We start from the raw sequence: 60948 nt of genomic DNA, 5'->3' as shown, positions 1-60948 counted from the left end.
AGAGCAAGTACAGGCTACAAGTAGAATGACATGGCAGAATAGGCAGGCTTTAAACTGGCTGTTGGCAGAAAAAGGTGGAGTTTGTGTTATGTTTGGGGATGAATGTTGTACCTTCATTCCCAATAATACTGCTCCGGATGGTTCATTCACTGAAGCAATGACTAAGCTCGAAGGACTACGAAAATAAGTTAAGGACAATGCTGGGCATGACGCTCACACTTGGGATTGGATGGACTTAACTTTGGGAAAGTGGGGAGCAATGTTTACAAAAATGGCAATCATGATAGGTATAGCACTTGTAGTAATGGGAATGGTATTTTGTTGTGTACTGCCTTTGTTGAAATCACTTTTGATCCAAACCATAGTAAAGCAAATGACTGTACAGACAATTGTTAATAAGTCAACCAAAGAAATACACCCTGTTCAGGGAGCTCCAGGACAGTATGTTAATGAATATGGAAAGCCCTGTAATATTAAAGGAGGACCAATGGACTGCCCATTTGGGAATCCTGAATGTCTGTATGGTGTTGTCCCTGGGGTGGATGGGCCTGTCATGGTTACAAAGCTCAACAGCAACAATTGGAGGTTAGCTTAGAGGGAAACCTTCCGGATTTGTACCCAGTACCCGACTGGGCTCCTTGTCCTCATCGGGATGGGTCAGACAATGAGGAAGATACATTGGTCTGAATATATATTCTTATAAAAATTTAACCACAGATGTCAAGGCTAAGAATAAGTATATGCACATGCTTACACTCATTTTATATGAACCTTTGTTTTATTGGTTGGGACTTAGAAAGTCCCAAAGGGGGGAATATATGGATGATTTTCTATATATGGATGATTTTCTAGTACATATGTTGTAGAATTAAACACCTACATGCCTTAAATGCTTATGGATTGAGAACCAGTTGAAGGGTTAAAACAGAGCAGAGACATTTATGTTCTTTTCATAACTCCCTGCAGCTGGTCTGGGTATGTCAATGACATGATGGAGATACAACTCCTCGTGGTGGCTGTGTGGAGATTGGAGTAACAATGGAACTAGTGTTATCATTTGTTTGTGCTTATGACCTGACACATAGCCACATTCACATAATCTCAAGGGCCAGGGAGGATGGTAAATGATAAATGCTTAAATGTATGTGGTTGAGAATGGGTTACGGATGACATGTTTAAACCATGTTTAAGTATTAATTGATATGTTTTATAATGTGTTATGAAATGATAAAGGTAAAACAGAATGAACATGATTGATACTTTTGTACTCCAGATGTATGTCTGGATAGTGAATATAGTCAATACAGAGTGTGATTGTTCTTTAACGTACATATGTATATAATTCTTTGAGTCACGCCACTAATAAGAGACAGAAGCCCCACTTAGAGAAATGCACGTAGCCTCGTGAGTAGCCAACATGTGATACTGAAAGATGTTATTCATTCACATAGAGAGGAGTGACTGTATGTTGTATAAGCATGACTATGCATTTGTGTCTGTATAAAAGGAGAGCTCTGGGTCAGGGCAAGCAGTTGTTCCATGGAGCAAGCTTGGCTTTGTTATGCAATAAAGTTACGCAAATAACCGCAGAGCTAGCGTGATGTGAAGGTTGAGAAAAATCAGCTTACCTTGTTAGCCAGCTAGATAGATGCACTTCTCTCATGGCTGCCAACAATATAACTAATCTAAATGTAGCTAGCATACGAGTCCAATGTTTGATGGCCACATTGTTTACATCAAAAGTTAGCTAGCAGCAGTAATACCCACTATCAACCTCTCTCTCCCCCCTCACCAATCTCTCTTAGCTTTTTGTCTGCTTCCTCCAAAATGCAACTATATTTTACCCAGGTGTATTGCCCACTTCGTTTCAATTAAGAAACATACTGTAGTTTTAATGAACCACTAGCTTGTGCTAGGCATGTATTATCGACCTCACGACACGTTACGAGACCTAGATAGAGAGTGTCCAAGATGGCATTGCTGTGAGAGGGAGTGTTTTCTCACTTGTCCAAGCAACTTTGATGGTTAGGTGGTTAACAGTCTTATATTGTCTATCAATGTAGCAAGAAACTAACTATAACTGGTTTTAGCTACATATGGCAAGTTTAGAGTAATTTTTTGTCAAGTTGAATGGGAAGAACAAGATAGAAAGACAACAGTAGATGCAATATCCAAGCCTCACAGAAGATGGCAGGCATGCTAGCTAGCTACGACGAGAGCCAGAGCAGCATGGATACACAAGATGCTGCGAGCTCAAGCAAGAGAAAGAACAAGACAGACCAGGACGAGATCCTTGCAACCTCTTTACCTCAGACCACAATTAAAAATCCACCGGAGAAAAAAGTGAAATAGGACATTTCCATATCTGAACTTCTCACTGCAAGCCAGACCTTGACTACTAAACAAGACGCCACGTTCTCCAAAGTTTCCATCATAGAGCGAGCTACCGAAGAACCATCAAAGAAGACTGATAATTTGTCAGAGTCTGTCCGTCAGCTTCACACAGTTGTGAGCGAGAACAAGGAAAAGAGAATGTTTCTAGAGAACGAGCTGAAGAAACTTCAATCCCAAAATAATGAGTTGTGGGGGAGAGGACATTAGGGAAGCGGTCATCAATATCCTGGGAAAGGTGGTTCCGTGCATCAAAGAAAAGCTAAGAGACGTGATCGATGTGGTACATCGACTTGGGAAACAAACATCTGTTGGACCCCCTCGCAATGTCATCCTGCGCTTCACCATGCGCCACTACAGGGACATCATCTGGAAAATGGCCAAGGGGAACAAGTTTCTGGACGAGAAGAAGCTCCGCATCAAAGAGGCTCTATATGCCGCAGGATCAGACTGCCAGGGAGAAACTGTGGCCGCTTATAAAGAATGCTCGACAAGAGGGAAAGAAGGCAGGGTTCAAGGGCCCACACGCGTTCATCAAAGGAAGAAAGATTACTGGTTAACCACATGACATGAACCACACTCGAACTGTGAATACTGCCAAGAGTACATTTACTGTACAGCCAAGAGTAAATTTACCGTTCGAACTTATAACTTATGAACCAAAAAAAGATTGAAAAAAAGGTTTGTTATACTGTTAACCATATATAGTGGGGAGAGAAACTATTTGATAAACTGCCGATTTTGCAGGTTTTACTACTTACAAAGCATATAGAGGGCTGTAATTTTTATCATAGGTACACTTTAACTGTGAGAGACGGAATCTAAAACAAAAATACAGAAAATCACATTGTATGATTTTTAAGTAATTAATTTGCATTTTATTGCATGACATGAGTATTTGATACATCAGAAAAGCAGAACTTAATATTTGGTACAGAAACCTTTGTTTGCAATTACAGAGATCATACGTTTCCTGTAGGTCTTGACCAGGTTTGCACACACTGCAGCAGGGATTTTGGCCCACTCCTCCATATAGACCTTCTCCAGAACCTTCAGGTTTCGGGGCTGTCGCTGGGCAATACAGACTTTCAGCTCCCTCCAAAGATTTTCTATTGGGTTCAGGTCTGGAGACTGGCTAGGCCACTCCAGGACCTTGAGATGCTTCTTACGGAGTCACTCCTTAGTTGCCCTGGCTGTGTGTTTTGGGTCGTTGTCATACTGGAAGACCCAGCCACAACCCATCTTCAATGCTCTTACTGAGGGAAGGAGGTTGTTGGCCAAGATCTCGTGATACATGGCCCCATCCATCCTCCCCTCAATACGGTGCAGTCGTCCTGTCCCCTTTGCAGAAAAGCATCCCCAAAGAATGATGTTTCCACCTCCATGCTTCATGGTTGGGATGGTGTTCTTGGGGTTGTACTCATCCTTCTTCTTCCTCCAAACAAGGCAAGTGGAGTTTAGACCAAAAAGCTATATTTGTGTCTCATCAGACCACATGACCTTCTCCCATTCCTCCTCTGGATCATCCAGATGGTCATTGGCAAACTTCAGACGGGCCTGGACATGCGCTGGCTTGAGCAGGGGGACCTTGCGTGCGCTGCAGGATTTGAATCCATGACGGCGTAGTGTGTTACTAATGGTTTTCTTTGAGACTGTGGTCCCAGCTCTCTTCAGGTCATTGACCAGGTCCTGCCGTGTAGTTCTGGGCTGATCCCTCACCTTCCTCATGATCATTGATGGCCCACGAGGTGAGATCTTGCTTGGAGCCCCAGACCGAGGGTGATTGACCGTCATCTTGAACTTCTTCCATTTTCTAATAATTGCACCAACAGTTGTTGCCTTCTCACCAAGCTGCTTGCTTATTGTCCTGTAGCCCATCCCAGCCTTGTGCAGGTCTATAATTTTATCCCTGATGTCCTTACACAGCTCTCTGGTCTTGGCCATTGTGGAGAGGTTGGAGTTTGTTTGATTGAGTGTGTGGACAGGTGTCTTTTATACAGGTAACGAGTTCAAACAGGTGCAGTTAATACAGGTAATGAGTGGAGAACAGGAGGGCTTCTTAAAGAAAAACTAACAGGTCTGTGAGAGCCGGAATTCTTACTGGTTGGTAGGTGATCAAATACTTATGTCATGCAATAAAATGCAAATTAATTACTTAAAAATCATACAATGTGATTTTCTGGATTTTTGTTTTAGATTCTGTCTCTCACAGTTGAAGTGTACCTATGATAAAAATTACAGACCTCTACATGCTTTGTAAGTAGGAAAACCTGCAAAATCGGCAGTGTATCAAATACTTGTTCTCCCCACTGTATTTGTCTGGATATCACCTAACAAAAACCTAGAATGGATCAATTATATTTACTATAATCAACAAAGGTTTATTAATTACACAGACTCTGCGTTAACAGCTCTGGGAGAGCAAGTACAGGCTACAAGTAGAATGACATGGCAGAATAGGCAGGCTTTAAACTGGCTGTTGGCAGAAAAAGGTGGAGTTTGTGTTATGTTTGGGGATGAATGTTGTACCTTCATTCCCAATAATACTGCTCCGGATGGTTCATTCACTGAAGCAATGACTAAGCTCGAAGGACTACGAAAATAAGTTAAGGACAATGCTGGGCATGACGCTCACACTTGGGATTGGATGGACTTTACTTTGGGTACTGCCAAGAGTACATTTACTGTACAGCCAAGAGTAAATTTGCCGTTCGAACTTATAACTTATGAACCAAAAAAAGATTGAAAAAAAGGTTTGTTATACTGTTAACCACCGCTACCTCAGTTAAGCGTAGTTTTCCGTCTGAGTAACCCTCTCAAGGTTTACTCTTTGATTTATTGTTCACATTACTACATCTGTTGTCTAGGTCATTGACAATGCTATTTTCATCATCTGTAATGTATATGGACATAATTCACATGTTGCAAATAAAACAGTTTTTGCCCAACTTACCAGAAAATTACAGGATTTACGCAACAAATACTCAGAGGCTTTTCTAATTCTCTCAGGGGATTTTAACGAAACACCTGATGACACCTGATTGTTTTCCTCCTAGAATGAGCCAAAGCTCTCAAAAAAGCAATATCATCACAACATTATGCAAGGATCTCTCTGTTGATGATGCCTAGCGTTATTTCAATCCGGATGCAAAGGGTTATACCTGGACCAACAAAACTATGTCACAAAAATCTAGAATAAATGTATTCCTAATTTCCCCCTTTTTGTTACAATTTGTTATAGATCATCATTTGGCTCCCTTTTCTGATCTTAATTGGATTTCCCTGAATGTACAAGCTGCTAAAAAAGGTTATTCGAGGATGGGTCAATTAGAGACCAATTACTTTATTAAATATTGATTACAAATTGATTGCTCTGGTTTATGCCAAAAGATGAAAGCAAGGAATATATACCATTATAAAAGTTTCTAAATGTGAAATCTTATGTTTATGACTCTGATGATAACGAAATAGAAATTATTCCTGTAAAGGACTGTGTTAAATATTTAGGAATACAACTATCAGAAAACACTTAGTCAGACAACATATAAATGTATCTCCTAAAATTAAGAAAACCAAGAATAGATTTAATAATTGGCTACAAAGGGACCTATCTACACTTGGGAGAGTGCTTCTGTCCAAGGCAGAGGGACTGTCTCACTGTGTGTACCCCTCATTATTTGTAAATCCCTCTACCTGTAAAGAGATCAACAAGACCTTTCTTGACTTCATCTGGAAAAATAAGTCTCCCAAACTAAAAAAGTCAGTCCTCTCAAATAAAAGGAAGTGGTCTGGAAGTGTTGAATTTTGTTGACATAAATAACACTTTCAAGATCAATTGGTTCAAAATATGTTTGGTCAATACAGAATGAATTTGGTGTTTCATTGCAATCAATGTGTTTAATAAGTTGGGAGGTCTTCAATTTGTACTGAAATGTAATTATATATTCCTGAAAGATTATCCGCTAAATTGGCTAGGTTTCACCAACAAGCTTTAATATCCTGGAAAATATGTTTCCTGCACATCTTTTCCCCACATAAAGCTCTTTTGTGGAATAATTCAGACATAACTGTAAGGAATAAGTCGACAACAGGGATAATATTATTTCATATGAACAATTTATAATATTGAATGAGTTTCCAATACCTTTCAGAGAGTTTATTTCTGTGATCAAAGCCATTCCCAGTGGTCTAAGTACACTAATGAAAACTCATCTTAGCTTTGGTGATGATCACAGAGCTTATCCAGAACTCAGCTTGGAAGGCGTGGGCTTACTTGAGAAATCTTGTTGTAACAAATATATAAGACACATTTTCCATTCACGGAACCAACTTACGCCTAGAGGAAACATTTTCTGGAACATGCTTATTCCTGACATTGTCTGGAAAAAAGCATGGTTGATGCCAAACAAATTTAAAGAAGTGCAATTTAAGATTCTACATAAGATACAGTGAGGGAAAAAAGTATTTGAACCCCTGGTGATTTTGTACGTTTGCCCACTGACAAAGCAATGATCAGTCTATAATTTTAATGGTAGGTTAATTTGAACAGTGAGAGACAGAATAACAACAAAAAAATCCAGAAAAACGCATGTAAAAAATGTTATAAATTGAGGGAAATAAGTATTTGACCCCCTCTCGATCAGAAAGATTTCTGGCTCCCAGGTATCTTTTATACAGGTAATGAGCTGAGATTAGAGCACACTCTTAAAGGGAGTGCTCCTAATCTCAGCTTGTTACCTGTATAAAAGACACCTGTCCACAGAAGCATTCAATCAATCAGATTCCAAACTCTCCACCATGGCCAAGACCAAAGAGCTCTCCAAGGATGTCAGGGACAAGATTGTAGACCTACACAAGGCTGGAATGGGCTACAAGACCATCGCCAAGCAGCTTGGTGAGAAGGTGACAACAGTTGGTGCGATTATTCGCAAATGGAAGAAACACAAAAGAACTGTCAATCTCCCTCAGCCTGGGGCTCCATGCAAGATCTCACCTCGTGGAGTTGCAATGATCATGAGAACGGTGAGGAATCAGCCCAGAACTACACGGGAGGATCTTGTCAATAATCTCAAGGCAGCTGGGACCATAGTCACCAAGAAAACAATTGGTAACACACTACGCCATGAAGGACTGAAATTCTGCATGGCCCGCAAGGTCCCCCTGCTCAAGAAAGCACATATACAGGGCCGTCTGAAGTTTGGCAATGAACATCTGAATGATTCAGAGGAGAACTGGGTGAAAGTGTTGTGGTCAGATGAGACCAAAATGGAGCTCTTTAGCATCAACTCAACTCACCAAGTTTGGAGGAGGAGGAATGCTGCCAATGACCCCAAGAACACCATCCCCACCGTCAAACATGGAGGTGGAAACATTATGCTTTGGGGGTGTTTTTCTGCTAAGGGGACAGGACAACTTCACCGCATCAAAGGGACGATGGACGGGGCCATGTACCGTCAAATCTTGGGTGAGAATCTCCTTCCCTCAGCCAGGGCATTGAAAATGGGTAGTGGATGGGTATTCCAGCATGACAATGACCCAAAACACACGGCCAAGGCACCAAAGGAGTGGCTCAAGAAGAAGCACATTAAGGTCCTGGAGTGGCCTAGCCAGTCTCCAGACCTTAATCCCATAGAAAATCTGTGGAGGGAGCTGAAGGTTCGAGTTGCCAAACATCAGCCTCGAAACCTTAATGACTTGGAGAAGATCTGCAAAGAGGAGTGGAACAAAATCCCTCCTGAGATGTGTGCAAACCTGGTGGCCAACTACAAGGAACGTCTGACCTCTGTGATTGTCAACAAGGGTTTTGCCACCAAGTACTAAGTCATGTTTTGCAGAGGGGTCAAATACTTATTTCCCTCATTAAAATGCAAATAAATTTATAACATTTTTGACATGCGTTTTTCTGTATTTTGTTGTTGTTATTCTGTCTCTCACTGTTCAAATAAACCTACCATTAAAATTATAGACTGATCATGTCTTTGTCAGTGGGCAAACGTACAAAATCAGCAGGGGGATCAAATACTTTTTTCCCTCACTGTAAACTGAGAGATTGTCTATAGAAGTCATTCAGATGGCAGGAGGCTATGTCCGTACCCCCTGTCATTGAATCAAACATTGTAACCATTAAATAATGACTGAATCCAATCTCCATCTGTGTCAACTGCTCTCTTGCATCCTGAACTTCTCAATACCAGAAACTCATCATAACAGATTGGCGTCTATACGAACAGAATGCAGTTCACAGCCGAACTAACAGGTAAGCAGACTTAAATGTTTTTGATTATGTCAAATTCTGCTTATCTGTGGTAAAACTAAGCTGTAACGAACGTTTAAAAAATCGATATTTTAAAGGGGGACGATGAGTGGTGTTGAGGTATGTATAATGGATGTAAGGAGAATTATCAAATTAGACAATAACATGGTGCTATGATTCTAAGCTGGTTTGGGTCAGAGTAAGGACCAAAACACAAAACAGAAGAAGTAGAGTGGGTTTAACAAGATTGGGCGTAGGGTATTTTAATATGTACAACATTATAAAATAGGTGAGAGGTTCGAGTCCTCAACATGATGACATTATAAGGTGTACGACATTATACAATAGGTCAGAGGTTTGAGTCCTCAAAATGACTGGATTATAAAGTAGATCAAGTCGGTTCAAGTCCTAGATAAAATAGGTTCAAGTCCTAGATCAAGTAATGTGATGAAAGAATAGACATTGTTCATAGGTTTGAGTCCTGTGACGAAAGGTTATAGATATTACGGTTCAAGTCCTTGGTTGAAGGTTGAAATCCTTGGAAGAAGGTTACAGTGTCAGATGTATTAGATATTAAGGTTCAAGTCCTTGGTTGAAGGTTAAAATCATTGGTAGTACTTGGTTGAAGGTTAAAATCCGTGGTGGTACTTGGTTGAAGATTAAAATCCTTGGTAGTACTTGGTTGAAAGTTAAAATCCTTGGCAGTACTTGGTTGAAGTTTAAAATCCTTGGTAGTACTTGGTTGAAGGTTAAAATCCTTGGCAGTACTTGGTTGAAGTTTAAAATCCTTGGTAGTACTTGGTTGAAGGTTAAAATCCTTGGTAGTACTTGGTTGAAGTTTAAATCCTTGGTAGTACTTGGTAGAAGGTTATAAAGGCCCTATAAGGTATTTTGGTGTAGGTTCGAGGCCTATGGTTGAAGGTTAAAATTATTTGGTTGAAGATTACAGTCCTTAGTAGAAAGACAATACTAAAAAGGTGAAAAGTTGTGAGGTTCAAGTCCTCAGCAGACTTAGGGATAAATGTTAGAGCCCTTTATCATTAAGGTTTGAGGCCATGAATGTTTAAAAAAACATTATATAGGATATAAGGCCAGTAATGTTTAAGAGATATGGTTTGAGGCCATGAATGTTTAAAGAACATTATAAAGGATATGGTTTGAGGCCATGCATGTTTAAGAATACTGTGGTAGAACATTGTAAAATGAGGAGAGAATTAGACATGTGAATTAATCAAAACGGCCAGGAGATGGAGCCAACGCAATGTAACATATTTAATCATAGCACCAAAACGACAAATAGGAACTACATTTTAATACAGATCAGGATGGGGATTTTATTTAAGGGTTTAATTACTAATATTGCACGAATTAATAGCAGTAATGAATGGCCAGCTTAGTAGACCGATATCTGGAAAAACAGTCACCATTAAGAGTAAAGCAGAGCTTCATTTAAATCTAAGTGAGAGACAGGAAATGACGAAATTATTACAGGCAAATCCACATTTAGAATATTTGAATCTGAAGGGTGCAAGATAAGTTCTAAAAATGGGTATAATAATTTGATATAAGTTTGGATAAGAAGTTACGATATATAACATAATTAATTAATTGAATATCAAGTAGTGGTAGGGAGATTGTGAGGTTATTTTAGAGAGTAGTGGAAAGGTCTGTATTTTCTGGACAGGCAGGACAGTGTCCTAAACTTACAGTCTATTTTTTGGTCCGCGGGGAGTGTTTGTAGAAGTGATTTGTGTCTATTAAGAATTGGTTAAAAAAAACACGAAGGGATTATTTAATGTGAGTACCTAGAAGTTTATAATGTTATATATGTATTAATTTGCTCACCCATACGTAGACGTACATTATGGGGGGAGAAATAATGAATAAGTGTTTTATAAATTATACCGTTGTGGGATCATGTGATAGAGATAAGGCTTAAGAAATGAACTGCCCATAAGGAGTGGAATTTATAGACGTAAGTTATAATGTTGTACAAAGCCAATTTAGGGTTTCCATTAAACTAATGATCATTGCAGGGCTAAGGTGGTGAGTTGAAGGAACTTCATTTTGTATCAGAGGGTAAGAAGACAGACAATTGTAATTGTGCTATTTGTGTCTGTGTCAGTTCAATAGCATTGGGGCAAAATCAAAAATCTGGGTTTCTGAGTGTAATTCAACTGCTGGTATGTGTTGCTTAGATAGATACTACAAAGTAGTTCAAATGGAAAGACTCACTTATTGAACAGGTATAGAGAGACGATTTCGTGGTAGTCATTTTTCACTGGTTGCTGTGGAAAAGGAGGAAGTCATATGGGGTTGAATGTTTGGTGTGAAAGGGCTATCTGGTTAGTGGTGAGCACTAGTGACGTTTGGAGTGGTGACGTAACTTGCTATGGGACGTGGAATTAGTTGTTTAACTTGCTTTGCAAGGAACGCAGATTTTGTGGAGCGACGGGTAACGGTGTTTCGATGGTGAATGTCATCGATGTGTGTAGAGGGTTCCTGGTTCAAGCCCAGGTAGGGACAGAAAGCAAACTTTTACATTGATAATGTTGACGTGAATTACTGGTTTAATTGATAACATTATAGGAAAGATATTGTCCTACCAGTCCATGTCAGATTGGATAACATAGTAATTAAAGTTGCATATCTGTGAATAGATGTTTTGTTAGTTTTGACTATAACTTCACAATAATTTGTCATCTGTTGAGGTACTGTTAGATGGTGTCAACGTCTGGGTGAAGTGGTGAAACGGAATCAGGCGCAGGACACAGAACTGAGAAAATGAATGGATTTACTAAACAAAAGTAAACCATAATAAACCCTCCACGCAGGGAAGAGCAGAACAACAGCTCACCAAATGACGTAAAACAACGGATAATCACGCACAAACTCAGGAGGGAAAACAGAGGTAATTATAGGGACACAAATAAGCATAATGGGTAACAGGTGTGATTAATAAGGCAAGACTAGTGTAACACAGAAACATCGATCGGTGTCAGCTAGTACTCCGGTGATGCCGAAGCCTGCCCGAGCAAGGAGGAGGGGCAGCCTCGGCTGTATTCGTGACAGTACCCCCGACGTCGACACCGGCCTCGGTGACGGCCAGGAGGACGCGGAGCAGGGTGAGTCAGATGACGACGATGGAAATCCCTTAACAAGGAGGGGTCGAGGATCTCCCTCCTGGGAACCCAGCTTCGTTCCTCCGGACCCTACCCCTCCCACTCCACGAGATACTGCAGGCCTCCCACCCAACGCCTCGAATCCAGAATGGAACGGACCGAGTACGCCGGTGCCCCCTCGATGTCCAATGGGGGCGGAAGAACCTCCCGCACCTCAGACTCCTGGAGCGGACCAGCTACCACCGGCCTGAGGAGAGACACATGGAACGAGGGTTTAAAACGGTAATCGTTCAACCTCCTCAGGACTTTAAAGGGCCCCACAAACCGCCGACCCAGCTTCCGGCAGGGCAGACGAAGGGACAGGTTTCGGGTCGAGAGCCAGACCCGGTCCCCCGGTGCATACACCGGAGCCTCACTGCGGTGGCGGTCGGCACTCGCCTTCTGTCTCCTAATAGCCCTTTGCAGGCGTACATGGGCATCGTTCCATGTCTCCTCCGAGCGCCGAAACCATTCATCCACCGCAGGTGCCTCGATCTGGCTCTGATGCCATGGTGCCAGGACCGGCTGGTAACCTAGTACACACTGAAAGGGAGACAGGTCAGTGGAGGAGTGGCGGAGGGAATTTTGTGCCATCTCTGCCCAGGGGATGTAAACTAACCAATCCCCCTGCCGGTCCTGGCAATATGACCTCAGAAACCTACCCACATCCTGGTTTACTCTCTCCACCTGCCCATTACTCTCGGGGTGAAACCCTGAGGTCAGGCTGACCGAGACCCCCAGATGGTCCATGAACGCCTTCCAGACCCTTGATGTAAACTGGGGACCCCGATCAGACACTATATCCTCAGGTACCCTGTAGTGCTGGAAGACGTGTGTAAACAGGGCCTCCGCGGTCAGTAGGGAGACCGGGCAAAGGAATGAGACGACAGGACTTAGAAAACCGATCCACAACGACCAGGATCGTGGTGTTACCTTGTGGCGGAGAAAGATCCGTAACAAAGTCCACCGATAGGTGTGACCACTGCCGTTGCGGAACAGGGAGAGGTTGTAATTTCCCTCTGGGCAGGTGTCTAGGTGCCTTGCACTGGGTGCACACCAAACAGGAAGAAACATAAACCCTCACGTCCTGAGCTAAGGTAGGCCACCAGTACTTCCCACTAAGACAGCGCACTGTCCGACCGATGCCAGGATGGCCAGAAGAGGGTGACGTGTGAGCCCAATAGATCAAACCATCGCAAACCTCATACGGAACATACACACGACCCACTGGACACTGGGGGGGAGTGGGCTCCTTGCGTAATGCCCGCTCGATGTCCGCGTCAACCTCTCATACCACCGGTGCCACCAGACAAGAAGCCGGAAGTATGGGAGTGGGCTCCCTGGTCCGCTCCTCTGAGTCATACAGCCGGGACAGAGCGTCTGCCTTAGCATTCTGGGAACCTGGTCTGTATGATAGGGTGAACACAAAACACGTGAAAAACATGGCCCACCTTGCCTGACGAGGGTTCAGTCTCCTCGCTGCCCATATGTACTACAGATTGCGGTGGTCAGGCAAAATGAGAAAAGGGTGTTTTTCCCCTTCAAGCCAATGTCTCCACACCTTAAGAGCTTTCACAACAGCTAACAGCTCCCGGTCCCCCACATGGTGTTCACCACTCGATCCATAGCCGACCCTAAAGCCTGCAGCATGGTTGAGTGCTGCTTGATGCGTTCCTCCACCGAGGCGCTGGGATCGGACGTGCCTGTTGACTCCATAGGTGGTGCGTGATTCTGTCAACGTCTGGGTGAAGTGGTGAAACGGAGTCAGGCGCAGGACACAGCACTGAGAAAATGAATGGATTTACTAAACAAAAGTAAACCATAACAAACCCTCCACGCAGGGAAGAGCAGAACAACAGCTCACCAAACGACGTAAAACAACGGACAATCACGCACAAACTCAGGAGGGAAAACAGAGGTAATTATAGGGACACAAATAAGCATAATGGGTAACAGGTGTGATTAATAAAGACAAGACTAGTGTAACACAGAAACATCGATCGGTGGCAGCTAGTACTCCGGTGACGACGAACGCCGAAGCCTGCCCGAACAAGGAGGAGGGGCAGCCTCGGCTGTATTTGTGACAGATGGAAAGTCAGCAGTAGAGTATGATAGATATTGTGGAGGGTTTTCTGTAATAGAAGGAAGTAGGTTAATTGGGAGATGAGTAATGTTGAATTGGATTGTTTGAATAGACTGGTATTAAAATAATGATTTAGAGTTATGTGAATGCTAATGAGGAGCACATATCTGAATAGTTGAATATGGAACGTTCTTTGACAATTTTTAATTATTATTATTCAATTCTATGATTTGTTTAAACACCAGTGAGTTATGGAGACAGTTAATTCTAAAACAATAATTTGTTTATGGTATGTTAAACAATGGGAGATAGTTTTTACCACTAGGCTGATGAAGAAGTAAACATTTTTTTGTATGTTATGAAGTTATTAAACAAAAGGTTGTTATTGTAAAACATCAATGCAACAGGTTGCGACGATTAACATACTAGAAAGGGGTCATAGGTTTATAGTAGAAGGTGTAGTGAACTTAATGAAACAATTTATTATATAGTGTCTTCTGAGTGGGAGTTTTTTTTCCAGGATTGATGGAAATCCCCCATAGTATTATGTTAAGGATAAAATAGGAGACAACATATCAAACAATTTTTAAATAGGTGCCTGGGATAAAATATCAAGTCTTACTTACGCGGAGTGTTGTGGAAAATAACCACTATACTTTATTACAAATAAGGTCTTACAGAGTTTTTGTTGCATCAAGAAATGACTTTATTAAAATTTCAACAAAGCCGATACCAGTCTGCAGAGTGGCACCCCGTTCTTCCTCCCTCACGTCACATTATATACCATCATCCCCAACTCTTCTAACTCTAAATCCCTCCCTCTTCAGTTTCCCGCTCTTTATCACTCCACACCCACTTCCTTTGTCCCTGAGGACGGCTGAACTATTACTCCAACCAATCACTCGCTCCCCTGTCTTGCACACACACTCATGTTTAGTTTAAACATGACAAGGCCCTAAATTCTTGAATCATACACAAACCTCACCCCCTCATGCTGTAATCAATCAAGAAGATACCAAGGAGACAAAGGTCTAGCCCAAACTCTATTCAACCCTGGTGCCGCTCCCTTCACTGTGTTTGAAGAGAGAGACAAAAGGCCACAAGCTAGTTTCAGTCTCTCATCAGATAAGACAGCCATGGATTTAACCCTCCCGTTGTCCTAGGGTCAAAATGACCCGCCACTGTGTTGAACCAACTTTATTGAATTTTTATATTTTTGGGATCATTTGTGAGAAGGAGGCAATGAGACTTTAAAGAAAGTATCACTGCCTCCTTCTCACAAATGATCCAAAAAATATAAAAATTAAATAAAGTTGGTTCAACACAGAGGCGGGTCATTTTGACCCTAGGACAACGGGAGGGTTAAGTAAGAGCAAGCAATCTGACCCTAGGGCAGATTCCCTCTCTACTCACCCACACAGTGAAATGAAATGACCCAATACAATTCCTGGCCAAGTAACAAAGAATTCTAACTTTATGCTCTTGATTAACCCAGTTCTACCTCATAGTCCATTAAACTCTACCGTTCATTAATAATAATTCACCACAGGAGTAGGTGATTGTATTGGCTAATGAATGAAATATGACATTTACAGGGGTGACAGGAACAATAGAAAGGGAAACAGATATTTCCTATGTTGTTGATCAAGTAAATGGGAATGGATCATTTGATATGGGATCACATGGAGCAGATTTAGGGGTTGAATATTCATTGTGAGAATTCAGAGAATGGGGTTTAAAGAATAATCAATTAAAAACACTCGTTGTAAATTCGAAGAAATTTGAGAGGTTTTCAACTTTTGAAAGATTTTATGTAATCTTCTTCTGGAGTAGTTATGAGGAATTAGTTAAAACAAACGATTATTGATCTGAGATAGAACAGGGCATATCTGCATTATGTTTTGTGTGTAATTCATATTTTTGGATTGCTGATTATAACTGAATGTTAACAAAATGTATACTTTCTCTTCCAGGAAAATGGGGATTTCTTTATCTCTCATTGGGATGTTTCAAAAGTCTGTGGGATTAGTGGAACAGTTAGTAAAATTCAGTAGTCTTATTTTTAGGTCATAAAAGGGAGCTACCAAATTAAATGAGGCCTGGCTATTTTTGTTTATTGTTTTCCAATAAACACACAACCCACCTAGGATGATGTTTATATAGGGTTCTTATTTTGATTGTAAAGGCTTCAACAGGTCCCAGGTGATAAGTTTTGGGTATACACATGATTTCTTATGAGAAGAAATGTCATGAGGACTTAATGTACACTTGGTATACACAACATTTATTACCTGTATTAATGGCACCTGTTTGAACTTCAACCTCAAACAGTCACACTCCAAACTCCACTATGGCCAAGACCAAAGAGCTGTCAAAGGACACCAGAAACAGAATTGTAGACCTGCACCAGGCTGGGAAGACTGAATCTGCAATAGGTAAGCAGCTTGGTTTGAAGAAATCAACAGTGGGAGCAATTATTTGTCATGAGCACTCTCTCTCCCTGGTAGCAACATTAATTGCATTCAATTATCTTCCACTCTGCTCACCTCCCTCTCTCTACTCAGCCTAACTAGCTCCACCTGCCCTGCTCTGCTCTTGTTACCTGGCCAGCTGCACTGCATTTCCCACTCACCATCCTCACCTTGCCTCACTCTGTTCTAATTACTCTGCCAGCTGAACTGCATTTCCCCACTACCTCTCCCAGTATATCAAGCCCTGTTTTTCAGCCAAGCCCTGTCAGATCGTCTTCAAACCCGGACCAGTAACCTGCCTGTCTGCGCTCTGACTCCTGTTTGTGATACCGATCCTTTCTTGACTGCCTCCTTGTTCTACTGCCCCGTCTATCCCAACCTGCCTTCTGGACCTCGACTACTCTCCGATCTTCAGCCCCCTCCGGTAACTCGTTTCTGCCTTCTGTCTCTCACCACGATATTTGCCCAGCCCTGATCTGTACTTCTGCCTGCCATTCATATTGCTGTTGTGTGTGTGTGTTCCCCCAGGTCTCCGACCACCAGATGAGCGTGCCCAGACGTTTCACCACCCTCAGCCCGATACGCCGCTCCATCACTGGGGAACACACACACTAAGCACTTGGACTGGACACCCCCGGACATTTGGTGACCCCCGGAGCACAGGTACCCACAGGAGGATCCTGAAAGACCCCTGACACCCCTGGGACTCCTCTTCCCGCCTGTAACCTTGAATAAAGAACTCTGAATTTGAACTTGCGCTCTTGGGTCCTCTTCTGTTCGTGACAGAACGATCTGACCATCATGGACCCAGCGCACTCCCTGACCACGATGGAGGAAGAGCCAGAGAGGACTGCCCTACAGCGACTGGAACGCTCTGAGGGAGACATAAATCGGATGGCTGGCGACATCGCTTCCCTTCTCCAGCTATTCAACCAGCAGCAACAACAGTTCCAACTGCAGCAACAACAGCTAGCCCAAGCCCTGCAACTACTCTCAAGCCCGGCTACTCCACCTGCACCCCCCTGGTCCTTTTGTTCCTGTACCACCGATACTCCTTCATCCCTCCGCTGGAGGTCCCCATGCTGCAGGCCCGGCAGTGCTGCCACCAGATCCCCACGCTCCTGAACCAAGGATTGGGAACCCGGAACGTTTTGATGGCAACCAGAAGCAAGTAAGACCATTCTTGAGCAGCTGCCGAATCCAGTTTGCACTACAGCCCAGGACTTTCTCAACAGAGGGAGCCAAGGTGGGGTATGTCATCACACATCTCACCGGTCGAGCTCGGTTGTGGGGAACGGCGGAATTCGACCGGCAAACCCCAGCCTGTGCCTCCTTCAGTGCCTTTGAGGAGGAGATGTTAAAGGTCTTTGACCTAGGCTCGCCAACAGCCGAAGCGTCACAAGCTCTGCTCACCATCCGTCAGGGCAATCGGACAGTGGCAGACTTCTCCATTGACTTTCGTACCCTGGCCAGTCAAAGCTCGTTTAACCCAGAGGCACTGGTGCAAGCCTTCCTCCATAGCCTGGCGGACTATATCAAGGACGAGCTTGTTTCCCATGACCCGCCCCTCAACGCTTGATGCCGCCATTGACCTTGCCGTTCGCATTGACCGCCGTATACAGACCCGGAGGAGGGAGAAGGGCCGTCTCAGTCAACCTGCCATCCGTACTCGGGTCGATACCGCTTCTGTCCAGCCCCTGCCTGTCAAGTCCCATAGCCAACTCAATCAGCCTGAGCCCATGGAGATTGGCCGTGCCTCTCTGACTCCCGAGGAGCGTCGGGCGCCGTCTAAGCTCCAACCTTTGCCTCTACTGTGGTGGCGAGAATCACCGTGTCGCTACTTGTCCGGCAAAAGCCGCAGCTCACCAGGTGTAGGGGAGATCCGGGTGAGCTCAACAAGCCTTCAGTCTCCCTCCATCCGAAAGACCCTGCTTCATCTCCGCCTTCAGCTTTCTGACAAGACTCATACATTGGCCGCCCTTGTGGATTCCGGAGCCGAAGCAAACATCATGGACCCTGAGCTTGCACAGCAACTGGGCGTGAACCATCATCAACTGACACAACCCATTCCTGCACGAGCCCTGGATGGGCATCATCTTGGCACTGTCACTCATATCTCCGCCCCTGTGACAATCCTGCTGTCAGGAAACCACCAGGAGTCCATCCAGTTTCACCTCCTACACTCACCTGGCCAACCACTCATTCTTGGATACCCGTGGCTCCGTCAGCACAACCCCCCACATCGACTGGGAGACAGGAACAGTCCGTGAGTGGGGAAGGAGTTGTCACCAGACCTGTTTAAGGGGGGCCACCCTGCCCGTTCACCGGGAAGGATCTAGCGCTACCTCCGACATATCCAATGTTCCGGCCTGTTACCACAGCCTGAAAGAGGTGTTCAACAAATCCAAGGCGACATCTCTACCCCCACACAGACCCTATGACTGCGCGATTGATCTCCTGCCTGGCACAGCACCTCCCAAGGGTCGTCTGTATTCACTGTCAGCCCCGGAAAGAAAGGCCATGGAGGACTACATTAATGACTCTCTTGCCTCCGGGATAATTAGACCGTCGTCTTCCCCCGCAGGAGCGGGATTCTTCTTTGTCGGCAAGAAGGACGGTTCTCTTCGTCCATGCATAGATTACCGGGGTCTGAACGACATCACGGTTAAGAATCGCTACCCACTGCCCTTACTTTCGTCTGCCTTCGAACTGCTGCAGGGAGCCACTGTATTCACTAAGCTGGACCTTCGCAATGCCTACCATCTGGTGCGGATGAGGGAGGGAGACGAATGGAAGACAGCGTTCAACACACCAACCGGCCACTATGAATATCTCGTCATGCCCTTCGGCCTCACCAATGCCCCAGCAGTTTTTCAAGCCCTAGTGAATGATATCCTCAGGGACATGCTAAATACGTTCGTATTTGTGTACCTTGACGATATTTTAATATTCTCAAAGACTCTGTCAGAACACACGCACCACGTCCGGTTGGTCCTGCGCCGCCTGCTGGAGAACTCTCTTTTCGTGAAGGCAGAGAAGTGCGAGTTCCATGCCAAGACCGTTTCATTCCTGGGGTATGTGGTGACCGAGGGCAGCATTCAGATGGATCTCACGAAGGTGTCGGCTGTCACTTCCTGGCCAGTTCCTGAGTCTCGGAAGAAGTTGCAACAGTTCCTGGGCTTTGCCAACTTTTATAGGAGATTCATCAGAAACTATAGCACAGTGGCTGCACCCCTCACGGCGCTAACCAGCACTAAACAACCGTACCAATGGACATCAGCTGCTGATAAGGCCTTCAATATCCTCAAGACATGTTTCACTTCTGCTCCCATCCTCCAGATGCCAGATGCAGCAAGGCAGTTTGTGGTGGAGGTAGATGCTTCGGACGTGGGAGTGGGTGCAGTGCTTTCTCAAAGAGCAGCTGAGGATGGCAAGATGCACCCCTGTGCCTTCTACTCCCGTCGGCTAACCCCTGCCGAATGCAACTACGACATTGGGAACCGCGAGCTGTTGGCTGTCAAGCTCGCCCTTGAAGAATGGCGGCACTGGTTAGAGGGGTCAAAGGAACCATTCGTAGTGTGGACAGACCACAAGAACCTGGAGTATATCCAAACAGCCAGGAGGCTGAACTCCCGTCAACAGCGGTGGTCTCTGTTCTTTACGCGCTTCAATTTCACGCTCTCCTACCGCCCGGGATCTCGCAACATCAAACCTGATGCTCTTTCCCGGATGTTTCAGAAGGACGAGACCACCGCCATGACAGCTCCCATTCTTCCCAGCCACTTGGTCGTAGCGGCCCTCACCTGGGAGATCGAGAAGCAGGTCATGGAGGCTCTTCGGGACCAGCCAGGTCCAAGCACCAGCGCCCCCAACCGTCTGTTTGTTCCAGCAAATCTCAGGTCACCTGTGATTCAGTGGGGGCACGAATCCCGTCTGGCCTGTCATCCCGGCATCACTCGCACCCTTCATCTGGTCCGCCAGCGGTTCTGGTGGCGGGGGATGAGACGGGATGTCCGAGAATTCATCCGAGCTTGTCCCACTTGTAACCGAAACAAGACTCCCAACCAGCCTCCTGCTGGGTTGCTGCAACCCCTACTCATACCCAAGAGGCCCTGGTCCCACGTTTCACTGGACTTTGTTACGGGCCTTCCGCCCTCTGACGGACACACAGTCATCCTTACCATTGTTGACCGCTTTAGTAAGATGACCCACTTCGTGCCCCTTCCCAAACTACCCTCTGCTAAAGAGACCTCCCAGGTGGTCCTGGAACATGTGTTTCGTATCCATGGCCTACCCCAGGATATAGTGTCAGACCCGGGGCCCGCAATTCTCAGCAACCTTTTGGAAGGAGTTCTGTCATCTCCTTGGGGCCACCGCCAGCCTATCGTCTGGATTCCACCCGCAGTCAAACGGCCAGACTGAACGCATGAACCAGGAGCTGGAGAAGGCACTGAGGTGTGTGGCTTCCCAAAATCCCCGGGCCTGGGCTCAACACCTGCTCTGGGTGGAATATGCCCATAATTCACTCACCAGTTCCTCCACCGGGCTCTCCCCCTTTCAGTGTGTCTACGGGTATCAACCTCCACTGTTTGCCAGCCAGGAGGCGGATGCCACCTGTCCGTCTGCTCTTGCGTATGCCCGCCGCTGCCGCCGCACTTGGGCCCAGGCTCGCACTGTGCTCCTGAAGTCTGGAACCAGCTACGCCGTCGGTGCCAACCGACGGAGGACCCCAGCACCTACTTACCGGGTTGGTCAGAAGGTCTGGCTGTCTGCCCGGGATCTGCCGCTGCGGGTTGTATCACGAAAGCTGGCCCTCGCTTCATTGGTCCTTTTCCTGTGCAGAAAGTCATCAGTCCAACGGCGGTCCGACTTCAGTTGCCCGCTTCCATGCGGGTCCACCCCACCTTCCACGTCTCCAAGGTCAAGCCGGTCCATGAAAGTCCCCTGGTCCCTGCAGCTCCGGCGCCACCTCCTCCGCGCCTCGTAGATGGCGGTCCTGTCTTCACCGTCCGGCGGCTGCTCCGCTCTAGGCGAAGGGGTAGGGGTCTCCAGTACCTCGTTGATTGGGAGGGATATGGTCCAGAGGAGAGGACCTGGATCCCGGCCAGGAGGATAGTGGACCGGACCCTTATCACTGACTTCCACCGACTACATCCTGATCAGCCTGCAATCCGTAGGGGGCCGTCCAAGAGGGGTTCCTAGCCGTCCGGCCCGCCCTGCTCCTGTCTCAGTGCCTGTCCTGTCTCCCGACCGTGACCCTCCAGCTCCTTCTGAGGATGAGGAGATTCACTCGGACCGCTCGGAGGAGTTCTGACCCGCCGCCTGCTCCCCTCCACCCTCCCGGCATGATGTTGTTCTTGGGACTTCTGGGGCCGTCCCTTGGAGGGGGGTCCTGTCATGAGCACTCTCTCTCCCTGGTAGCAACATTAATTGCATTCAATTATCTTCCACTCTGCTCACCTCCCTCTCTCTACTCAGCCTAACTAGCTCCACCTGCCCTGCTCTGCTCTTGTTACCTGGCCAGCTGCACTGCATTTCCCACTCACCATCCTCACCTTGCCTCACTCTGTTCTAATTACTCTGCCAGCTGAACTGCATTTCCCCACTACCTCTCCCAGTATATCAAGCCCTGTTTTTCAGCCAAGCCCTGTCAGATCGTCTTCAAACCCGGACCAGTAACCTGCCTGTCTGCGCTCTGACTCCTGTTTGTGATACCGATCCTTTCTTGACTGCCTCCTTGTTCTACTGCCCCGTCTATCCCAACCTGCCTTCTGGACCTCGACTACTCTCCGATCTTCAGCCCCTCCGGTAACTCGTTTCTGCCTTCTGTCTCTCACCACGATATTTGCCCAGCCCTGATCTGTACTTCTGCCTGCCATTCATATTGCTGTTGTGTGTGTGTTCCCCCAGGTCTCCGACCACCAGATGAGCGTGCCCAGACGTTTCACCACCCTCAGCCCGATACGCCGCTCCATCACTGGGGAACACACACACTAAGCACTTGGACTGGACACCCCCGGACATTTGGTGACCCCCGGAGCACAGGTACCCACAGGAGGATCCTGAAAGACCCCTGACACCCCTGGGACTCCTCTTCCCGCCTGTAACCTTGAATAAAGAACTCTGAATTTGAACTTGCGCTCTTGGGTCCTCTTCTGTTCGTGACATTATTAGGAAATGGAAGACATACAAGACCACTGATAATCTCCCTCGATCTGGGGCTCCACGCAGGATCTCACCCCGTGGGGTCAAAATGATCACAAGAACGGTGAGCAAAAATCCCAGAACCACACGGGGGACCTAGTGAATGACCTGCAGAGAGCTGGGACCAAAGTAACAAAGCCTACCATCAGTAACACACTACGCCGCCAGGGACTCAAATCCTGCAGTGCAAGACGTGTCCCCCTGCTTAAGCCAGTACATGTCCAGGCCCGTCTGAAGTTTGCTAGAGTGCATTTGGATGATCCAGAAGAGGATTGGGAGAATGTCATATGGTCAGATAAAACCAAAATAGAACTTTTTTGGTAAAAACTCAACTCGTCGTGTTTGGAGGACAAAGAATGCTGAGTTGCATCCAAAGAACACCATACCTACTGTGAAGCATGGGGGTGGAAACATCATGCTTTGGGGCTGTTTTTCTGCAAAGGGACCAGGACGACTGATCCGTGTAAAGGAAAGAATGAATGGGGCCATGTATCATGAGATTTTGAGTGAAAACCTCCTTCCATCAGCAAAGGCATTGAAGATGAAACGTGGCTGGGTCTTTCAGCATGACAATGATCCCAAACACACCGCCCGGGCAACGAAGGAGTGGCTTCGTAAGAAGCATTTCAAGGTCCTGGAGTGGCCTAGCCAGTCTCCAGATCTCAACCCCATAGAAAATCTTTGGAGGGAGTTGAAAGTCCGTGTTGCCCAGCGACAGCCCCAAAACATCACTGCTCTAGAGGAGATCTGCATGGAGGAATGGGCCAAAATACCAGCAACAGTGTGTGAAAACCTTGTGAAGACTTACAGAAAACGTTTGACCTGTGTCATTGCCAACAAAGGGTATATAACAAAGTATTGAGAAACTTTTGTTATTGACCAAATACTTATTTTCCACCATAATTTGCAAATAAATTCATAAAAAATCCTACAATGTGATTTTCTGGATTTTTCTTTCTAATTTTGTCTGTCATAGTTGACGTGTACCTATGATGAAAATTACAGGCCTCTCTCATCTTTTTAAGTGGGAGAACTTGCACAATTGGTGGCTGACTAAATACTTTTTTTCCCCACTGTAATTTGGTAATAATATATATGATAATCGAAACATAAAATAAGAAGAGAGAGAGAGAGCTTTCCCTGGATGAGGGATACCTGTTGCCAGTCAATTGTACTAATCTTGGATTACTTTACGGGATAGAAGTAAGTTAAGGTATTATCAGATGTTGTCATTTTAATTTCATTTATTAATTTGGTTTAATAGGCAATGTTGGTGTTTTGTTTTTGAAAGCATGAATCACGTTGTGACTCATGTGTTCAGAAAAGGGGGTAGTACTGATGGTAAGAGGATTTATTGGTACATTTGCATATTGTAGTAAGAATATGAGCAGTAGTAATTAATGTGTTATGGGTTAGATTAAATGTTTTAGGTGAAAATGTATTTGTTGTATAAGGTAGAATGTAGTGGAGGCATGTCTATGGAAAGAGTGACTATAACAAGATGCAAGAATGTGCACTTTCTAATAGAGGCTTTTTCTGACTGATTGATAAGAAGACAGTGTATAGCCCCGTGTAGCTCAGTTGGTAGAGCATGGCGTTTGCAATGCCAGGGTTGTGGGTTCGATTCCCACGGGGGGCCAGTATGAAAATGTATGCACTCACTAACTGTAAGTCGCTCTCGATAAGAGCGTCTGCTAAATGACTAAAATGTAAATGTATAGTAGCATATTGTGTCTCAACTGACAATGTTGCTAAGACTTTCTTTCCAAAGGGTGAAGGCTTCTCTGCCAGAACTAACAGGAGAATCTGGGCATTGTATGCGTCTGGAGACTGGCGGTAATGGATTAAAGCAGTCAGAGATAGACAGAATCTAAGTGGGGAGCAGGGACTCTCAACTTCCCTATTGGTACGCAGAAAGAAGGACACACTACACAGAGCGATGTGAACAGAAATTGGGAAGTATATTAGAAATTGGTATTAAGAATAATTGGTGTAACATAATAATTTGTCATATAGTCAATGCTTATATGGACTTAATTGGATTAAAACAATTAAAATGTTATGTTTTGTCTTCTAGTGATGTAAATACAGATGGTGTCTTGATGCATAGCAGGGATAATTTGGCCTAGAACGGTGTGAACCTAAATAAAAGTTACAACCGGCTGAAGATGAATATCAGAGGCATTGAAGATATTTTGTAAAGCACCACTTCTACATGCAACAGGGGTAAAACAGCCAATTGAAGCTATCAACGGATTTTATCATGTTTTTATATCGAGAGAGTGGGACAGGAGTCCACCATTGAGTGAGAATGGAGAAATATATGTTCAAATACAACATTTCTCATGTTGTTGGTATAATGGTTGGCAAGGAGGTTGTAGGGAAGGTGGTGACTTGCATGAGACATTGAAGTTGGGACATTATCATGGGCAATTCATTTTGAAATATGAAGATGTCTGAAGAACATAATGAAGAGGCACCAGAAGATTTAAGTGCCTGGAGAAAGAAGGGGTTGCTTAGCTGTGTTGATAATAATTTAGGATTTATCTAAATTTGCTAATGTGGATAGGAGGTATATACACTGCTAAATTAATAGTTTTAAGAAGTCATTGAGATAATCATCTGTATTTATTCTCAGGATGAGGAAGGTCATAATAGAATTACAGATATTTATACTGTATGTTAATATAAGTGTACATTCTGACAGTTGAAATGGGTGATAAAGTTGAGGGTTTAATTTTGATTGATAAGGACCAAGTGAATCAATAAGAATTGTCATTCTGAATTTGGTTTTGGTTATAATATAAGATGACTGAGTGATTTAAGTAAATCATTAGTATATATTAGTAACTAACAATTTTCAGCATGAAGGATATTGATTGTACAATTGAGATAACTGTCTTATATAGATATTGTGGTTGAATTTCTCAATCCTAACTAGTTTAGGGATGTACTGATTTAACAGGGACTGAAAACAGAGTGTTATACTGTATATCTCTCATCAGGCATATTAGGGGTTGAACAGAGTTGAAGATTGTACCTATTAACAGTCTGGGATTTTCAAGCTATTGGTTCTGAGATGGCACTCATTAGACAATATGCAATTGATAATCGCATAGCATTGTATGCTATTATAGTAGATAAGGGGGAATGTATGCGATTATAGGGGGAGAATCATGTTGTACATGCTTGACATCAGGATTAGTAAGGTATTGGGAATTTAAGTAAAGCTATGGGAAATATTAGAGACATACAGGAAGGTATTAAGAGTATTAATTCTTCATCTATATCATCTTATTCCATTGTAGAGTTCATTGATAATGTTGATTGAGGAATGGGGAATGTTAAGTTGGAACTGTATAACGTGGATTTTAAGGTTTACAGAATTGAAGATGTGGAAACAAGACTACCTCAGTTGATCAGATAGCGCCCCAAGTGACCAGAGAAAAGCTTGGGGTTCCTCTGAATGAACATTGATGAAGAAGATTGAAGTTATTTTTATTGGGATATATTCATTTGAATATATTATAATTTCCATGTAAATTACAAATTGTCATGAATCAATGTATTTTCTGGGATGATGTCAGGAGGTCAGGAACTAATTTGTATGTTTTGAATTGTTTGATTTAAGTAATGGAATTCTTCTTGCAACAACAAAAATAAAGAAAATGGGGGATTGTTATGATGATTTGTGAAACAAGATTCATTAATGTATGTGTAACTCATAAGATGTATGTGGACAGAGAACAAGGACAAGCCATGGTGGTGTCACGAGTGAGGAATAGAAGGTCAGTGTGCCAAGATAGATTGGGGGCCAATGGTGCTAAGCTTAGGATGGGTGCGTGATGGAATGGCCTGGCTAGGGTGCCACACGACACCAAGGAGGCACATGATATGGTGGTGGATGAGTGACAATCAATAATGATTTGCAACTGAATAAGATAAAAGTAGGTTGGAAGGGCAGTATATAAGCTGAGAGATTGTCTATGGAAGTCATTCAGATGGCAGGAGGCTATGTCCGTACCCCCTGTCATTGAATCAAACATTGTACCATTAAATAATGACTGCATCCAATCTCCATCTGTGTCAACTGCTCTCTTGCATCCTGAACTTCTCAATACCAGAAACCCATCATAACAATGAGGAAATCCCTGATTTAGGTAAAAACATTTAAATTGAACCCGACATTGTAGAGTCTTCTGAAATGGCGATCAACAGTGTTGTTGTCACGGAAGAAGTTGACCGAGTTTTGAAATCAGTGGAATGCCCGGTGGAAGCAGAGTATGATAGCTAAGGAGATGGAGAAAATTCTGTCATTTGATTGCAAATATGCGGAGGGAGTTGAAAAGAGAACACACAGAAGGCTGTTGTATAAAACACCAGTCTCCGGATTACATCTTCAAACTAAGGGCAACCACAGCATCCGTGACAGTGAGGGAGAAGCGTTCATCCATGTATATGGGTAAGAGAGTCTAGCTAGCTACATTTTCAGATATTCTAAGTTTCTAATTTTGTCAGAAAGTCATTGTCATTGCAAGTTAAAGCGTACTGTTAGCCAGCTAGCTAACATTAGCTGGCTGGCTTGCTAGCTAACGTTATGTGTATGATCTGTGTAGTAATATTATTTGTATCTCAGAAAGCCATTTGCATTGCTAGTTATAACATAATGTTAGCTAGCTAGCTAACATTGAACCTAGTTGGTTAGCTTTAGCTATCTGCAGATTCACGCATGGTAGTATCGTTATGAGTTGGGATTATGGTTAATTGTTTAGCTAGCTAGCTACATGTCTAAACAAAAGACTCCACTATGCAAGTAACCATTTCACTGTACTGTTTACACCTTCTGTATCCTGTGCATGTGACAAATACACTTTGATTTCATTTGATATAGTGTGTATTTACCAGAGACGGTAATATGAAGAACAACAATACCTGCACCAAAGTCAAATTAGGATATAACGTTAGGCCAACAAGACAGTGTCCAAGTTCTACAATTCTCCGGTAGAATGCCCTGCTTTTATTTTGTCACACTCACAACCGTAAGCTATTTTCTGTAATTGGCTTGCCATTAACTTGTAAATAATTATCTTGTTGTGAGTTTATTTTCCTGTAATATTGAATAAAAATTAGCTAAAGTTAAGACGTTGTCAGCTATGATCTGGTCATTATTTGAACTGGCTAGCTAGTTAACAAGCTATAAACTAACCAAAACATTGTTTAGAAAGTTGCTTTTAGTTGCCTTGTTTGCTATATTGACATACAGTGGGGAGAACAAGTATTTGATACACTGCCGATTTTGCAGGTTTTCCTACTTACAAAGCATGTAGAGGTCTGTAATTTCAGATAATCCAGATAATCCAGATAATCACATTGTATGATTTTTAAGTAATTAATTTGCATTTTATTGCATGACATAAGTATTTGATACATCAAAAAAGCAGAACTTAATATTTGGTACAGAAACCTTTGTTTGCAATTACAGAGATCATACGTTTCCTGTAGGTCTTGACCAAGTTTACACACACTGCAGGAGGGATTTTGGCCCACTCCTCCATACAGACCTTCTTGGGGTTGTACTCATCCTTCTTCTTCCTCCAAACATGGCGAGTGGAGTTTAGACCAAAAAGCTCTATTTTTGTCTCATCAGACCACATGACCTTCTCCCATTCCTCCTCTGGATCATCCAGATGGTCATTGGCAAACTTCAGACGGGCCTGGACATGCGCTGGCTTGAGCAGGGGGACCTTGCGTGCGCTGCAGGATTTTAATCCATGACGGCGTAGTGTGTTACTAATGGTTTTCTTTGAGACTGTGGTCCCAGCTCTCTTCAGGTCATTGACCAGGTCCTGCCGTGTAGTTCTGGGCTGATCCCTCACCTTCCTCATGATCATTGATGCCCCACGAGGTGAGATCTTGCATGGAGCCCCAGACCGAGGGTGATTGACCGTCATCTTGAACTTCTTCCATTTTCTAATAATTGCGCCAACAGTTATTGCCTTCTCACCAAGCTGCTTGCCTATTGTCCTGTAGCCCATCCCAGCCTTGTGCTGGTCTACAATTTTTTCCCTGATGTCCTTACACAGCTCTCTGGTCTTGGCCATTGTGGAGAGGTTGGAGTCTGTTTGATTGAGTGTGTGGACAGGTGTCTTTTATACAGGTAACGAGTTCAAACAGGTGCAGTTAATACAGGTAATGAGTGGAGAACAGGAGGGCTTCTTAAAGAAAAACTAACAGGTCTGTGAGAGCCGGAATTCTTACTGGTTGGTAGGTGATCAAATACTTATGTCACGCAATAAAATGCAAATTAATTACTTAAAAATCGAACAATGTGATTTTCTGGATTTTTGTTTTAGATTCCATCTCGCACAGTTGAAGTGTACCTATGATAAAATTACAGACCTCTACATGCTTTGTAAGTAGGAAAACCTGCAAAATCGGCAGTGTATCAAATACTTGTTCTCCCCACTGTATACTACATTAATCTTTAAATGGATGGGTTTATTGGTGTTAAAATACACCAGTTATGCTATTTTGCACCATGCAGCCTGTTGTTTTTGGGTTTATACTTTTTTATAATGACAACGACAAGTTTGATGTCAGAATGTTCATGATGCCAATGCAACAACTGTCTACAGACATGTCGATAGACGTAGTATAAACCAGCCTTTAGTCTTGAAATCTTTGGTTGTTTAGTTCACTACCATACTCACTCTGTTTAGCATATGGCCTCACATGTGAATCCTTAAAGAGAAGGGTTGGGCTAAGGCTTAAGAGTGTGTGAACAATGCTTAATGGGTGTAGACAAAGAAGAGCTCTTCAGTAGGTGTACCAAAACATTCAAGGACCATTTTCTCAAAAGTGGGGTTAGAAGTTTATCAACTTTCAAAGCAGAATTACTTTCCCACTGTTCCTCAGCTATAATGTGTGATATACCATTTTCTAGCTCGGAGTCCCTACTTATATCTAATGTAAAAAACACAATTTCAAACTTTGGTACGTAAGACCAAATCGAGCCGGTCAGTCACATTCGGAAAGTATTCAGACCCCTTGACCTTTTCCACATTTTGTTACGTTACAGCGTTATTCTAAAATTGATTTTTTAAAAAGCCTCATCAATCTACACACAATACCCCATAACAACAAAGCGAAAACAGGTTTTTAGACATTTTTGCAAATGTATTAAAAATAAAAAACAGAAATACCTCATTTCCATAAGTCTTCAGACCCTTTGCTATGAGACTCAAAATTGAGCTCAGGTGCATCCTGTTTCCATTGATCATCCTTGAGATGTTTCTACAACTTGAATGGAGTCCACCTGTTGTAAATTAAAATAGATTGGACATGATTTGGAAAGGCACACACACCTGTCTATATAAGGTCCCACAGTTGAGAGTGCATGTCAGAGGAAAAACCAAGCCATGAGGTCGAAGGAATTGCCCATAGAGCTCCGAGACAGGATTGTGGCCTGATTTCTGTTTTATTTTATTTTTTTATGAATTTGCAAAAAAAAAATCATTATGGGGTATTGTATGTTGATTGGGACATTTATTTATTTAATCAATTTTCGAATAAGGCTGTAACGTAAGAAAATGTGGAAAAATACTTTCCAAATGCACTGTATGCCACTGTAGTCATATTGTCCATTCTGATCAGGACATGACAATTCTGGAGAAAAGGCAGAAATTGCTTTAGGGCAATAAGCACTGTAAGTAACTCGAGGTAGTTTTTGTGAGTGTGACGGAGTTGTGGAGGTCACAATCCGTTCACGACTCTGCCCTCGTGAACTGCATTCCACCCTGTGAAAGATGCGTCTGTCATTACAACCTTCCTCACAGCTACTACCCCTAGGGGAGTGCCTTTGGCGAAGGTTGAGGGGCCCCTCCAGTGGTGGAGAGCAGCTATGCAGGGCGAGAATACCGTTATCATTCATTTGAGATGACGATGGGGATGTAGGGCAGAAACCCAGCGTTGAACATTTCTCATCATCAATAATCCCATTGTAACTACTGAGATGGTGGAGTTCATCAACCCCAATATACAGAAACATGTCCATAGAGATGTTGTCATTCTGGAACATGCTTTCACGTTTCACAGCGTTCCGGTCTGGAAGCATGCTTTTATGCTGTGCTAAATATGGATACAATTTGTAAAAATTACTAGCTAGCTAAATGATATTCACAGAATTTGAAAGCTACAACAAGGTGTTTTTGAGAAAGATGAAGGGAAGAATTAAAACAAGTGTTTCCACATAGCATAACTGCTACAAAGGTGATTCTAGCTAGCCTCTTTTCTATTGAAATTACATGGCTGGTTAGCTAGCTAGTAAAAACTTTCTGGCTAGCCTGTATCCAGTGGTTCTTACGTTATGTAACAGAGCAATAGGTCTAGCTATGTACTTGTAATTTGGTTGAGACTAACGTTCGTTTAGAAAATAATAGTTTGCTCTGTGTATATTTGGTGTGTAGTTGGTTGGCTTTGCTAGTTAGCAAGCTGAGATCTCTGCTCAAGTTGGCTAACGTTAGCTAGCTTGCTAATAATGTTTTGAGGAGAACAGGATAGCTCCCTGTAGAATCAAGACAAGAGGGGATGGGGAAGAAGATTAGATGTGCAGTTGCTTCATCTGGCTGATGCAGAGCCCAGATGAGATGAAAGGTGAGATTTCTCAGATTCTATCTTGATTAGCTAGCTAGATGTCAATGTCGAACCAATACAATGATATTCATTTTATTGGCTTGCTATATGAGCTGCTTTTCCTAAAAATGTCTATCTGATATAGCTAGCTAGTTGTTGTTTTCTAGTGTCCGGTAAATGTTACAGCCACATTACATTACATTACAGTCATTTAGCAGACGCTCTTATCCAGAGCGACTTACAGGAGCAATTAGTGTTAAGTGCCTTGCTCAAGGGCACAGACAGATTTTTCACCTAGTCAGCTCGGGGATTAGAACCAGCGACCTTTCGGTTACTAGCACAACACTCTTAACCACTAAGCTACCTGCCGCCCCATCATCATGATCATGTAGTCATGCATCTGCAGACCAGCAAGGAGGAGAAAAGCTTGCTTTGGCTGAGATAGCTAGAACAACATCAACTAGCTAGCTATAATATCAGATAAACATTTTCAGGAAAATCATGGATAGAGCTAGCTACCTGTAGTCCTTTAATTATTTTAAACCACCTCATGCTCATCATCTGTATCTTTGTTACATTCCATATTATGTTTTAATATATTTGTACTGTATTGCGAGCTGTCTCAAGTTGTACAAATCATCAGCATGAAGAATACTGAATTATTTTTGAATTGTCAAGTGGACTGAATTCTCATTCAAATAATATTGTGCCTCTCTTTCAGATCTGCTAAGCACACCTCTGCTAGCCACACAACCACTGCCTCAGAGTGGTTGGGCAAGCTCCTTCCTGGCTGGCCTTGTCCAGGGATGACATTGGACAGGGTCACAGTGTCTGCCAACCCCCTGTCTCAGTTGCCAGTAATTATTCGGCAATAGTTAATGTGCCTGGGGGCTAAGGTCAACTTGTCTTATCTGGACCCGTATTCGCAAAGCGTCTTAGAGTAGGAGTGTTGATCTAGGATCAGTTTTTAATTTTAGATCATAATGAATCAAATTATATTGACTAGTGGGACCTGACCCTAGATCAGCACTCCTACTCTTGTGGTGCATTTCCAAACAGGATTTACCTCAGTGTTTTACCCAAAAGGCTCAGACTTTTCTGGTTCCATCTACGCGGGCCGGCACCTGTGTCTCACTGGGACAAGGCTCCAGCGGACCTGCTCTCTTGGGGCCAAAGCCAGGCCATTGGTACTTTTCAGCTGGCCTATACATAACAATGACTAACTGTGAACTTTAACATCTTCCCACAAAGCAACTGTTTTGATTATGCAGAGGATGTTGATTGAAATCAAATCAAAAATGTTATTGGTCGCATACACATTTTTAGCAGATGTTATTGCAGGTGTAGCGAAATGATTCTGTTCCTAGATCCAACAGTGCAGTAATATCTAACAATACACAACAATATACACAAATCTAAACGTAAAATAATGGAATTAAGAAATATAGAAATATTAGGACGAGCAATGTCTGGAGTATGTCCGGAGTATGTATTTACAGTGCCTTCGGAAAGTATTCAGACCCCTTGACTTTTTCCACATTTTGTTAGGTTACAACCTTATTCTAAAATGTATTTTAGTAAAACATTGACACATCAATCTACACACAATAACCCATAATGACAAAGCAAAAACATTTTTTTTGAAAGTTTTGCTAATTTATTAAAAATAAAACGGAAATGTCCCATTTACATAAGTTTTCAGACCCTTTACTCAGTACTTTGTTGAAGCACCTTTCGCAGCGATTACAGCCTTGAGTCTTCTTGGGTATGACGCTACAAGCGTGGCACACCTGTATTTGGGAAGTTTCTCCCATTTTTCTCTGAAGATCCTCTCAAGCTCTGTCAAGTTGGATGGGGAGCGTTGCTGCACAGCTATTTTCAGGTCTCTCCAGAGATGTTCGATGGGGTTCAAGTCCGGGCTCTGGCTGGGCCACTCAAGGACATTCAGAGAATTGTCCCGAAGCCATTCCTGTGTTCTCTTGGCTGTGTGCTTAGGGTCGTTGTCCTGTTGGAAGGTGAACCTTCGCCCCAGTCTGAGGTCCTGAGTGCTCTGGAGCAGGTTTTCATCAAGGATATCTCTGTACTTTGCTCCGTTCATCTTTCCCCCCCCTTCACCCTGAGTGGTTATCGAAAGAGAGCTGGAAAGATTTTTCAAATAGGCTACGTTGAGGAATTATTGTAATTCTCAATGGATGTAAAAACAGACTTTATTTACTTGCTGTTTGAGGTGAAGAAAATATTACTTTGAAAAGTTCCACAGTGCTGGTGAGTTAAGACAATCAGAAATACTATTAGATCCACAAATGGGCACATTTATAGGCCTACATTTGCGTGCAGGCCAGGTAGCCTAGGACTACTTCTATGTATAATCAGGTGTGCGTCCTTACTCACCATTGACAGGAGCGCTACAAACGACAATGAATAAATTGACAACTCCTAAATGGAATGAAATAAGCCTAAACTTGTTCCTCACAAGTGTAGCCTAGGTTGTGGGGTCCGCAAACAACATGTCCCCTCCGACAATGAGAACGTAAAAGACTGTAATAATAATATATTGAATGCATTAACAGAAATTATCATAAAAAACAAACACAGTAGATTAGAAATGTTGGGAATTAACGTAAATGCTACTGGTGATACTGGTGTGCCATCCCCGTGGCCTCCGTAACGGATTAGTCCACTGAGACAGACGTGAATCAGACAGTTGTCTCATGTGCAATAAAAAATATATATACTCTACCCTTCAAAAGGTTGGGGTCACTTAGAAATGTCTGTTTTCGAAAGAAAATGAATTTGTTTGTCCATTAAAATAACATCAAGATATACAATGTAGACATTGTTAATGTTGTAAATGGCAATTGTAGCCAGATAATGGAACATTTACATAGGCGTACAGAGGCCCATTTTCAGCAACCATCAGTCCTGTGTTCCAATGGCACGTTGTGTTTGCTAATCCAAGTTTATCATTTTAAAAGGCTAATTGATCATTAGAAAACCCTTTTGCAATTATGTTAGCACAGCTGAAAACTGTTGTGCTGATTAAAGAAGCAATAAAACTGGCCTTCTTGAGACTAGTTGAGTATCTGGAGCATCAGCAATTGTGGGTTCGATTACAGGCTCAAAATGGCCAGAAACAAATAACTTTCTTCTGAAACTCGTCTGTCTATTCTTGTTCTGAGAAATGAAGGCTATTCCATGCGAGAAATTGCCAAGAAACTGAAGATCTCATACAACGCTGTGTACTATCACAGAACAGCGCAAACTGTCTCTATCCAGAATAGAAAGAGGAGTGGGAGGCCCCGGTGCACAACTGAGCAAGAGGACAAATACATTAAAGTGTCTAGTTTGAGAAACAGACGCCTCACAGGTCCTCAACTGGCAGCTTCATTACAGTGCCTTGCAAAATTATTCATCCCCCTTGGCGTTTTTCCTATTTTGTTGCATTACAACCTGTAATTTAAATTGATTTTTATTTGGATTTCATGTAATGGACATACACAAAATAGTTGAAATTGGTGAAGTGAAATGAAAAAAATAACTTGTTTCAAAAAATTCAAAAAGATATATAACGGAAAAGTGGTGCATGCATACAGTGAGGGAAAAAAGTATTTGATCCCCTGCTGATTTTGTATGTTTGCCCACTGACAAAGACATGATCAGTCTATAATTTTAATGGTAGGTTTATTTGAACAGTGAGGGACAGAATAACAACAACAAAATCCAGAAAGAAATGCATGTCAAAAATGTTATAAATTGATTTGCATTTTAATGAGGGAAATAAGTATTTGACCCCTCTGCAAAACATGACTTAGTACTTGGTGGCAAAACCCTTGTTGGCAATCACAGAGGTCAGATGTTTCTTGTAGTTGGCCACCAGGTTTGCACACATCTCAGGAGGGATTTTGTTCCACTCCTCTTTGCAGATCTTCTCCAAGTCATTAAGGTTTCGAGGCTGACGTTTGGCAACTCGAACCTTCAGCTCCCTCCACAGATTTTCTATGGGATTAAGGTCTGGAGGCTGGCTAGGCCACTCCAGGACCTTAATGTGCTTCTTCTTGAGCCACTCCTTTGTTGCCTTGGCCGTGTGTTTTGGGTCATTGTCATGCTGGAATACCCATCCACGACCCATTTTCAATGCCCTGGCTGAGGGAAGGAGGGTCTCACCCAAGATTTGACGGTACATGGCCCCGTCCATCGTCCCTTTGATGCGGTGAAGTTGTCCTGTCCCCTTAGCAGAAAAACACCCCCAAAGCATAATGTATCCACCTCCATGTTTGACGGTGGGGATGGTGTTCTTGGGGTCATAGGCAGCATTCCCCCTCCTCCAAACACGGCGAGTTGAGTTGATGCCAAAGAGCTCGATTTTGGTCTCATCTGACCACAACACTTTCACCCAGTTCTCCTCTGAATCATTCAGATGTTCATTGGCAAACTTCAGACGGCCCTGTATGTGTTGTTTCTTGAGCAGGGAGACCTTGCGGGCGCTGCAGGATTTCAGTCCTTCACGGCGTAGTGTGTTACCAATTGTTTTCTTGGTGACTATGGTCCCAGCTGCCTTGAGATCATTGACAAGATCCTCCTGTGTAGTTCTGGGCTGATTCCTCACCATTCTCATGATCATTGCAACTCCACGAGGTGAAATCTTGCATGGAGCCCCAGGCCGAGGGAGACTGACAGTTATTTTGTGTTTCTTCCATTTGCGAATAATCGCACCAACTGTTGTCACCTTCTCACCAAGCTGCTTGGCGATGGTCTTGTAGCCCATTCCAGCCTTGTGTAGGTCTACAATCTTGTCCCTGACATCCTTGGAGAGCTCTTTGGTCTTGGCCATGGTGGAGAGTTTGGAATCTGATTGATTGATTGCTTCTGTGGACAGGTGTCTTTTATAGAGGTAATAAACTGAGATTAGGAGTACTCCCTTTAAGAGTGTGCTCTAATCTCAGCTCGTTACCTGTATAAAAGACACCTGGGAGCCAGAAATATTTCTGATTAGACATACTTATTTCCCTCATTAAAATGCAAATCAATTTATAACATTTTTGACATGCGTTTTTCTGGATTTTTTTGTTGTTATTCTGTCTCTCACTGTTCAAATAAACCTACCATTAAAATTATAGACTGATCATTTCTTTGTCTGTGGGCAAACGTACAAAATTAGCAGGGGATCAAATACTTTTTCCCTCACTGTATGTTTTCACCCCATTTGCTATGAAGCCCCTAAATAAGATCTGATGCAACCAATTACCTTCAGAAGTCACAAAATAATTTACACAAAGTCCACCTGTGTGCAATCTAAGTGTCACATGATCTGTCACATGATCTCAGTATACAGTGGGGAAAAAAATTATTTATTCAGCCACCAATTGTGCATGTCCTCCCACTTAAAAAGATGAGAGAAGCCTGTAATTTTTATCATAGGTACACGTCAACTATGACAGACAAAATGAGATATTTTTTCCAGAAAATCACATTGTAGGATTTTTTATGAATTTATTTGCAAATTATGGTGGAAAATAAGTATTTGGTCAATAACAAAAGTTTCTCAATACTTTGTTATATACCCTTTGTTGGCAAAGACACAGGTCAAACGTTTTCTGTAAGTCTTCACAAGGTTTTCACACACTGTTGCTGGTATTTTGGCCCATTCCTCCATGCAGATCTCCTCTAGAGCAGTGAGGTTTTGGGACTGTCGCTGGGCAACACGGACTTTCAACTCCCTCCAAAGATTTTCTATGGGGTTGAGATCTGGAGACTGGCTAGGCCACTCCAGGACCTTGAAATGCTTCTTACGAAGCCACTCCTTCGTTGCCCGGGCGGTGTGTTTGGGATCATTGTCATGCTGAAAGACCCAGCCAGGCGTAGTGTGTTACTGATGGTAAGCTTTGTTACTTTGGTCCCAGCTCTCTGCAGGTCATTCACTAGGTCCCCCCATGTGGTTCTGGGATTTTTGCTCACCGTTCTTGTGATCATTTTGACCCCACAGGGTGAGATCTTGCGTGGAGCCCCAGATCGAGGGAGATTATCAGTGGTCTTGTATGTCTTCCATTTCCTAATAATTGCTCCCACAGTTGATTTCTTCAAACCAAGCTGCTTACCTATTGCAGATTCAGTCTTCCCAGCCTGGTGCAGGTCTACAATTTTGTTTCTGGTGTCCTTTGACAGCTCTTTGGTCTTGGCCATAGTGGAGTTTGGAGTGTGACTGTTTGAGGTTGTGGACAGGTGTCTTTTATACTGATAACAAGTTCAAACAGGTGCCATTAATACAGGTAACGAGTGGAGGACAAAGGAGCCTCTTAAATAAGAAGTTACAGGTCTGTGAGAGCCAGAAATCTTGCTTGTTTTTAGTTGACCAAATACTTATTTTCCACCATAATTTGCAAATAAATTCATTAACAATCCTACAATGTGATTTTCTGGAGAAAAAAAATCTAAATTTGTCTGTCATAGTTGACGTGTACCTATGATGAAAATTACAGGCCTCTCTCATCTTTTTAAGTGGGAGAACTTGCACAATTGGTGGCTGACTAAATACTTTTTTCCCCACTGTATATATACACCTGTTCTGAAAGGCCCCCAGAGTCTGCAACACCACTAAGCAAGGGGCACCACCAAGCAAGCGGCACCATGAAGACCAAGGAGCTCTCCAAACAGGTCAGGGACAACGTTGTGGAGAAGTACAGATCAGGGTTGGGTATAATAGTAATGCACGCTCAAGTTCTGTTTTTTTGTCTTATTTCTTGTTTATTTCACAATACATAACAAACAAAGTGTAGATTGCACTCTGTCCTTGTCCATAGACTGCTTACAAGGTTAGGCAACACATATTTTATTTAGTAATAATGGTTTACAAATGTTCAGCAAATCATTAACACATTGCATATAAATAAGCTAATAAAGGCTTATAAATAACATTTATAAAAAAGTGTTAACCTTGTTGAATAAGGGCAGCTCTGGGGCAGCTCTGCCTTGAATCCAAAACCGCTCTGCCTTGAGCAAGTAATCCCAATTGGTTAAGGTTAGGGTTTGGGGTAAGTTTAGGAAATAAATTAGATTGGCAACCGTGTGTTTACACACTCCACCATCACACTTGAGCCATCTCCTTCAATAGAAAAATGTAATTTTATGATGATGTTTTTTATTATAAAACAGCATTAGGAAGATGTTCTGCAGTGTATTACGTTTCATAGATTGTTAGATATATAATATCTATATTATACGTCAACCAGTGTAATCTATACTTTAACTTCAGCACAATACAAACATTACAGATACATCGAGATACATGTACATTGGAAATCAAATCAACAGCCTTGGCTACTGTACTGACAACATCCTATTCTTACCATCACAACGTTTGAACAGCTTCACTCTTATGGCTTGAAGACTTAACCCATAGATTGCTGGATTAAGAATGGGAGGGAATATCAAAAAGTAAAGGGACATAAACACTTGAGTTCTGTAAGATAAATTACTTGTGTCTAATCGGCTTTGCACTATTTCAAAAAAGCAACCCACAGAATAGTTGATAATGGCAAACAGGTGTGGAGTGCAAGTTCGCAGTGCTTTGAGCTTGGATTCTTTGGAAGATAATGCACAGACTCTCAGGATATATGCATATGAGTAAAGGATCATAACTATCTGTGGAAAAGTATACAGAGCACCCAATCAGTGGCGGTTCTAGACACATTTTACTAGGGGGGCCAAGGAGGGGCCAGTGTTTAATCAGGGGGGCACACATAAAAAAACTGGCAACACATGATATTCAAAGATTATAAACTTTATTTTACTTTAAAATCATATGACATTTATTATAACACGTATTTTGTACAAGAGTGCAGATGCAAGAGAGATAGTGCCATAAAAATGAAAAAATAAATAAATAAATAAAAATTAAAAAGTACAGGGTACAAATACAGGGTTCATATTCAATGTGAACAAAACTCCAGGATACAACAAAGGGTACAACAATGTGCCATTTCCTATTTATGGAAGCCCCACTACTGTGGACAGTTGATTCCACATTTTGTTTTAAGAAAGAAAACTTTCTGAGTGATTTATAAACAAAACACACTACCCTGTATCCATTTAGGTAAAATAAACCAAATCAGAAAAGAAATTCAATTCAAAGAGGCTTTACTAGCATGACCATATTGACATACAGTATTGCTAAAGCACATAAACAGGGAAACGTGTTACACATTAACATCCAGTAGTCCAATAGGATGCAGACAATAAACATTAAGTTAACATTCGTTTAAAAGCAACAATCATGTCAACACAATGTAGCAATATGAACAACACTGATGGATATCAGCAACAACATGAAAACAAGAATATTACAGGTGTCTGTGTGTGTGTGTGTGTGTGTGTCTGTGTCTTTGTGTACTTCACTGTCAGTTGATGAGCAGGTGTACAAAAAAAAGGCTTTACAACATATATGGGCAAGTCCATTTAGGACAGCACATTTCCACCATAGTTCACATTAGGAAAAAATGACAGCATGAATGCTCACTAAACAAACATATACTACATATACCTTTTTATACACATTTTTTTTCAGTAATTTTTTAAGAGTGAAAGGGAAGTAAGCAATCGCTCATCATAGGATCATACATATTTCAGTTACAATATTAGTTACAATATTAGTGTTAGTTAGATCATCATGTCAAAGCTGGACCTGCAAAGTCTGAACGACACAAGTGTGCAATGATTGGAGTGATTTTGTTTCTTTTTTTCTTGCTTTGCTTGTTTTCAAAAGGAAAAATCATAGTTGGTAAAAAATAAAATAAACTTTCGTTGAAAGGTATCACACTGTATAATTTACAAATATCTAAAGAGGTTTAGTGGATGCCATAAAACATCTGTGGAGCTTGAAGATTTGTAGTACATAGATGTTTGGCAGAGATAATTCAAAAGAATAAAATCATAAACTCTATCTATCTATCTATCTATCTATCGAGAGAGAGAGAGAGAGAGAGAGAGAGAGAGAGAGAGAGAGAGAGAGAGAGAGAGAGAGAGAGAGAGAGAGAGAGTGTTTCCTTAGAGCAGTACATGCAGCAATCACTTAATGGAGTGATGTCATAATGGGCCACAAAACTTTGGGGATGTGGATGGAAAGTTACAGGCAGGAGAGGGGAACCAACAGAAGCAGGTCTTGAGACATGAGTTTGCCCCTTTTTGAAAACCTCTTGAGAGAGGATTGGTGGGATATATATACATACATACAAACATACATACACTCTAGTAGTGTGTGGAACTACTGGTACTGTGAGGAAAAAAAGATAGATGATGTAAAATGAAAAATAAAACAAGCTTCAGCTTCTTAAGACACGGTGGGTTCATCTAAGTAGACACATGTAACTTCATGTGGACACCAGACTGTCTTTGTCTACACATCTAACTTCATATGGACCCCAGACCGTCTCTGTTTACACATGTAACTTCATATGGACACCAGACTCTTTGTCTACAGATGTAACTTCATATGGGCACCAGACTGTCTCTGTCTACACATGTAACTTCATATGGACACCAGACTGTCTTTGTTTACACATTTAACTTCATATGGGCACCAGACTGTCTCTGTCTACACATGTAACTTCATATGGACACCAGACTCTTTGTCTACACATGTAACTTCATATGGGAACCAGACTGTCTCTGTCTACACATGTAACTTCATATGGACACCAGACTGTCTCTGTCTACACATGTAACTTCATATGGACACCAGACTCTTTGTCTACACACGTAACTTCATGTGGACACCAGACTAACTCCATTCATTTTACCGGTGGTATTGAGAACAGATAAACCCACCGTGTCTTAAGAAGCTCAAGCTTGTTGTTTTATTGTTCATTATATCTCTTTTTCCTCACAGCGGCACTCATACGCTACTAGCGTATATATCATATAGATACACTACAGCAACAGGATACGGCGGTTGTGCTGTCTGGCAAAACGGTCCACAAATACATCAAGATCCAGAGCCTTGGCCCTTCTGGACTCTATGCTCAGGACACCAAGATCACTGAGTCTCTCATCACTAGTGGTGGACCGCAGGAAGGTTTTTATCAGTTTCAGTGTGGAGAAACTGCGTTCGCGTTCGCAGATGGCAGGATACAGTTTTTGGGTGCGCCACTCTAATTTACCCGTGTAGAACGTTGCCGTGTAGAGCGTTGCATTAGTTCCGCTTTTGGCGCTCGCGTGTAAAATAGTTATACATTCATAATTTTTTATTTGGTCAGCACGGGGGGGCCACAGGGGTGGCCAGGGACATTTCCAGGGAGGCACGGGCCTCCCCGGCCTCCGTGTAAAACCGCCACTGCACCCAATACTAAACCTAGTGTGTTCACAACAGACGTATTTGCACAGGAGAGCTTTATAAGGGAGTAACTCATGCAGTGCAATTTCTCTATAGTGTTTTCACAAAATCTCAGTTGAAGAGTTATAATGAAAAAGATGAGAAATGCCACCAAAGGGTAAAGCCAGGTGAATGCTACATGTTTATACACTTTTGTCAGAGACATGATGGTCTGATACTGCAGTGGATGGCATATAGCAACATATCTATCATAAGACATAATTCCTAAAATTGTAAATTCAATAATAGCATATGTATATATACAAAAGATCTGTGTTCGACAGCCAGCTAGAGATACCTCACTAGAGTGGGTAGCTAAATTACTCAACACTGCTGGCAGCAACGCAGTGCTACCATAGAGGTCATTTGCTGCCAAGTTACACACCAGGAAATACATTGGTTGATGCAATGTTCTCTCAGTGTAGATTACTCCAATTAGAATGACATTTTCAGCAACAATGGCAATGTACAAAATAAGGAAAATGCTGAAGTACATGTACTTAAGATCCTCCATTCCAAAGTATGCAGACAGTATGATGGATGACACTGTTGATGAATTTTCCATCACCTGAAATGTATTTCTTCAAATACTGTAAGAAAATAAATCCTTAGATATGCAGACAGTATGATGGATGACACCGTTGATACATTTTCCATCACCTGAAATCCATTTCTTCAAATACTGTAAGAAAATAAATGCTTAGATATGCAGACAGTATGATGGATGACACTGTTGATACATTTTCCATCACCTGAAATCTATTTCTTCAATTACTGTAGGAAAATAAATGCTTACATGTTAGAGGTAATGTCCTACATTTAAGCTAACTTTCCATCACCACAAACCTTTTGTCTTAAATTGTATGATATGCTTTATATTAAATGCCTCTAATAAGTAAGGGAGACTGGGGACAATTGTTTCATGGTTCAGCTGTAACAGGCTACATAACTCAAATGAGAAACTACTTAGAAAGCTGTTATTCAATATTATGATTCATGGTTGTATCTCTACATGCCTAAACATATACAGTACCAGTCAAAAGTTTGGACACACCTACTCGGTTCTATTTGCTTATTTGAGCTGTTCTTGCCATAATATGGACTTGGTCTTTTACCAAATAGGGCTATCTTCTGTATACCCCCCCTACCTTGTCACAACACAACTGATTGGCTCAAACACATTAAGAAGGAAATAAATTCCACAAATGAACTTTTAAGAAGGCATACCTATTAATTGAAATGCATTCCAGGTGACTACCTCATGAAGCTGGTTGAGAGAATGCCAAGAGTGTGCAAGCTGTCATCAAAAAGTAAAGGCTCCTATGCTTGGTGTTAATTGTACGGTAGTGTTACAACTTACCCCTTACCTAAAGTTATATAGTGTATAGACACATTCACATATTTATATCAAATTGCACTTGTCTCCGTCAACTGAAAAAATGTATAAATGTTTAACATTAATACAAAGTATAACATTTTGGTGACTAAGTTTCTTGGCAATACATGCCTAAAAGATCAAATAAAAATATTTTATGTACATTTAATGTATTTTCATCCAAATATCAGTTTCTAATCATAACATCAGTGAATTACCCTTCATGTTTACCATTAAAGCCAGGATTACAACTGTCTCATATAATGTTTCAACAAACCTTATTGGATTTATCTGAACTTTTTCAGACTTTGGGTCTTTAAGCCAGAATTGTGACTAGTTCCCATTTAGCATAGGTCTCTAAACGGTACTATTAGTTAGCAGATAAATCTACGTTGTTTGTGTGAATATCAAAGAGTAATTTTGCAGCATAATTTTGAGGACAGAAATTAAACATTGGAAACATAAAATACCTTTGTACTTGTATCTCCCCACTAGTTGTATGACCTGAACTGAAGAGCTTATGAACTCTTTAAATCTGATCTCCTGTAAAATAAGGTCAGGTGGTCTTCACGGCACACCAATTATGAAATGTGATGTTATGGAAATCCCTTGAAATTGCCTTAATCTGTGTGAAAACTGGAAGTTCTGTTTCAGTTTCAAAACTGGAAAGAAAATCATTAATACAAATGTTGATTGAAATTAAATGATCATAACTACATCAAGCAGATAAACATCAACACAAATTCATCCAATGAAGGTATTCAAAATAAACAATTTCAGGAGAAAACATAAACTGAGAGATATTCAGAAAATAAATAAACAAAACATAATTGTACATTTGATTTACCTGTTTCTGAGAGTCCCTTTCTATACAAGCCAAACAGTCTTCTCCAGGTTGTCAGAAGTGTAACATTTTGATATTTTTGCACATGGCTTTTGTAGGCTACATGATGAGCGTCACGAGGTAAAAAACAACAACATGGTGATGTGCATGATGGGAGTACAAGGTCAAAACATGGTGATGTCACATATTTGTCTTGCATATTTTTCAAAGTTAAGTACCATCCCACAGTACACTAGCTGTAATTTGCATGTCCCTAGACAGCCCATATCAATTACAATGGTTTTCCAAAACGAATGAGCAAATAATGTGGGGCAGATTTATTAAACATTTAACTGTGTAATATGTAGTACAACAACATAGGTTTACCTTTTAGTTAGAGTTTAAGTAATTTGTTTTCTATATATTTTATCCTCTTTTGTTGCATGATTGTAAAAAAATGTGCACAGCTTTTAGAGATAATTTTACAGCCATGTAAAAAAGGGTCAATCTGCAATTGCTCCATCCATTTTTGGACTTTTATATTAATGATATATACACTTTGTCTCTTGAAGATTATAACTTATAAATGCCTCATGAGCTTAGTTCAACTGTCGTACCCCAGCAGAACCCAAAACCTAAGTTTTTTTTACTGCATTGTTTGTAAACAATGCAATTATAAACAAACACTGTATTACCTCAAAACAAGGGTGAAAGCATAATTGTTTTGGTTACTGGCCGAACTGTTAGGCTACATGCCACCCACCATTTTTTGGGGAAATATGATATTTATGCCTCTAACTTTCTCACTGATCATTATTCATGATTCATTCATGATTATCCATGATCATGGCAGCATCCACATTAATGTAGAAGTGTTCAGAAACATATTATATTCTTATTTACAACAAAAGTGACTCCAAAATGACATAATATATTATTTACCATTTATTTCTATTGGGCACAACATAATACGAAACAAAACCAAAACAAACTACAAATGCATCCAAGTTTGTAGTCACAAGCATGATGTAGTCATTTGCGCAATATGGGATCAAATACTAAACATTTGACAAAATGTAATACACTGTAAATGAATTTGTCCAAATACTTATGGCACCTTCAAATGGGGGGACTTTCATTTCTAAACGGTAAAACAGTTAAAGTACCTTCAGAAAGTATTAACACACCTTTACTTTTCACACATTTTGTTGTGCTACAAAGTGGGATGAAAATGGATTTAATTGTCTTTTTTTTTGTCAACGATCTGCACAAAATATTCTGTAATGTCAAAGTAGAAGAAAAACTAACATTTGTAAGAAATAATAATGAAAAATAAAACACTAATATACAGTACTAGTCAAAGGTATGGACACACCTACTCATTCAAGGGTTTTTCTTTATTTTTTGTATTTTCTACATTGTAGAATTATAGTGAAGACATCAAAACTATGAAATAACACATGGAATCATGTAGTAACCAAAAAAGTGTTAAACAAATCAAAATATATTTTATATTTGAGATTCTTCAAAGTAGCCACCCTTTGCCTTGATTACAGCTTTGCACACTCTTGGCATTCTCTCAACCAGCTTCACCTGGAATGCTTTTCCAACAATCTTGAAGGAGTTCCCACATATGCTGAGCACTTGTTGGCTGCTTTTCCTTCACTCTGCGGTCCAACTCATCCCAAACCATCTCAATTCGGTTGAGGTCGGGGGGTTGTGGAGGCCAGGTCATCTGATGCAGCACTCCAGCAATCTCCTTCTTGGTCAAATAGCCCTTACACAGCCTGGAGGTGTGTTTTCGGTCATTGTCCTATTGAAAAACAAATGATAGTCCCACGAAGCTCAAACCAGATGGAATGGCGTATCGCTGCAGAATGCTGTGGTAGCCATGCTGGTAAAGTGTGCCTTGAATTCTAAATAAATCACCAACAGTTTCACCAGCAAAGCAACCCCACACCATCACACCTCCTCCTCAATGCAACAGTGGGAACCACACATGCAGAGATCATCCGTTCACCTACTCTGCTTCTCACAAAGACACAGCGGTTGGAACCAAAAATCTAAAATTTGGACTCATCAGACCAAAGGACAGATTTCCACCGGTCTAATGTCCATTGGTCGTGTTTCTTGGCCCAAGCAAGTCTCTTCTTCTTATTGGTGTCCTTTAGTAGTGGTTTCTTTGCAGCAAGTCGACCATGAAGGCCTGATTCACGCAGTCTCCTCTGAACAGTTGACGTTGAGATGTGTCTGTTACTTGAACTCTGTGAATCATTTATTTGGGCTGCAATCTGAGGTGCAGTTAATTGCCCATTTCTGATGCTGGTAACTCTAATTAACTTATCCTCTGCAGCAGAGGTAACTCTGGGTCTTCCTTTCCTGTGGCGGTCCTCATGAGAGCCAGTTTCATAATAGCGCTTGATGGTTTTTATGACTGTACTTTCAAAGTTCTTAATTTTCCAGATTGACTGACCTTCATGTCTTAAAGTAATGATGATATCCTCCCGAGTGGCGCAGTGTTCTAAGGCACTGCATTGTAGTGCTAGCTGTGCCACTAGAGATCCTGGTTTGAATCCAGGCTCTGTCGTAGCCGGCCGCGACCGGGAGACCCATGGGGCGGTGCACAATTGGCCCAGCGTCGTCCAGGGTAGGGGAGGGAATGGCCAGCAGGGATGTAGCTCAGTTGGTAGAGCATGGCGTTTGCAACGCCAGGGTTGTGGGTTCAATTCCCACGGGTGGTATGAAAAAATAAAAAATAATGTATGCACTCACTAACTGTAAGTCGCTCTGGATAAGAGCGTCTGCTAAATGACTAAAATGTAAAAAAAATTATGGACTGTCGTTTCTCTTTGCTTATTTGAGCTGTTCTTGCCATAATATGGACTTGGTCTTTTACCAAATAGGGCTATCTTCTGTATACCACCCCTACCTTGTCACAACACAACTGATTGGCTCAAAGAAAGAAATTCCACAAATGAACTTTTAAGAAGGCACACCTGTTAATTGAGTGGTCCTCTGTAGCTCAGCTGGTAGAGCACAGCGCTTGTAACGCCAAGGTAGTGGGTTCGATCCCCGGGACCACCCATACACAAAAATGTATGCACGCATGACTGTAAGTCGCTTTGGATAAAAGCGTGTGCTAAATGGCATATTATTATTATTATTATTATTAATTGAAATGCATTTCAGGTGACTACCTCATGAAGCTGGTTGAGAGAATGCCAAGAGTGTGCAAAGCTGTCATCAAGGCAAAGGGTGGCTACTTTGAAGAATATCAAATATCAAATATATTTGGATTTGTTTAACACTTTTTTGGTTACTACATGATTCCATATGCGTTATTTCATAGTTTTGACGTCTTCACTATTATTCTACAATGTAGAAAATAGTAAAAAAAATAAGAAAAACCTGCAATGAATAGGTGTGTCCAAACTTTTGCCTGGTACTGTATATTGATTCAATAAGAATTCAACCCCATGAGTCAATACATGTTAGAATCATGTTTGTCAGCAATTACAGCTGTGAGTCTTTCTGGGTAAGTCTCTAGGAGCTTTCCACACCTGGATTGTGCAACATTTGCCCATTATTCTTTAAAAAAATGTTCAAGCTCTGTCAAATTTGTTGTTGATCATTGGTAGACAACCATTTTCAGGTCTTTCCCTAGATTTTTAAGCAGATTTAAGTCAAAACTGTAACTCGGCCACTCAGGAACACTCATTGTCTTGGTAATCAACTCCACTTTAGATTTGGCCTTATGTTTTAGGTTATCGTCCTGCTGAAAGGTGAATTTTTTTCCAATGTCTGTTGGAAAGCAGACATAATCAGGTTTTCCTCTAGGATTTTGCCTGTGCTTAGCTCAATTCCATTTATTTTCATCCTAGAAAACTCCATAGTCCTTGCTGATGACAAGCATACCCATAACATGATGCAGCCACCACCATGCTTGAAAATAGGAAGAGTGTTACTCAGTGATGATACAGTATGTGTTGGATTTGCCCCAAACATAACGGTTTGTATTCAGGAAATGTCTTGTATTCATTTAATTTCTTGGCCACATTTTTGCAGTTTTACTTTAGTGCCTTATTGCAAAACAGGACACATGATTTGGAATATTTTTTATTCTGTACAGGCTTCCTTCTTTTCACGCTGTCATTTAGGTTAGTATTGTGGAGTACCTACAATGTTGTTGATCCATCCTCATTTTTCTCCTATCACTGGCATTAAATTCTGTAACTGTTTTAAAGTCACCATTGGCCTCATGGTGAAATCCCTGAGCGGTTTCCTTCCTCTCCGACAAAATTTCAACTGGACGAATAGCTCACAGTTCAGCGAGTCTGGCTCCTAGTAATTTTCACAGTTTGTAGTAAATTCAAATCCCATGTGAGATATTGTTTTTGTCTTTGAAATGTATATTTACATTTATTGTCATAGTGTGTTGAGATGGGAAGTGCAGCCAAAACCTTGTAAATGAAGATTACAAATATATTTAATGAGGAGCTTCTTGGAGTCCCTCTTGAAGGACGACACATAGTGTACCTATTCTTCTTTTTTTTTGTCGCCATGGTGCCGTAACGGCAGCCAGAGTCTGATCGCTCCTATTAATTTTGTAAATATTTCTAGTTATTAGTTTTTTTTTAATGAATGTACATTTTGACCATAATCTGGTCATTCTGATGGTCCAAATCAGTTAGCTAGTTAAGCTAGCGAGATAGTTAAACTAGCTAGCTACAGGACTGTTTTTTTGGATGGTCATGACAACGGCTTGAGGGGGAGAAAAGAGAGAGGACTGCGATAGCTCGTAGAAGTGGCAACTTGATAAGCTATTCTGACCATTAACATTGTGTAGTGAGCTTCCAGCACCTTTGTGGCTACTCTTAAGTAGCATCACCCAAGTGGGTGCTACACTGTGTTAGTGGAGAGGAGTGGCTATCCAGCTAACCATCAACAAAGCAGGAGGACGGAGAACGTGAGGGGACAGCGAGGTGCATTGCTGAGGCTGCGGACCTGACTGTTTCTCTTTTTATGATATTCTGTATACTCATGGATTTCAGTTTGTATTGACTGCTACGGTATATGAGTGTAATAAAAACTTGAACTTGAAAACATAGGTTACTGCTACACAGGGGTGTAGTGCTGCCGGAGCTCACCCGAGCAATGCTCCGTCTTCTCAGAATGGTGCTTGTTTAATAAAGTTTAGCTCAAAGCTGAATCAATGTCTCGCAATATCAATTAAGGATTCATTAGTATTCTACATATGCATTATTATATTCATCCACTTTGTCACATATGCATTATTTGAATCGAGCATCGAGGACCAGCAGCAGTTTTATCTTTAGCAAAAAAGCTAGACATGAGGGGATCTCAAACTCACAGTATCTGTACCCTGAAGATCCACAGTCAACCCCCTTAATGTTACAGTGGGGAAAAAAAGTATTTAGTCAGCCACCAATTGTGCAAGTTCTCCCACTTAAAAAGATGAGAGAGGCCTGTAATTTTCATCATAGGTACACGTCAACTATGACTGACAAAATGAGAAAAACAAATCCAGAAAATCACATTGTAGGAATTTTAATGAATTTATTTGAAAATTATGGTGGAAAATAAGTATTTGGTCAATAACAAAAGTTTCTCAATACTTTGTTATATACCCTTTGTTGGCAATGACACAGGTCAAACGTTTTCTGTAAGTCTTCACAAGGTTTTCACACACTGTTGCTGGTATTTTGGCCCATTCCTCCATGCAGATCTCCTCTAGAGCAGTGATGTTTTGGGGCTGTCACTGGGCAACACAGACTTTCAACTCCCACTGGCTAGGCCACTCCAGGACCTTGAAATGCTTCTTACGAAGCTACTCCTTCGTTGCCCGGGCGGTGTGTTTGGGATCATTGTCATGCTGAAAGACCCAGCCACGTTTCATCTTCAATGCCCTTGCTGATGGAAGGAGGTTTTCACTCAAAATCTCACGATACATGGCCCCATTCATTCTTTCCTTTACACGGATCAGTCGTCCTGGTCCCTTTGCAGAAAAACAGCCCCAAAGCATGATGTTTCCACCCCCATGCTTCACAGTAGGTATGGTGTTCTTTGGATGCAACTCAGCATTCTTTGTCCTCCAAACACGACGAGTTGAGTTTTTACCAAAAAGTTATATTTTGGTTTCATCTGACCATATGACATTCTCCCAATCCTCTTCTGGATCATCAAAATGCACTCTAGCAAACTTCAGACGGGCCTGGACATGTACTGGCTTAAGCAGGGGGACACGTCTCGCACTGCATTATTTGAGTCCCTGGCAGCGTAGTGTGTTACTGATGGTAGGCTTTGTACTTTGGTCCCAGCTCTCTGCAGGTCATTCACTAGGTCCCCCCGTGTGGTTCTGGGATTTTTGCTCACCATTCTTGTGATAATTTCGACCCCACGGGTTGAGATCTTGCGTGGAGCCCCAGATCGAGGGAGATTATCAGTGGTCTTGTATGTCTTCCATTTCCTAATAATTGCTCCCACAGTTGATTTCTTCAAACCAAGCTGCTTACCTATTGCAGATTCAGTCTTCCCAGCCTGGTGCAGGTCTACAATTTTGTTTCTGGTGTCCTTTGACAGCTCTTTGGTCTTGGCCATAGTGGAGTTTGGAGTGTGACTGTTTGAGGTTGTGGACAGGTGTCTTTTATACTGATAACAAGTTCAAACAGGTGCCATTAATAAAGGTAACGAGTGGAGGACAGAGGAGCCTCTTAATGAAGAAGTTACAGGTCTGTGAGAGCCAGAAATCTTGCTTGTTTGTTATTGACCAAATACTTATTTTCCACCATAATTTGCAAATAAATTCATAAAAAATCCTACAATGTGATTTTCTGGATTTTTTTTCTCAATTTGTCTGTCATAGTTGACGTGTACCTATGATGAAAATTACAGGCCTCTCTCATCTTTTAAAGTGGGAGAACTTGCACAATTGGTGGCTGACTAAATACTTTTTCCCCCACTGTATATGCCATCTGGCAGCGATTGTAATGGGGGTACATGACAACTATTTGACAATACCATAAGGCTGTTAAATTTTTACATAGACCTTTATATTTTTTTCCTGTAAAATCACATGGATGTGTGTGAAACGTCAGTAGCCTAGTCGAGGATGCATCATGCAATTATTGGCACACTACATTTGTGACAGACCAAGCGGAACAAAAGTAAGGGCGCATACCTCTGCCCAGGCGTTGCTGATGCATGTCAGATGTTACAACACCTGGATAGGTATTTTATACAGTATATCAGCTAACCACATCATATGTTATAGCAATCTGGTGCCCGACGGCACAGTCGATGATGTGGCATGCAATCATTGGTTGATGCATGCAACGTCTGAGCAGGGGAACACAACCGAAACCTTGAATTTGGAGGTTTAAAATATCGAAGTTGACCTATTTTAAGAACTCAAATCGAATTTAATTTGTCACATACGCTAAATACAACAGGTGTAGACCTTACAGTGAAATGCAGTTTTAAGAAAAATAAGTGTTAAGTAAACAATAGAAAAGTAAAAAATATAAGCAGTAAAATAACAGTAAAATTAACAGCAGCGAGGCTAAATATAGGGGGTACCGGTACAGAGTCAATGTGCGGGGGCACCGGCTAGTCGAGGTAATTAAGGTAATATGTACATGTAGGTATAGTTAAAGTGACTATGCAAAGATAATAAACAGAGAGTAGCAGCAGGGTAAAAGAGGGGGTGGGGGGGACTATGCAAATAGTCCGGGTAGCCATTTGATTAGCTGTTCAGGAGTCTTATGGCTTGGGGGTAGAAGCTGTTAAGAAGCCTTTTGGACCTAGACTTGGCGCTCCGGTACAGCTTGCCGTGTGGTAGCAGAGAGAACAGCCTATGACTAGGGTGGCGGGAGTCTTTGAACATTTTTAGGGCCTTCCTCTGACATCACCTGGTATACAGGTCCTGGATGGCAGGATGCTTGGCCCCAGTGATGTACTGGGCCGTAAGCACTACCCTCTGTAGTGCCTTGCGTTCGGAGGCCGAGCAGTTGCCATACCAAGCAGTGATGCAACCAGTCAGGATGCTCTCGATTGTGCAGCTGTATAACTTTTTGAGGATCTGAGGACCCATGCCAAATATTTTCAGTCTCCTGAGGGGGAATAGGCTTTGTTGTGCCTTCTTCACGACTTTCTTGGTGTGTTTGGACCATGATAGTTTGTTGGTGATGTGGACACCAAGGAACTTGAAGCTGTCAACCTGCTCCACTACAGCCCCGTCGATGAGAATGGGGGAGTACTCGGTCCTTCTTTTCCTTTAGTCCACAATCACCTCCTTTGTCTTGATCACGTTGAGGGAGAGGTTGTTATCCTGGCACCACACAGCCAGGTCTCTGACCTCCTACCTATAGGCTGTCTCATCGTTGTCGGTGATCAGGCCTACCACTTTTGTGTCGTCGGCAAACTTAATGATGGTGTTGGAGTCATGCCAGGCCATGCAGTCATGGGTGAACAGGGAGTACAGGAGGGGACTGACCACGCACCCCTGAAGGGCCCCCGTGTTGAGTATCAGCGTTGCAGATGTGTTGTTACCTACCCTTACCACCTGGGGGTGGCATGTCATGAAGTCCAGGATCCAGTTACAGAGGGAAGTGTTTAGTCCCAGGGTCCTTAGCTTAGTGATTAGCTTTGAGGGCACTATGGTGTTGAACACTGAGCTGTAGTCAATGAATAGCATTCTAACGTAGGTGTTCCTTTTGTCCAGGTGGGAAAGGGCAGTGTGGAGTGCAATAGAGATTACATAATCTGTGGATCTGTTGGTGCGGTATGCAAATTTGAGTGGGTCTAGGGTTTCTGGGATAATAGTGTTGATGTGAGCCATGACCAGCCTTTCAAATCACTTCATGGCTACAGACGTGAGTGCTACAGGTCTGTAGTCATTTAGGCAGGTTACCTTAGTGTTCTTGGGCACAGGGACTATGGTGGTCTGCTTGAAACATGTTGGTATTACAGACTCAGTCAGGGACACGTTGAAAATGTCAGTAAAGACACTTGCCAGTTGGTCAGTGCATGTTCGGAGTACACGTCCTGGTAATCCGTCTGGCCCTGCGGCCTTGTGAATGTTGACCTGTTTAAAGGTCTTACTCACAAGAGCGTGATCACACAGTCGTCCGGAACAACTGATGCTCTCATGCATGCTTCAGTGTTGCTTGCCTTGAAGCGATCATTGAAGTGATTTAGCTCTAACTTCCTGACTGATGTCTTGAGATGATGCCATCTATTTTGTGAAGTGCACCAGTCCCTCCTGCAGCAAAGCACCCCCACAGCATGATGCTGCCAACCCCCGTGTTTCACGGTTGGGATGGTGTTCTTCGGCTTGCAAGCCGCCCCGATTTTCCTCCAAACATAACGATGGTCATTATGGCCAAACAGTTCTATTTTTGTTTCATTAGACCAGAGGACATTTCTCCAAAAAGTACGATCTTTGTCCCCATGTGCAGTTGCAAACCATAGTCTGGCTTTTTTATGGCGGTTTTGTAGCTGTGGTTTCTTCTTTGCTGAGCGGCCTTTCGGGTTATGTCGATATAGGACTCGTTTTACTGTGGATATAGATACTTTTGTACCTGTTTCCTCCAGCATCTTCACAATGTCCTTTGCTGTTGTTCTGGGATTGATTTGCACTTTTCACACTAAAGTACGTTCATCTCTAGTAGACAGAACGCGTCTCCTTCCTGAGCGGTATGACAGCTGCGTGGTCCCATGGTGTTTATACTTGCATACTATTGTTTGTACAGATGAACGTGGTACCTTCAGGCGTTTGGAAATTGCTCCCAAAGATGAACCAGACTTGTGGAGGTCTACAATTTCTTTTCTGAGGTCTTGGCTAATTTATTTTGATTTTCCCATGATGTCAAGCAAAGAGGCACTGAGTTTGAAGGCTTTGAAATACATCCACAGGTACACCTCCAATTGACTCAAATGATGTCAATTAGCCTATCAGAAGCTTCTAAAGCCATGACATAATTTTCTGGAATTTTCCAAGCTGTTTAAAGGCACCCTCAACTTAGTGTATGTAAACTTCTGACCCACTGGAATTGTGATGCAGTGAATTATAAGTGAAATAATCTGTTTGTAAACAATTGTTGGAAAAATTACTTGTGTCATGCACAAAGTAGATGTCCTCACCGACTTGCCAAAACTATAGTTTGTTAACAAGAAATCTGTGGAGTGGTTGAAAAACGAGTTTTAATGACTCCAACCAAAGTGTATGTAAACTTCCGACTTCAACTGTACATATGAGATGAGTAGTGCAAGATATGTAAACATTATTAAAGTGACTAGTGTTCCATTTCTTAAAATGGCCAGTGATTTCAATAGGCAGCAGCAGCCTCTAATGTGCTAGTGATGGCTATTTAACAGTCTGATGGCCTTGAGATAGAAGCTGTTTTTCATTCTCTCGGTCCCAGCTTTGATGCACCTGTACTGACCTCACCTTCTGGATGATAGAAGGGTGAACAGGCAGTGGTTCGGGTGGTTGTTGTCCTTGATGATCTTTTTGGCCTTCCTGTGACATCGGGTGCTGTATGTGTCTTGTAGGGCGGGTAGTTTCCCCCCGGTAATGCGTTCGGCAGACCGCACCACCCTCTGGAGAGCCCTGCGGTTGTGGGCGGTGCAGTTGCCTTACCAGGCGGTGATACAGCCCGCCAGGATGCTCTCAATTGTGCATCTGTAAAAGTTTGTGAGGGTTTTAGGTGATAAGCCAAATTTCTTCAGCCTCCTGAGGTTGAAGAGGCTCTGTTGCGCCTTCTTCACCACACTGTCTGCGTGGGTGGACCATTTCAGATTGTCGGTGATGTGTACGCCAAGGAACTTGAAGCTTTCCACCTTCTCCACTGCGGTCCCGTCGATGTGGATAGGGGGTTGCACCCTCTGCTGTTTCCTGAAGTCCACGATCATCTCCTTTGTTTTGTTGATGTTGAGTGAGAGGTTATTTTCCTGGCACCACACTCCAGAGCCCTCACCTCCTCCCTGTAGGCGGTCTCGTCGTTGTTGGTAATCAAGCATACTACTGTTGTGTTGTCTGCAAACTTTGAGTTGGAAATGATTGAGTTGGAGGCGTGCTTGGCCACGCAGTCATGGGTGAACAGGGAGTACAGGAGGGGGCTGAGCACGCACCCTTGCGGGGCCCCAGTGTTGAGGATCAGCAAAGTGGAGATGTTGTTTCCTACCTTCACCACCTGGGGGCGGCCCGTCAGGAAGTCCAGGACCCAGTTGCACAGGGCGGGGTTCAGACCCAGGGCCTCGAGCTTAATGATGAGCTTGGAGGTTACTATGGTGTTGAATGCTGAGCTATAGTCAATGAACAGCATTCTTACATAGGTATTCCTCTTGTCCAGATGGGATAGGGCAGTGTGCAGTGTGATGGCAATTGCATCGTCTGTGCATCTATTGGGGCGGTAAGCAAATTGAAGTGGGTCTAGGGTGACAGGTAAGGTAGAGGTGATATGATCCTTGACTAGTCTCTCAAAGCACTTCATGATGACAGAGGTGAGTGCTACGGGGCGATAGTCATTTAGTTCAGTTACCTTTGCTTTCTTAGGTACAGGAACAATGGTGGCCATCTTGAAGCATGTGAAAACAGCAGACTGGGAAAGGGAGAGATTGAGTATTGTCACGATCGTCGGAGGAAGTGGACCAATGCGCAGCGTGATAAGTGAACATACTTTATTTTCACCACACGAAACAAAACAACAAACGATACGAAACGTGAAGTCCTTGGTTACAATACAAACCATACGGAACAACACACCCTGGCTCAACATAACAGAGTCCCAGAGCCAGGGCGTGACAGTACCCCCCAAAGGCGCGGACTGCGACCGCGCCAAACATAAACCGAACAGGGGAGGGCCGGGTGGGCATTCCTCCTCGGAGGCGGTTCCGGCTCCGGGCTTGACCCCCACCCTCCAACAAACCCCCCAAAGCGCCCCTGGTCCGGTCTGGCCCTGCTGGCCGGAGCTGGACTGAACACTGGTGGAGCGGATTGCTCTAGCTCCGGAGTGGAGCAGCTGACCGGTGCCGGACCAGGCACCGGTGGAACAGGCACGGGCTGTGCCGGACTGACGACGCGCACCACAGGCTTGGTGCGGGGAGCAGGGATGGGCCGGACCGGGCTGACGACGCGCACCATTGGCTTGGTGCGGGGAGCAGGGACGGGCCGAACCGGGCTGACGAAGCGCACCACTGGCTTGGTGCGGGGAGCAGGAACAGGCCGGACCGGGCTGATGAAGCGCACCACTGGCTTGGTGCGGGGAGCAGGGATGGACCGAACCGGGCTGACGACGCGCACCACAGGCTTGGTGCGGGGAGCAGGGACGGACCGAACCGGGCTGACGAAGCGCACCACTGGCTTGGTGCGGGGAGCAGGAACAGGCCGGACCGGGCTGACGACGCGCACCACAGGCTTGGTGCTGGGAGCAGGGACGGGCCGAACTGGGCTGACGAAGCGCACCGCTGGCTTGGTGCGGGGAGCAGGAACAGGCCGGACCGGGCTGACAACGCGCACCACAGGCTTCGTGCGAGGGGCAGGAACATGCCGGACCGGGCTGGCGACGCGCAGCACAGGCTCGGTGCGAGGGACAGGAACAAGCCGGACCGTACTGGGGACACACACCACTGGCCCTCTCGCCGTGCCTCTACATTCATTCTACAGAAATCCTTGCCCGTAGTTCGTCGACTTGAAAGATTGAACATTAGCGAGTAGAATACTTGGAAGCGGTGGGTGATGTGCGCGCCTCCTAAGTCGAACCAGCAGGCCGCTCCGAGTGCCTCTCCTCCGCCAGCGATGTTTTGGGTCAGCAGCTGGAATCAGTTCAGTTGCCCTGGGGAGAGCAAACAAAGGATCTGCTTAGGGAAAGTCATATTCCTGGTCGTAATGCTGGTGAGTTACCGCCGCTCTGATATCCAATATCCCCCGGCTGTATGTAATGATGCAAAACACTTTCTGAGCTAATAATGTAAAAAATAATACATTAAAAAATACTGCAAAGTTTCCAAAGAGCTAGTCGCGAGGCCGTCATCTTCGTCAGCGCCAGGTAATACCTAAGTGTGCCATCTTTCGAGAACAGCTAACATATAGCATTGTATCTTGCGCAACTACATTGCCGATTTTAATTGGCTGATGCAGATTTCGAGAGCTTAAACTTTTTCTATGGTTCGCAATATGGACCCAGAATGTTAAAAGCACTGTTTCTCTGTGTGTGGGGGTGTCCATAACATTGCCAACAGATAAAGAGCTGTGAATGGATCAGTGGGTCACCAATCAGGGCCTTGATGGGCTTGGTAACAGTAACAATGGGTGATGTGTAATGAAACTAGGGTGCGCGTGCCCTGGGTAGAATGTTTTAGTTTTTTTGGGAGAACGTTTCTTTGTGATCATCAGGTGACGTCCCTGGAACAAGCCGGGAATTAGACAAAAACCTCCATATGACCATGACACAATATATTTATATATATATTATATTTTGTCATTTAGCAGACGCTCTTATCCAGAGCGACTTACAGCAATGTCCTGATGACTTTAGGCGACCATTTCGTGACGTTCCGGGGATATCCTATGGACTAATTTTTGTTTGCAGGATTTATACTTGGGCAGTGTATATTTAACCGGCAGAACATGTATGTCAGGGGACGGCGGTACGCTAATCCAATGTTAACTTTTATGCCTTTACCTAACCCTAACCTTAACCTCCCTGAAACTTTACCTAACCCTCATTCCAAAACTTAACCTTAATCCTAACCTAACGTAGCAGGCATAAAATAAATGCCTGAAACTACATGCCCCACATTCTGGTCATGACAAGAATAAAAAACAGTTGAGGGAGGTTTTTTTCTGCAATGTTCAACCAATCTAGTAAATGAGTTAAGATGGAGTGTCGCCTTGTTAATATTCCTTATAACTTCAGGTAGTAAACTAGCAATGTGCCGTAGCTATAGATGCTATATATTTCACTGGGGACTGTAAACAGCGAGGCGCACGTCCAAAAGCGGAAGTCGCGACACAGACTCTCTTCCTTTTCCCTTAAAAATCGTGCCTTAACCCTAACCTTAATTTATTTAGACCCCTATCTAAGTACTCAAGTATTCATTTTTTATATCTGTGTCCATATTGTCCATGAGTTTCTTGTGGCTAGACCATATGGTTCAAGAGAAAATAGCCTAATTAATTTTAAAAGCATCTAATCAACAATGGAATTATTTTCAATTAACTCTGCAACTCTTCCAAATATTTACTTTTTTCACAACTGCCACCAGTTTGGTGGCTTAACATTTACAAGACATATTGACATAGTAAAATAAATAAAAGTGTCTAAAAATAGAAAGAATATTCCATGCTGAAACCCTCATATTAAACACCAATGGTATTCACTAAGTAATGGGTTATATTTAGGATAATGTTTTGTCATTCAATTTATTTTTAATAATATTATTTTATATATTTTACATAAGATAAGGCCACTCGGAGGGCCAGAGATAATTACAGACGCCTATGATAATCTGAAGTACCCAAAAAGACCACTAGATATCATGTGATGGAAATTCCATAAAATCCTTGAACGTTTGCAAAATTCTGGTAGTTTACTAGTAAACTTAGAAAGTTACCAGTAATATACCCTTTTCAACCCAACATGAGATAATTCTGGAAGCGTCAAGCCCTTGGCCTGCAGGCCCCACTTTGGGCAGCCCTGCACTAAACAAAATAACAAGTTAACTCTGGCTTTTGGGAAAGTAATGTTGCTGTAAAATTGGGAAAAGGTGCTGGAGTCTGGTGTAGTGGTAAGCCCACCATACTGTGGACCACATACACCCCTTGCGTGCGTATATATCCCGTCTTAGCCCTTCCTCTCTGTTTCCCCCTGTATCTGTCTCCCTTCTGCATTCCAACTATCACTGTCCATAATAACAATAATATCTAAAGTGGTGTTTGAAATTATTGACACCCTTGATAAAGATGAGAAATAATGACTCTATAAAATAAATAATTAAAATACTGAGCTACAGTGGGGGAAAAAAAGTATTTAGTCAGCCACCAATTGTGCAAGTTCTCCCACTTAAAAAGATGAGAGAGGCCTGTAATTTTCATCATAGGTACACGTCAACTATGACAGACAAAATGAGAAAAGAAATTCCAGAAATTCACATTGTAGGATTTTTTATGAATTTATTTGCAAATTATGGTGGAAAATAAGTATTTGGTCAATAACAAAAGTTTCTCAATACTTTGTTATATACCCTTTGTTGGCAATGACACAGGTCAAACGTTTTCTGTAAGTCTTTACAAGGTTTTCACACACTGTTGCTGGTATTTTGGCCCATTCCTCCATGCAGATCTCCTCTAGAGCAGTGATGTTTTGGGGCTGTCGCTGGGCAACACGGACTTTCAACTCCTTCCAAAGATTTTCTATGGGGTTGAGATCTGGAGACTGGCTAGGCCACTCCAGGACCTTGAAATGCTTCTTACGAAGCCACTCCTTCGTTGCCCGGGGCGGTGTGTTTGGGATCATTGTCATGCTGAAAGACCCAGTCACGTTTCATCTTCAATGCCCTTGCTGATGAAGGTGGTTTTCACTCAAAATATCACGATACATGGACCCATTCATTCTTTCCTTTACACGGATCAGTCGTCCTGGTCCCTTTGCAGTAAAACATTCCCAAAGCATGATGTTTCCACCCCCATGCTTCACAGTAGGTATGGTGTTCTTTGGATGCAACTCAGCATTCTTTGTCCTCCAAACACGACGAGTTGAGTTTTTACCAAAAAGTTCTATTTTGGTTTCATCTGACCATATGACATTCTCCCAATCCTCTTCTGGATCATCCAAATGCACTCTAGCAAACTTCAGACGGGCCTGGACATGTACTGGCTTAAGCAGGGGGACACGTCTGGCACTGCAGGATTTGAGTCCCTGGCGGCGTAGTGTGTTACTGATGGTAGGCTTTGTTACTTTGGTCCCAGCTCTCTGCAGGTCATTCACTAGGTCCCCCCGTGTGGTTCTGGGATTTTTGCTCACCGTTCTTGTGATCATTTTGACCCCACGGGGTGAGATCTTGCGTGGAGCCCCAGATCGAGGGAGATTATCAGTGGTCTTGTATGTCTTCCATTTCCTAATAATTGCTCCCACAGTTGATTTCTTCAAACCAAGCTGCTTACCTATTGCAGATTCAGTCTTCCCAGCCTGGTGCAGGTCTACAATTTTGTTTCTGGTGTCCTTTGACAGCTCTTTGGTCTTGGCCATAGTGGAGTTTGGAGTGTGACTGTTTGAGGTTGTGGACAGGTGTCTTTTATACTGATAACAAGTTCAAACAGGTGCCATTAATACAGGTAATGAGTGGAGGACAGAGGAGCCTCTTAAAGAAGAAGTTACAGGTCTGTGAGAGCCAGAAATCTTGCTTGTTTGTAGGTGACCAAATACTTATTTTCCACCATCATTTGCAAATAAATTCATAAAAAATCCTACAATGTGATTTTCTGCAAAAAAATTTCTCATTTTGTCTGTCATAGTTGACGTGTACCTATGATGAAAATTACAGGCCTCTCTCATCTTTTTAAGTGGGAGAACTTGCACAATTGGTGGCTGACCAAATACTTTTTTCCCCCACTGTATATTGTATGCAAAAAAAAGGGGGGAATTATATTATTTTATACTAATACAATTGCTCAGAGAAAGAGATTTTGTTTAACAAGTAATATATTTTTTTCTCAAAAAGGTAGTGGTCAAAATTACAGTGGGGAAAAAAAGTATTTAGTCAGCCACCAATTGTGCAAGTTCTCCCACTTAAAAAGATGAGAGAGGCCTGTAATTTTCATCATAGGTACACATCAACTATGACTGACAAAATGAGAAAAACTAATCCAGAAAATCACATTGTAGGATTTTTAATGAATTTATTTGCAAATTATGTTGGAAAATAAGTATTTGGTCAATAACAAAAAGTTTCTCAATACTTTGTTATATACCCTTTGTTGGCAATGACACAGGTCAAACGTTTTCTGTAAGTCTTCACAAGGTTTTCACACACTGTTGCTGGTATTTTGGCCCATTCCTCCATGCAGATCTCCTCTAGAGCAGTGATGTTTTGGGGCTGTCGCTGGGCAACATGGACTTTCAACTCCCCTCCAAAGATTTTCTATGGGGTTGAGATCTGGAGACTGGCTAGGCC

General features: G+C 42.7%; 1 protein-coding gene and 1 long non-coding RNA gene across 2 annotated transcripts; both read right to left on the bottom strand.

The window, feature by feature from the left end:
• Positions 1–596: 596 nt before the first annotated feature.
• LOC121574350 lies at positions 597–8295 on the bottom strand. Its single transcript, XR_006002172.2, has 3 exons — positions 8275–8295; positions 1096–1100; positions 597–683 (listed from the first exon to the last, which is right to left on the bottom strand). It is a non-coding gene; the product is annotated as an uncharacterized LOC121574350 (long non-coding RNA).
• Positions 8296–38426: 30131 nt separating this feature from the next.
• Positions 38427–42071, bottom strand: LOC121574171 (olfactory receptor 52E4-like). Its single transcript, XM_041886819.1, has 3 exons — positions 41697–42071; positions 38538–38832; positions 38427–38437 (listed from the first exon to the last, which is right to left on the bottom strand). Exons 1-3 carry the CDS (start codon positions 42069–42071, stop codon positions 38427–38429), a joined length of 681 nt encoding a protein of 226 aa, XP_041742753.1.
• Positions 42072–60948: the final 18877 nt, after the last annotated feature.

The sequence above is a fragment of the Coregonus clupeaformis genome, chromosome 9 (genome assembly GCF_020615455.1).
Source record: "Coregonus clupeaformis isolate EN_2021a chromosome 9, ASM2061545v1, whole genome shotgun sequence".
NCBI lineage: Eukaryota > Metazoa > Chordata > Actinopteri > Salmoniformes > Salmonidae > Coregonus > Coregonus clupeaformis.
Note: the sequence above shows the minus strand (reverse complement) of the source record. Positions and strands in the feature narration are given on the sequence as shown.

Excerpts from the sequence above, each read along its gene's own strand:
- LOC121574171 (XM_041886819.1), bottom strand. The coding sequence starts at position 42,071 with ATGGAGGATCTTAAGTACATGTACTTCAGCATTTTCCTTATTTTGTAC. Across the intron at positions 38,833-41,696 it reads TGACAAAAGTGTATAAACAT|ATAGTTATGATCCTTTACTC; the intron begins GTAGCATTCACC and ends ACTTTTCCACAG.